The sequence below is a fragment of the Lepisosteus oculatus genome, chromosome 11 (genome assembly GCF_040954835.1).
Source record: "Lepisosteus oculatus isolate fLepOcu1 chromosome 11, fLepOcu1.hap2, whole genome shotgun sequence".
NCBI classification, from domain to species: Eukaryota; Metazoa; Chordata; class Actinopteri; order Semionotiformes; family Lepisosteidae; genus Lepisosteus; species Lepisosteus oculatus.
Genome location: NC_090706.1, coordinates 17,317,620 through 17,369,011, shown reverse-complemented (window position 1 = coordinate 17,369,011; position 51,392 = coordinate 17,317,620). Strand labels below are relative to the sequence as shown.

At 46.9% G+C, this 51,392-nt stretch overlaps 1 protein-coding gene and 1 long non-coding RNA gene across 5 annotated transcripts; both read left to right on the top strand.

Moving 5' to 3' along the window:
* Window positions 1–23,819: 23,819 nt before the first annotated feature.
* Window positions 23,820–31,218, top strand: LOC138241858 (uncharacterized). Its single transcript, XR_011191129.1, has 3 exons — window positions 23,820–23,921; window positions 28,711–28,802; window positions 29,964–31,218. It is a non-coding gene; the product is annotated as an uncharacterized lncRNA (long non-coding RNA).
* A 700-nt stretch (window positions 31,219–31,918) lies between these two features.
* Window positions 31,919–49,683, top strand: tlcd4b (TLC domain containing 4b). 4 transcript variants are annotated; one of them, XM_015349196.2, is made up of 7 exons: window positions 31,919–32,156; window positions 37,681–37,832; window positions 41,072–41,161; window positions 46,169–46,227; window positions 47,265–47,359; window positions 47,590–47,663; window positions 47,949–49,683. In XM_015349196.2, the coding sequence occupies exons 2-7, from the start codon at window positions 37,687–37,689 to the stop codon at window positions 48,268–48,270; spliced, it is 786 nt and encodes a 261-aa protein (XP_015204682.2). In that variant the 5' UTR covers window positions 31,919–32,156; window positions 37,681–37,686; the 3' UTR covers window positions 48,271–49,683. The 4 variants fall into 4 exon arrangements, with proteins under 4 accessions (XP_015204682.2, XP_006631690.2, XP_015204683.2 ...); XM_006631627.3 differs by lacking the exon at window positions 31,919–32,156 and adding an exon at window positions 33,541–33,836; XM_069195851.1 differs by lacking the exon at window positions 31,919–32,156 and adding an exon at window positions 35,532–35,617.
* Window positions 49,684–51,392: the final 1,709 nt, after the last annotated feature.

The following is a 51,392-nucleotide window of genomic DNA, read 5'->3' as shown; positions in this document are numbered from 1 at the left end:
AATCACCATCTCGCTGCCTTTACACCTGGGGAGGTGACAGCCTTGGTCTGCAATAATAATAATAATAAACTTCATTTTATATAGCGCCTTTAAAGGTGGCTTCTCAAAGCGCTTTATAGAATGACAACAACAATAAATAAAAAGAATACACAAGATAAAACACAATTACAATATACAGAGGAGACCGTGGATGCTGGTACTAAGAAAAGTAGGAGCAGAGGGGTAAAGAATGGAACCAGTTAAGTAAAGGCTCTTTTAAAGAAGGAGGTTTTGAGTCTCAACAATGAGGTGAGGTGTACACAGCACACAATTCTTTACAGCAGGTGTTTTGTGAGACTTTTGTCATGATGAAGGAAAACTGCACATTGTTATTTTTATGTGTTTTGTACAATTATTCAAGAGGACCTCTGGAATGCAGTCCTGCCAACAGCGCTAATACTTTTGTGAATGTTTTTCCAATTGCAATCTTAACACCTACCCCTCCTCCCTCTTTTTTTCTCAGGAATAATTTAGCTAAGTACTTGGTGTGCATATCCTGATACATCTTAAATATAAAAACCAAGATTAGTGAGCTTTTAAAAACCACCCCCAGAGCTTTCAGTCCCAAAATTCTCTGTTCCAATTAACTGGGCCTCGCTGGCCCGCAGAAATAATTGTAACTCGGTGCTACTTTCAGGAGAAGCCAAACAAGATCAGAGACCGTTGCCAACAGCTGTTAAGTGAAGAGAGGAGACGGTCTTGAAACTGCAACATGTAATTTATTACAAATTGTGCGGAAATGGGGAGTTCGGCGTTTGTATTCGGCTCTGCAGACAAGTCTGCCGTAGATTTCTCTAATAAAACGTGTTTTATACAAACATAATTAACACAGAGCTGTGTCACACGACTAGGGTGGGGGGTGTTTAAAACTGACAGCAAGAACTGCACTGTCCGTCCTTCAAAACAAGTTATTTTCCCACTAATATTTTTGCTTTTTTCCCTTCGTGGGATTTGTAATATTTAGATATCTTAAGAAAAAAAAAACAGTTGAAAATATGCCCCGAACCTTACACGCCAGTGTCAGAATTTGAGATTTTTAATTATGCTTTTTTTCACGGGAAACAAAAATGACACAAACTGGACAATTGGCAAATTCGCGTCCGATGAGGGGTCCTGCGGACTGCTCCCTACAGCGTGCCTTCTCCGGAACACCCACTGCATCGCAGCTCGGCACGACTTCAGCACCGCGCCGTTCTCGGTACGCGCATTCGTGCTCGGTTCAGGATTGATCGCGCTGGGCGCATGAAATCCTGTCCCTCCCCGCGCAGATTGAAACGCCGGGAAAACCAACTCTCTCGCGCCCCCTTGGCCCTCCCTGCTCTTCACGCTGAAACGACAGGGGCTGTAAGACGGGGGGGGGGGGGGCGCGATGGAAATGTGTGTGTGTGTGGAAGAGAGAGGGAGGGAGTGTGTGTGTGTGGGATGGAGGGCGGAATAAAGGCACAGATAGAGAAGGGTGTGTGGTAGCTTGGAAAATCTGAGGATGGCAGCTGGATTTTTTTTCTCTCCTCGGGAATAAACCGGGATGCGCTTTCGATTTTTTTTTCCGAAGAAGGAGGAGTGAGTACGAGGGAGGGTGGGGGCGTTTCCCCGTAATATCCCCCCCCCCAAATATGATACAGAATTGTGCTGCCTGACTTGACTCTATGATCCCAGACAATGGCAGCAATGAGCGGACTCGGGTGAGTTTCTATATAAATATTCGGCATCTATAATGTCCATATGTTTTTCATTCTGTTTTGTTGCGTAACTGGTTGTCAATACTGAAGGCAGACTGTGTGTGAATAAGTAGTTAAATTGATGTGCTGAAGAAATAGTTTTTTTTTACAAATCCTTCATCAATGCGGAATAGATACCGATATATGTGTAATTTACAGACTGGTGTGTGCTGTGGCCTTGCTAGGAGTGGGTGGTTTATGCAAGTGGAGAGGAGTCTTATGGTTTAATGTAACAAAAGATAGTCTTCAGCTCTTCCAGTCGTCGCTGATGTACATCAGCGCTTTCCCATTATACGAACAGAAAGCTTTTACTGCCTCCGCTTTAACGCATCTGCATTTCAACAGATAGCATAGGCGTGATGTTGGCTCTCTCGTCCCTTTTGAAGTTTCCCCGTTTCCCCTCTGACAGCAGATCTTAGGCACCCCGACACCCACGTCTTTTATAATATCGAGTTGTATCTTTAAGTTCAGGCAGCGGCAACATAGCCTCTGTTGGTGTTAAATTAATAAGAGGGGGTGTTTAATTAACGCCCCGATTGCCTTCCGATATCATCGACTTTTTAAGATATATAAGTTGTTGTTGGTTTTTTTTGGGGGGGTGGGGGCAGTTGTCGGTAAATGTCGACTGATCGAACGCGGTGATCGGGTGTGGAGCGTCCGTGCTCTATCGGAGACGGCAGAAGCAGTAATAAACTTCAGTGACAACGTCTCACTAAAAGACCTGTTCTCTTGTCTCGCTGGGTGGGTATAAAGGGGGATTCTGTGTTAAGAGCGAACACACGATTCACCTCATTATTCGGATAGTACAAAATACTTTTTCTATTGATTTCGAGAGCTTTAAGGCGGTGAAGACTATATACTACTGTATATACTATATGCTGTATGCTCCGAGATTGCATCGTTATTCAGGTACCGTTCAGTTACTAGAGGCCTTTCCGTGAAAGAGGCGAATATTCACATATGCGATTATTTACCTGTTAGTTTGTCATTGCACATACAGCAAGCTGAAGAGTAATATTTGTTATTGAGAATTGATTTATTGGTCTACCTTTTAAGAACTGAGGTCCTTTAATAATACTGAAAACAATATGTTGTGTGTCTGTTTCAAAATATGTAGTTAATAATATATATGTTATCTATGTTTAATAGATTATTATTATTATTATTATTATTATTATTATTATTATTATTATTATTATTATTATTATTATTATTATTATTACCTTGTGACCTTGATGTCATTTTAATTTTTTCCTTCACTCCAGGGGACTCATTTTTAGTTTGCAGAGCGTCAGGCCCTCCCAGTAATCCCCAATACAGTAATGGTAAATGTTGAATCTGAGGGCGGTAATGAGAGTGATTACGCCCCGAGACCAATCGACGTCGAATTCCGCGCTGTGGTCTGTACCCAAAACTGATGTGTCATGTGTACCGAAACTGAATCCAGGAATGTTCAAACACGTACTTTGATGGGCATCGTAGAGCCCGTACATATTCTCTATGTGCCTGGGAGAGAGGGGACCGTTTGTACAGATGCCCACCTTTAACACGACCGTGCATTTTAGTGTAAACCAAAAATAATATAGAAGGTTTTCTAAATAAAAATCACGATTTTTTTGTCCCTGACGAGACACAACCAAAATTTGTTTCTGGTTCAAGAGAGGTTTTGGGTAAGGGTTGTCGTTCATTATGCCTGCCCCTTCTTCACACTTCACTCACTTCAAAGATTATTATTCTGGAACAGTAGCTATCGAAACCTGATTCTTACTTCCAGTTTCCGAATTAATCTTGGATTCATGCTCAGATTTCTCTCGAGATCTTTGGATTTTTCATTTCCACGTACGTCATACGTTTGGTGGGGTTTCAACTTTGTTAGGGTGGTCTGTGTGTTTCCAAATTGTGAGAAGAAAATTCATTGAATCTGAATTTCTGTTTTTTGCTGAACTACGGACCAGCCCATCAGACCTGAAATGTCGCTCGTTTTCCGCAGGAATGTGTTCCTGCGAGTTAGTATGTGAATGTGATTTTATGACAACCGAATGCCATCTCTATCAAATTATTTTCGCCTTGATAACTCATGATTCTTTTCCTAAGTAAGTAAGACCTCTTCACTGGCTCTCATATGAGATTTTCAACTAATTGGGTTTGCGTTCAACGCTTTTTGGAGCCGGGTTTTGAAGCGCACAGGATCTCCAATTAAGACAAGACAGTCGTGCGCGGACTCCACACGTTTGGTTGGTCATTGGGATACCAGCTGTCTGCAGGATCCCGGTGTAGGAGGTTCAGAACACAATGGAGGAATCGAAATTGTAGTGAAAGTGTAAAATGGCAACGAGTAGGTGGTCTGTGGTTTAGTAAGGACTTGTGATGTAAAGTATTTCAAAGTTTAAATAGATTTAAAAAGGGAATTGTTTTGAGAATTAGGCTACAGACGTTTAAATAAAAAATAGACATTAGTCTTTTTTTTTACATTCGTAAACCTATATAAATCTTTCTTCCACTTGTTTTTGTACCTGGTTATTTAAAAACCCCATATTTTCTGCCATGTTGAATGTCAGGCAGAAAATCTTTATATTCTTATCGTTGGGTTTTCATTCAGCGCTTGTCCTGCCGTTAAAAAAAAAAGTATTTTAATTATTCGATTCTAAAGGACTGCCATGGTTGTATGGGGGGAGGGGGGTGATTTTGAAAGTCTTGTCACAGTGTCACACGAGCGGGCACTACAGCATGCCAGGGAAATACTATCTTTGATTTTAGCAGCGCGTCTTATAATTAAACGAGACCAAGAGCAAGAGCACGCGCGGCACTCGGGAGAGAGCTGTCCGCGGTGCTGACACGCGCCCCCGCCCCCCCCTCCTCCCCTCTTACTGCTTTATCCCAGATTGACGTCTCGGGCCAGATCGTTTGAAAGAGCTGTCCCAACCCCTTTCTCAATAATACTCTCGACGGGACGGAGAGAGGGGGGAAAAACATCTGTTTCATAATTGGGCTCTCTGCGTTCCCCACGGTATTGTAACCGATAGATTGACATCTGTTCGATAATTGGAGCCTCGCTTCCTGTCTGCATTGTTGCTAAATACCAGCTCGTCGTGAAACCTGGGAGTTTAATGAGGAGGGAGAATGGAGACGCACCCTGTGTCTGACTCCAACTTGCCTGGTCTTGTTTTTTGTGAGTCCGAGACGCTCGGCTTCTCTCATTTTTTCCAAACGAAGAATACCTGAGTATATTATTGAAATACTAATATCTTGTGACCTGCCTTGTTTGCACTGTTAACTGAAATATGTGATGACAGAAGAACAATATTATCATGAGATGCATTGATTGAATTACTGTTTACCATATGTATAAAGTAAAAGGGATATTGCAATAAACGTCTTGTTTTCATAGGAATTCTAAATATTGAAAAAGGCTTCCTTTAAACGCGTTTTTTAAATTCTAAAAAAATACCTCACTTAAAATGGCCACACTATAGCTCTAGATCTAACAAAAATGGTTCATTAGATGCATATATTGTTGCTCAAAAGGAATTCAACAGACAGATCTAACGGATTTAATAAAAACTCTGAAATGTAAATTACATGAATGGCATTAAATTAAAAATCATATATCATAACCTGGAAATCTGTTTGATAAATTAAACAGATTCACAGAAATTGTGAACAGAACCATAGATGTATCACAATGTTTCACTATGAAATGTTGCGTACTGTCAAAATGAAAAGATGCCAAAGTTAGTCTCAGACATGGCTTCTCCGAGCCTTGTCACACCCCTGGCACCTATCAAGAAACTCCAGACGAGACATTCAGCCATCCAACCTGTTGGGTAGTTAGTGGTTAGCTGATCCAGCTCCTTCTTGAAAGCAGCCACAGTAACAGCTTCAACATCACGGCTGGGTAGCTTGTTCCATACCCCCGTAACTCTTTGTGTAAAGATGGTAACTCAGGAGGTACAGTATAGACCTGACCGGCCTCTGCAGAGCCTGTTCTGTTATGTTCCAGCCCTCTGCCTCTGCAGCAAGAAAAGACTGACCAATCACAGCTCTCGACCGCTGTGGTGTGGTACACATCAATATAAATTTAATCATGATTGTTTATGTATTCATATTCATTATGTTATTTTAAAAAAAGACTAATACCGTGGGCCCTACAGCTTGAATATGTTATATTTTTCAGATTATAGTTTCTGTTTTGTCAAAACATCTGCAAAAAATTAAACCAATCATTCAACCTTAATTTATACTGCAAATATTTTTTTTTAATCAGACGTCTGTTTTTTTAAAATTATTTCTTTAAGTGACTACGGTGTCTTTTTATTCCCGAAAAAGAAATATTGAGTTCGGTACAGTTGTTTTGAAAGTTTAATAAGCTGATAGATCTAGAAAATTCATGTTCTGAAGCTTGAGAGCATGTTTTCTAGGCAAGGTAATGTCAGCTTGGATTCAAGATGTGAACGTCCATTTTTGTGCTATGAAATTGGTGCTTCTGTCACATGGTAACTACAGTATCTTTTCACAGTACAAAGATAGGATTGCTGAGGCCACTATGTTGCACAAACAGTAGTTATTTCAATTGAGCCAGAGATGGATGCAGTAAGCACTAGGGCTCAATGTCAATTGGATGCGATTGTTGATGGTATTTATAGGGATTTGAAGGGATCTTTGCTTCATTTATTCAACCTGCCCAACTGGTCCCACCCTTATCTCAATCAGCTCAGTTCTACAAGCTTTTAAAAATGTGTTACAAAGCAAAGCTTTGTCAACATACATTGAAAGGTTTCTTTTATTGCTTGTCTCTTAATGTGTGGCAAACCTATTAAATCTTAATGACTAATGCACAATTATGTAATAGAGTAATGCACATTCTCTAGTATTGTGTTTTAGATGACTGAGCTGTAAAAGCCAGCCTCGTCTAACAAGAGGAAGGTAAGGTTGAGCTTCCTGGGAGAGAAAAAAGTCTCTTTAATGCATTTTAATGCCTTGTATCCTTCTGAAGGGTTTGCTGTAAATCCGTAAATGAATTCGTTCCCTGTGCAGTCTGTGATTCAATGGCGTTCTCAGACCTTTGCTTCCACAGAAGTCATGATGTCTGATTTCACACATTTCTTAGCATCCAGGAGATTGTTAATCCGCGGTGAGCAATGCCACAAAAAAGATACCTTTTAATTTCTTTTTTTTTAATTCACTCTCAAACTCACAAAGAGAAACTGAAGTGGCAATCAGATTTGTATTTTTCCTTCCTGTGAGAACTTTGCAAATTAGCTCTCAGCATGAAAGAAAATGTTCCAGAGACATGAAATAGGATTATTCTTTCGCTTCTGGTGATCCACACAGAGAGCTAGCACTGTTATGCTGTGTCCAAATGTAGCTAGAACATTTTGGTTTGGTTATGTTATTCCAGATTACTGAAAGAAGGGTAGAGTACTTATGGCAGACACCCAGTCATAAAGTTGTAGCCACATTGTAGTGACATACAGAGTGCACGTGTTACATGATGATGCCTTATCAAGTCTTTAAGATGTTACTAAAATTCCAGACTGACAGTTAAACACAGAAGCTATGCTTTGTTAAACAGCACTGCAATATTTTGACAACACTCCTTGGAGTCTTCAAATTTGCATCACCACATGCTTTCTGTCCTAGGCTTGCAGTGTTTTCTGCAACATTATCTTGTGATCTGGGCTACATCCTGTTTCGCCTCCTGCTATTATACTCCAGTGATTGAGATACTCCAGAGCATCCCCCTGTCATACAATCCCAGTAACATTGTCCACTAAAATGCAGTCTTTTCAAGAACGCCCTCATCGAGAATAATCTCACGCTTGCCATACAATGTACAATTCTATAGTAATTACACATGAATGTATACACAATTACAAAGTTAGGAGGCATAATTCCAAAGCAGTTTGTGGCCTGTGCCTTTTGCCAGTATATTATTAAAAAATAATTTGTAAGTACTCTGTAATTCTAGATTCGTAATGTGAAGTGTTACCATTTTTACTGCCTTTGGTAATCCATTGCTGTGGGGATGAAATCTTTAAGGCTCAACAGCACAGTACAATCCAATACAGTAAGAATACCAGAAAAGATACAAACGACAAGCACCCGTTCCGCCCACATAGCTTGTTTGGAAGTTCGTAGAATAGTGCTGCTGTGAGAGTATGAGAACAGTTACGAAACAAGAGGACCATTCAGCTCATCTGGTATCTCGTAGCCAATTGATCTGAGGATCACATCTGACTGTTTCTTGAAAACATCCCAGGTATCCCCTTCAACAACATGGCTAGGCGTAGCTTGTTCCAGCCTCCCACCACCCTTTGTGTAAGGTAGTGTTCCACCTGTTCTCAGTTTCAAATACACTTCCTGTAAATGTTGTGCCATTTTCCTCACCATTTTGTAAGATGTGCTTTTGCAGGCCATGGAACACAGAGATTGACTGTATCACTCAAATTAGTAACGTGGTGCACAAATTCAGGTTGATTAATATATTCAGATAGAATATTGGGCACTCATTTGACTATCTCTGGTGTCTTAATTACAAAAATGAGAGAGAGAGACAAAAACTCCAAGATATTATTCCTGCTTTGATAGAAAAATTGTATATTAATCTATTATATACTATTATATATTATCTATTAGATTAAGTACATTAATTTATACTTAATTTAAGAGTTAAATTGACTTTAAAATGGCTTTAGCTGCAGAGGATTATACAGGTTTTGGGGTTTAGAGCAACTAATATAATTCCAGGTCTAAAAAGAATCTCATACACTGATATGTTAAAGGAACTGAATCTCTGCCATGGAGGAGATAATGGAAATCATGTAGGAGACAATAAAAAGCAAGCACCCAAAATCTTTAAAGTTACTGTCAAAGCCAACTAGTTCCTGAGCAGTGAAATAAGGAAATCACAACACAGGGAGGTCTTTTCAGAGCTGAGCACAGGATGGAGTGTTTTAATTGTGGGTGTCCCAGAAATGCAGGATTTTGTTCAATTTGATTTCTCTCAGATCCTCCAAGAAGCAGCAGGATAAGGTTCAGGGATCAAGGAGCTGCTACAGATGAAACAGGCATGTCACGTTGGATGGCGTCCCGTTTGTAAGCTCTTAGGAGGTTGGAAGGAAAGTGAGTCTCAAACGACAGCAGACTGATAGACGGGGCGTAGTATGTAATAAGGGGGAAGGTGAAGGCAGAAGAGTTCCAGGAGAGGTGAGGCTGGTGGCCTCTTATTAATGGCAATTACATCATCGCTCTGGACGTTTACATCAGGGCTGTCCGCTCCGGCTCCCGGAGGCCTGGTCTGTCTGCAGGCTGACAAAGTCTCTCAAGCGGCAGCTGTTAAACTGGCCCAGTCAAACCAGCAAACCAGCTTGGTCAGACATGAGCTGGAATGGACACCCACTGACGCACCGGCCCACCAGGACCAGGGCCAGGGTGGTGTTTTGTCAGCGTTTCCCAAACCTGTCTGTTCTTTATTGTGCATGTCTTAGAGCTGACAGAGAATGGCAAAAAGCTGCCAAGGCACCTAAGTGCTGTAGCGCAGTATCCCCAAACGCACGACGACGTCGTGAACACAAACGAATGCTGTGTGCTGACGTTACAGGTGGGACACCCCAGATTTGGTTCCTATGCAGTACATCTGATCTTCTCTTTGTGGAGCAGATCTCCAGCCAGTTGCCCGTGCCATGGGTCTGTATATGACCTGCCCTGTCACAGCGCACTAACAAGGCTGCCCAGGGTTCCACGTCTCAGGTCTTAGAGACACATGTGGACAGCATGGACAGCATGTGTTGAGCCCAGACAGTCCTCCCCTTCCCTGAAAGCAAAACAGTTGTGGAAAGACCCCCCCTTGCCCCACCCAGAACATAGAACAGTAGATACCTGGAGCTGAAGGGCTCCTTTCTGCCTGCCATGTGCTTTCTGATTGCTGTGGTTGGTAAATCTGCAGTTCTTTACCAAGGTGCTGAGAGGTCTTAGGAACAGAGCAGACTTGACATCCTGCATCTAGAAGGGTAGAATCAATTTTCCTCTCTCCTGGATCTGCCTTTAAAGCAAAATATGCTTTGATGCTTTGCATGGAATTGAAGCTTTAATTCTTATAATTGCACTTTCATTTTTTCAAACATTTTAGTGACCACTAAGTATTTCAGCTTGTATCCCAAGATCAGCTCTCTTTACAGAAGCCATTTTTGGTGGAATAGTTAGTTGGCATGGCAAACGGCATTTAAAGCTGGACATTTATTCAAACAGTAGTCAATACACAATGGGTTAGGAAATAGAAACAGAATAACAGAGGAAAAATGATATTCAACTATTGCCTGTATACATATGTAAATGCAATATGTTTTGTTAGAAAGGTTTCTGTGTAGCATAGCATAACCACTTGAGCAAACCACGCTGTTTGTGTATTTTGCACCCTGGGATGCACTTAGGACTGAATAATTGCGCTCTTGTGTGTGTGTTTTTCCCCTGGTTCTGCAAGTGGTTCTTTATGGCTGTTTGCCACAGATTTTGAGAAAAGACAAACCTAAAGCAAAGCAGGGTTATTGGCAGATCTTGGGTCCAAGAGGTCCCGTTGATAAAAAGCATGCACACCCCCCAACCTCCTTTCACGCATTTAAAATTGACCAAACCCTCTTGTTTTTAGAGGAGGGAGGTGCTGAAGACTGTGTACTTGGAGGCGCTTGCACAGAGCACACAAGCCTGGCTCCCTGAGACAGGTAAAAAAAAACGAAAAACATGCAGAACACAAGCAGCTGGAGGCAGAACATGTGCACCAAACGCGAGTACCAAAGGATTTCTCCTGCTGTTTAACAAGCCCTGTCTGCGGGGCTGGACACCTTCACCTCCTGTCTGTGGGATGTCTTTTGTCATGCTTCCAAAGCTTGGCATGACTTCGCTGCAGTCTTCTGGGATAAGTACAGATGGCAGAATCAGCAGCTGTAGCAGTCGTTCCCATCACACAGGACCCTGCCGTATTAAACCCAGCAGCCCGGGCAGAGAGAACCCCGGTGAGACACAACACCAAGTCTAAAATGGAGCAGGCACCAACACATCTGTGGCTACTAGTTGACTGTACGTGTACTGCGTAGAAATAAATCCTGATGTTTCTTGCATGTGTTCAAACAGCAGAATTTATTTTAGTATTCAAGGTCAATAAGTCCTTCCATTAGTCTCTGAGTCCAAATGTACATACTGAGATACTGAACCTACACTGAACTGCGGTGGATGTGCTGTAATGGGTACTCCTGTGGGGCTCACTTACAGTGCAGATGTAGTTCTCTGGTCCTGATGTCACTGGTTTGAACCTGGGTGACGGCACTAGCAGATTGTGACCTTCACTTTCCAAGTGGAGGTGGGGAAAGGGAGAGTTGAAAATCATATCCCAAAGCAGGTAATGGGGATCCCCTCCACCACCACCAATTTGCTGCCACACCTGGATGATCTGACAGCAGCCATAGTGCGCCAGTATGCTCACCACACACCAGCTCTCAGTGGGGAGGAGAAAAGAGTGATGAAGCCAGTTCATAGATGGGGATTATTAGGAGGCCATGATTGGTAAGGGCCAATGGGAAATTTGACCAGGGTAACAGCCCTACTCTTTGTAAGAGACGCCCTGGGATTTTTAATGACCACAGAGAGTCAGGACCTCAGTTTTACATCTCATCCAAAAGTAGGCGCCTGTTTACAGTATAGTGTCCCCATCCTTATACTGGAACAGTGTCCCACACAGACCTCAGGGTGAGTGCCCCCTACTGGTTCCACTAGCACCTCTTTAAGCAGGAACCTTAGTTTTTTTCACAGGAGTCTCCCATCCAGGTACTAACCAGGCTCATACCTGCTGAGCTTCAGGAGGCTTCCAGTTGTGAGTTGCAGGGTGATATATATATACAGGGTTTTTCAAAATCACAAATTTGGTGAGGGGAGACCATGCTGAAAAAGCTGTTTCTCTTCCGTTGCAGTTTTATGCCAGCTGGGGGCAGTGCAGTTGCGCAGTGGTTTGCCTTCTTGCCCCTCAGTGCTGGGGTTCTGGGTTTGATTTCTAGTAGGCTATCTGTGTGGAGTTTGTATGTTCTGATATAAGACATACTGGTTAACTGGATTCTGGGAAAGCTGGCCCTGGTGTGAGTGTGTGCGTGAATGTGTCTGTGTCTGTGTGTATGTCCTGCGATGGACCTGAATCCAGTCCAGGGTGTACCCCACCTGTCACCTGTTGCTTGCCGGTATAGATGACCCTGTAGTGGATGATGAGGTTAGAAAATGGATGGATGATGTATTAGCTAGATAACCAACACCACCCCCCCACTAGCAACGTGAGGACGGGATTAGTCCATCGGTCATGTCACTGGCTGACTGTGATGTGGTCACTCAGTTGGCGCTTCTGGGATGACTCAGCATGCTTTAGCAATGCACATTTCATCCTCTTTTTTGGAAAAATTGGAAAAATAATAAAATATCCCATCATTCAGACCTAAGATCAACCATGCATTTCAGCACTGGTGATATGGAGCCACTGGATCTGCTGTAATATCTGTTTAGAGATGAAACGCATTTTTGGTAGACCATCACAACTCTATTGGGCCTTTCTGGGAGTTGATCCTTAATCTCCTTTCACTTTTTCCATGAGCGCTCCAAACATGTCTATGGAAATGACATTGCTTTCCAGGACAAACAGTGACTTCTAAGACCTGGCTAGCCCATGCGGATTGGCAGTGATGTCACTGCACGCTGTGCCGCTCCTCCAGTCTGCACTCACTCTCCTGTCAGGGGCTGTGGAGACTCCAGCATGTCACATGACGAGGGAGTCCCGCAGGTGGGCGTGTCTCAGTCTCTCCCAGGCAGGACTGGCAATCTTTGCTAGATAGCCAGTGCCAAAAGCAATTGGAAATTCCCAACTAGGTCGGGGAAACAAGTAATTGTCATTTCCAAATTAAACTCTCTCTTCCTCTCCTTCTGTGTCTGTTTGTCCTGACTATTGCTGTGCAGCCCATAGCTTTCTGATCTTCCATTACCTCTGTTTCCCAGAAAAGCCATACAGAATCCACACTTCGCTCTGTTCAACCCGGGAATCTGACTCAGTGCCAGATCCATTGACCCATCAGGACTTCCCTAGACCTGCACTGCTGGGGGAACATTTATACATCCCCAGAAAATGACATTTTGTCTTCTTCTCCTTTCCAGCTCATTGCGGCTTCAACCCCGGTGGAGCCCCCTGTTTGGAAACCTCAACCTCAGCCCAGCCACGCCCTCCCTCCCCCCCCCCCCCGGCCCCACCCCCCTCGCTGTCGGACCAGTCCCAGCACAGGAGCAGGGGGGTCCTGGCAGAAAGGAGCCGGCGGGGGAGTGGGAGGCTACGCCACCTGCTCCGTCTCAGCCACGGGTATTCTTGGGTAGATAATACGGATGTCGTTGTTATTGCTTGAGAATACGCGTAGCTGGGTGGAGTCCCTGCGACAAGCCCCACCTCCTCTTCAGCCTAAGCCGAACACCGCCGGAGGACGGCCAGGCAGGGGACCTGCGGTCGGCCCGCCAGTGCCGGTGGGTGCTTGTTTCTTTCCCCCTTATATATCCCACACCACTTGTGTTCAGCGTCAACCAGGTGTTCCCTCGGCCGAATCTTTGGGGAATGTTGGGAGAGGGGTGGGGAGGGGCTGGTTTCGTCCGTTCAGTGTCGTCAGACGGGTCTTTGCCAGGGTAGGGGTAACAGGACAGCAGAGCAGGCCCGCGCCGAAATGTCAGTAGCCTTTACTGTTGGACGGAGGCTGGGATCTACGTCTGTCTGCGTCTGTTCCTGGCCAGACAGCCCAGTGGCGGACAGAAATGATTCCAGAGGTCACAGGAAGCAGGAGGGGAGGGGCGGGATCCGAGCTTGTTTAGCTCAGTGCATACATTAGAAGAACTATGTTAGATTGAATTGAGCCCTCTCCTCAAAACAATAGCAGAACTGTGTCACCACTGCCACACAACACATCTGATTTTTAAGAGGCACCTGCTTTACGCCTGAGTACTTACACCGGCTCATACACCCTGCTGGGTTGGTGCCTGCTCTTGTTGTGCCAGGCACTTTGCTGTAGTTCTTATTTCTCCCTAGGGGATCCTGGATTAGTATTTTTTCTCCATCAGTGTCCCCCACACCCCCCCCCCCCACCACCACCACCCTTTTTAATATAATATGTTGGTTTCCCAGAATAAGTAACAGTCCCTGCTTTCCAGGCGTGGTGCAAATATTGATGATGGCTTCTCGTTGTACAGCTGGGTGCAGGACACTGTGGCACCCCGGACGTTCCCCAGAGCTCAGAGGCTAGTTGCATAAAACTGCTTTGGTTCAATTCCCCTGTTCTGTGTTTCTTTTCAGTGATTTTGGATCTTACAGATATTCTATTAAGTAACTCGGCACTTTGAAATCAATGTCTTGGTGAAGTGGAATGAAATCCATACTTGATACATAAGGCGTTTTGTGCTTCTTGGCCCTTTAACCATTATCAGAGAGCTGTGAGAACAAATGTAGATCTTTACGCAGGGCAGGGTACTGTACTGCGATTGCTCCAGTCAGCCCAGCTAAGGAGATGATAAGTAGATGACATCATTCTTTGGGAGTAGAGGGGTGTGGTCAAGCTGTGATGGACAGAGGATAAGGATGCCCTGTTGACCAGAGCAATGAGAGTTCTCTATTCTCCATTCTGGATTATCTGGATAAAATCACCTGTGACCCACCCCTTAGTCTAGTGAATGACTTTAACCAAAACCTTTAAGAACTGCTAACCGTTACTTCGAAAGCTTTTAATGATCTGCATGTCCCGTCCCTGTGTGTACATAGAAATGGTGAGCTAAAACATAAGTGCTTTCCTTTACAACAAAAAACAGGGACATGGGCTACAAATGTCGGTGCATTTAGCCCTTCAGCATTGTGTTCCTTATATCAAGAGCTTCCTGAATGAAGATGCTTTGGAGGGTTAAATTGGTCAGCAAGCTGCCCCCTTAAGACACTAGTAAAAGTGCCCAGCATCAACGTCCTTCAGCCTATGTATTACATGACATATGACTCTGTAATCATCTGCTGGGTGTATATTGGCATAGAGCAGGCAGCTGTCTGTCTGGGGTGTTTTGACCTCATTGGTTTTAAGACAGGAAGGAGAGGACTGGCTTCTCTTTCAGATTTGTCAACATGTACCATATCATCCATAAAAACCCTGATACCAGGCTCGACTACATTTCTGTACGTTTGGACATCTGGGAAATATTAAAAATGCATCGCTCTTTTGTGCAGAGATATTGAGTGTTTTTTAATTATTTATTCTGTGTGTTTGGCTTTCTGCATTAAGGTTGTATACCTTGAGATCCAAAGGCAGGGTGTTTTCTTTGAGGCAGCCAAACCCATTGCATCCCTCGCTGTGGCTAATCTCTAGGTTTGGATCTAGGTTTGTACCATCCTTACACCTTGGGCAGTTGAATGAGCTGTCATTTGCAGGCGGAATGGAATGCTTCAACTTGTGTTTTCATGGCGGTTTACTGTACTTCACAGCACTTTTGCTATAGCAGGCTCTCGTAAAAGTGATAAAGTAGGTGTAGGCTCCGAGGGATTTGGAGCTTTGAAAGGGTCTCCAGTGTCAAGTGAAATTTAAAAAATGCACACGTTTCCCCTTACATTCATGCGTTGATGTTACATAAAATAGTCCATTTTAAGTTTTAAGCTACACAGCTACTTCAGGAGGTCTGGCTTTTCTAAAAAAAAAAGAGAAAGCTCCCCATGTACTGGAGAAATAAATGACATCTGCTCTCTTTCACTTCAAACTCAAGGAGGTTTATTGGTAAGACGGACAAATGACAGTGTAAAAAGCAATAACTGTTAGCATACAGTAAAACTGTTTTCCCTCCCGCCCATCATCTCCGCAGAAACTGGGTGATCGCTGGATTGCTGTGGGGCTGAACTGTGAACACGAAGCGAGTATCTCTGGATGGACATGTCAGGAAATAAGGCAGCGTCAGGGGGAAAAAATGCAAAGAGTCCGATCCAATACGTTTAACGAGCAAGCTTATTCCGAACAGCCTTAGTAACACTTACCACAGCGTATTATGGTAAAGGCAGGGTACAGTGCAATACAATATCATGAAATCAAGCTGAAGCATGCAAAGGGTCTGATCCAGTACCTTTAACAAGCAAGCATATTTCGGACAGCCTTAGAAACACTCATGCAACAGACGTGTATGGTGAATTGTGGTGCAAACTTCGGCAATCCATTACAAGTAAACGCAGAGTGCAGGAGTGGATAAAGGTTTGGTGCATTAACACGGCAGGTTTCACAGTCATTTTATTGCTCACTGTCAAGGACGTTACCTTCCTGGGGTGTGCTGCAGCTGGAATCGGACTCAGTAGTACACCCTTGAGGTTTACAGTGCTGTTACCATGACTTCACAGTGACCTGCTGAATGCCGCCATGTTTTCACCATAAAGGGCACCCTGTTGTGCAAAACTGCACTGGTTCCAGATCAGTGTGTACCTTGTGCAGTACCGCTCTTGCCCCATGGACACCTGGGAAGTCAGGACAATGCTGCTGACACTCACACTGACTGTGCAAGGGCATTGGTGAAGAAAGTGTTAAAGTGGCTATAGCAATCCTGTGAAAAAAACAGTAGCCATCCAGATGTGATTTCTTCTTAAGTGACAACTCAGAGAAGTTCTTACACAGATTTACAAACAGAGGGGAGGGGGGTTCAAAGCATTTATTTTTTGACAGACTTTTTTTAATGGAGCTTAACAGGCTTATGTAAATCCACCTTTCACAGTGGGAGGATATATAATTCATTTATGTAGCCTTTGATAGCATTTCCTCACTAACCTTGAAAGCCCAGGAAAATCAATTCGCCACACATCCCTGTTAGTACATTGTAATACCGGCTCTCTGCCTGCCAGAGGTTTTTTTCCACTTAAACAGGGCGCAGATAGGCTCTGTGTGTGGGTGTGACTGTATTTGAGAGTGCAAGTATAAGGATCTCCAGTCTCCGTTTTTCAATAGTTAGAAAAAATCTTGAAAGCCCATTACGCCGAGATTAATAAAAGCTTCCTATTCGGCAGTATTGCATTATCCCCATCTCTGGGCTCTTCCAGATCTTTCTGATTAGTGATTTCCGTGGCTTGGAATGCTGAGGTGGGAAAATTGTTTGGGGGGTCAGGGAAGTCAAAGAAGGTTGCCGTGGAGATTCCCATGCCGTCTGTTGGAGGGACGGAGTTTTGCGTTGGAGAATCGTGGCTTTGTGACCAGTGGAGGTGGAGCTGATGTGCGGCGGAGCATGGGGAGGTGAGCCCCCCAGTCAGGGACACTGGCCAGCTCTCACAGGAGAAATGGCTCTTGTGGTTCCTTTCCTTTTCCCTCCTGCTTGGCGCAGTCCTCTCCCTTTCCTGTCTAGACCGCCGACAGTTCCTTCAACGATGCTTTCTGGCTCCGAGAGTCTCGCGACAACCCACTGCCAAACAGGCGCTGAGCAGGGGGGAGCGAATTTTGCGTTGCGCAGCGTTCGGAGGCCCATTGCTGAGGGGTGACACGTAGAGGCCGCTGCCCTCCCCCCTTACAAATCTTCAAACGCAATTCGCTCACGTTTCCCGGTAGAGGGGCAGCCACTTGCCACAACAACACAGAAATGGCAGCACTCGCCCCCTGAGCCCTGTCGCTTGCGGCCTGCCCTGCTGGTGCAATAGTAGTAGCGAGACCAGCGGTGTTTCATCCAATGCAGCACAACAGATCTGCAAACAGCGAAACAGCGCCTGCTTTGCAATCGGTTGTCGCAAGACTCTCGGAGCCAGACGGCATTGTTGAAGGAATGCTTGGCGGTCTAGGAGTGCAATGCATTGCATTCAAATCCAGCTGTGCTGCAGAATGGAGACAGTGGACCCAGCTGCTCTTGATCCTAACCGGCGCTCAGGCCCGAGGAACCAGGGTTCTGTGAGCTGCAGGAAGGCCCAGACTGCGAGACCCCCTGTTGTAGTGTCCGGCAGGCTTTACACAACAGAGCAATGCTTTGAACAGGCCACAGATCAGACAAGTGTGAACGGCAGCATGTTCCTGTTCAACTGGCACCCTCATCCTGGGCCCTGTAGCACTGAAATTATCAGAGGAGGCCTGTTCAACACCTGTCAAGAGCAGAAGAACCAGGCAGCAGATCTTACAGGGAAGGATAAATAAGCCTTCAGACCGACAGAAAAATATTACTGCCCCCACCTTTTCTTGCTCTGAAAGATGAGGCCTCATCAGAAATCCTGGGGGGGCTTAATTAGACCCCAACCTGGGTGCCCTCGACAGGTAAATCCGCTTCATCCACTGAGCCGCCTTTCAGTTTCCAGACACGGCTGTTCAGTTAAGAAAAACGTCAAAAGATCAGTCTGTGGTTGCACATCTATAGAAGCTGAATTTGTTTGCGTGCATCTATTCTGTGCATGTATATTCTGGAAGCCACCTTGGAATAAAATCCCGATCCAAGTGCATAAATAAAACAATTATAATATATAGGTATATGAGTAAGTATATAAATAAATTGCACTCCTCGTAGCTCTGGGTGCCTAGCAACAGAATCCCTCGGTTGCCTGGCAACGGGGTTGCTGCGGAATGTGCGCGTTGATTGGCAGCTGTGACAGCGATGCTTCTCTTCGGGTTGAGAAATCACACTTGACCCCTCCTAGTACAAGGGCCGGGGGGGTGGGGGGGAGGCCGAGATGAAAACAACAGTAATCATTTTCCATTTTTGTCTTCCACAACCACACCATTCCCCCCCACCACCACCACCGCTGGCTCCCCAAGTCCACAGAGCTCCTCCAGTCGTCAGCCTGTAGCACTCGCGGCCGGCAGGAGTGTGGGAAGACAACGGGGAGGTTGAATATGCTCATCACACAGTAGTCAAACTGCGCACCCGCAGTTGGAGACACACGGCCCTGGCTGGTTTACTGCCACTGCCAACCCCAGCAAAATGATCCACTTTGTCCTTATTCCTCCCAGCCTTCCCATTATCTCCTCCACTGTTAGAGCGGCACCTGCAATGTTTACATGTGAACTCTTTCGTTCGGGTCTTTGTCACTCTGGCCATGTTGGTTTTATGGACCTGCTCTTTTTCCTGGTGGGGGGCGAGGCAGATGGCGCACTCTTCCTGTCCCCTGCCTCTGCTGGGCCGGTTCCCTGGGCCGAAGTGACACAGGACCCTTCGGCACACTTGTTCCCAGCCCTGCTCCCAGCCTTCTCCCGCGGCTTCCCGATTAGGTTCCCACCCGATGTTCTGTTCATTAAGTTCATCGAACCTTCTAACGGACCTGTTCACTTCATTGGACCTTTCAACCTCTTTCTGTCCCCCAGCGCTGGGTTCTCAGAAACGCCTTGTTGCCAACGCGACTCGAGCAAATCGACGCAGGTTGGGGGCCCAGATCGCACACAAACGTGCTGCGTGCTGGGTGACAATAGTGCTGGGAGCTGCGCTGTGTGGTTTCATAGGTGGGAAACAGAAACAATCATGCATGCCTGTGTAAGGAGGGTACTTCATCCTACACCAGTTGCATCGGTTATTGACCCCTAAATTCACTGCTTGCTGTTGGAACCCCCTCATAATTGCTGGACATACAGTGCCTTTCAGAAAGTCTACACCCCCCTTGGTCTTTTTCATATTTGATTGTGTTACAGCATGGAATCATGATGCGTTTAATTGAGAATGTTTGCCACTCATCAACACCAAGTACTCTATCGTGTCAAAGTGAAAAAAATAAATCCAGACATTTTACTAAATTAATCACAAATAAAAAACAGAAAATATTTGAATGCATAAGTATTCACCCCCTTGCTTTGACACACCTCAGTTACCCCTGAAGTAATCAACTCTCTTCTCCAAGTCCCATAATTACTTGACTGGAGTCCACCTGTGTGCAGTTGAGGTGTTTCACATGATTTCAGAATAAATACACCTGGAAACACCACACCATGAAGACCAAGGAACATTCCAAGCAGTTAGGAGACGGCTCTTCACAAATACCAGTCAGGACAAGAATATAAGAACATTTCCAAGGCATTGAATATACCTCAAAGCACAGTGAAGTCTGTCATTAAAAAGGTGAGAAAATATGGAACAACTGTGAATCTGCCCGGAAGTGGCAACAATAGCACGCACACTTCATAAACCTGGCTTGTACGGAAGGGTGGCAAGAAAAAAGCCTTTGTTGAGGAAAAAAAAACTCTTATCACGTCTCGACTGGATTTATCCCAAAGGTATGTGAGAGACTCAACAATTTAGAGGAAGAGTATATGGTCTGATGAGACCAAAATTAAACTTTATGTTGGGTGCAAACCTAACACAGCACATCACACTGGGAACACCATCCCTACAGTGAAGCATAGTGGTGGCAGCATCACGCTTTGGGGACGCTTCTCTGCGGCAGGGACTGGAAAACTCATTAAGACAGAAGGAGAAATGGATGGAGCTAGGTACCGAAGAATCCTGTAGGAAAACGTGCTGCAATCCGCAAGAGCACTGGGACTGGGAAGATGATTCATCTTCCAACAGGACATTGACCTGAAACATACAGCAAACGCCACACTGGAGTGGCTTAAAACCAAAAAGGTTAATGTCCTGGAGTGGCCCAGCCAAAGCCCAGACCTCAACCCAATTGAGCATCTGTAGAATGACTCAAAAATTGCTTGATGGAGCTTGAGCAATTTAACCAAGGAGAATGGACAAAAAGTCCAGTGTCAAGATGTGCAACGCCGATAGAGACTCACAGCTGTGGGTGGGGTTACAGAGTACTTTGTGTTGATGAGTGGCAGACATTCTCAGTTATAAAGGAACAAGTAATAGGTTTATTCCATGCTGAAAAAAAGAAGAAAGAGAACACAACGTTTCGGCTGTGGAGCCTTCTTCAGGTGTGATTCTCAGTTATAGTTCCATGCTATAACACAATAAAATGTGAAAAAGTCCAAGGGGGGGATGTAGACTTTCTATAGGCACTGTATACCCGATGTAATCCGACAGCACTGCCCTTCATCTAGGTGAGATTGATAGATAAAACTTGATTGATCCCGAAAGGAAATCGATGAGGGACTTCTTACATTACAGACCACGTTCTTTTAATGTGTAGGGCCTACGATAATTTAGACAGGGCTCCAAAATGGCTTATTTTATTCACATTAAACCGAAGCAAAATAGTTCAAGTCGCGTCATGCCGGTTGCTTCACTACAGTTTACCAAGAAAGCCACGCGTGATAAAATAGCACTCAGGTCTTACAAGGTGAAAGCAGTCGATTTTTCTGCAGTAAAAAATCAGCCCGGTAAATCTCACTCAAATCTAGCCACCGCATGCCAAATAAAACCTAAAACCTACTTTAAATATCATACATAAACTTCCGAGGAGTGATATTTGAAGTGCGAGATTGTGTGTTTTCTCCTTAAAACCATATGGAAACCCGTGAAGCAGAATAAAGAGGGACAATCGCACAAGCTCACCATTAACAGGACCTGAGCTGGGAGGGGGAAACTTCAGGAGACGACAGGGGCTTCTTATCTCCACAACCAGCTCACTTTAAGACCCGCTTAACCCCAGCGGGCAAACAAAAGTGCAAAAACACCTGACCGCTTCCCGATCTCTCTCTCAGAGCAACACCCCCCGCTCCCAGCTCACGTTCCGCGGTGCAAAACAAAAGATACAGGCCGCCAACGAGAGCCAGTACCCAGATCTCCAATATACACACACAACCTTCGCCTCGTCACCATGTCGGCAGCAGGGGTTAATCAAGAAAACCCGGTCAAAGGGGACGATCTGCCCCCCCACTCACCACGGCCACCCCCAAAATAAGAGACTTGCTTACACTATAGTAGCAAGAGCACTTCGAGATATTTCTCTTTTAGACAAGTAGTTTTACCATGGACCATGCCAGTTAAGTGAAGATATTCACCCGTTTTGTTACCATTCTCTGTTGTCAAAATGTATAAAGCTGTTTTGTATCGCCAGTGGTGCTGGGTTACCTGCGCCTCATAGCCTGAAGTGATTGCACAGCAGGCTCATATATAGGGCTCTTCTGTGGGTTCAGTATTTATTAGGGTGCAGAGCCGGCAAAAGCCCAAGACTACTGGCATAGGCTCCTAGGCCAGCCCTAGTTTTCCGTCATTATTAGGTAACCTTTAATAATTAGCAAGGGAATGATGTGTTCATTACGTAATTAATCTTCACGTTGGTGGTGCAGGAGCAGCTTGATTGATGACTTGACGCTTCGGCCCATGAGCCAAGCCGGTCGGGTTGCTGTGGCTCACCCTTTGCGTTTGGCAGACGTTAAATGTCACTCCACCCCGCACTGTCGGCGGTCAAACGCCCTCAGCACAACTCATTCAGCACTGAAGCGCAATCGCGACACCTTGCACTGTTTCTCGCTGATTCTGCTCCTCCTCTGGGTGGTGCCATGTGTTCAAAGGCCCCGCCCTATCTCCCGGGGCAACGCATTGCAATTCGCCGCTGAAGGTCACTTGTCACTTCCGCTCACAGTTTTCCCGGTTGTACCTGTTATTTGATTGCAACAACGAAAACGTATACAATACTAACAAGAGTACAAATAACCTCCTCAGGGGTTACATACTGTAGTACAATAGCACGCTACAAAAACGTTACCGCCATTACGTCTGTTTTAAACCGTTTAAACATGGATCTCTCCCCAGACCATTTAATTTAATGTACATAATAACGTGCAGGTATAATAATTACGTCAATGACCAAGGATATGTTCATATTATTTTCAATGGAATTCCAGTTATTACAGTGTGTCTGAGATTGTATTGGTTCTTTGCGAGAAGCTAATTCTGATTTTGGACCTGCAATGTCAATGTTATTCCAGGCTTGTGTTTATTTTAAATTTTAATCATGTCCCTTTGGAGTTTGGGGCTTTAGCGTCTTTATAAAACTACAATTTGTGGACAAGGGCTGTTCACTTGGTGTCTTGTTTGGGCCACAAACTCTCTTCCACTTTCTTTAACACAGATGACAGATGAAACCGATTCCTCTTTTGTGGCCTTGTGTTACTCAAATGTTGTTCTTCGACCCCCAGCTGAAGAATTTATCCTCCAGTTTTTATTTGCTGTGCTTACACATGCTTACACATTGCTGCAGGGGACTGCTTGCTGATCACAAGCATGATGGTCAAACTCCAATTTCTTGATGAAATCCTGTGCCGAGGACACTCAATAGTCTCGTCTCCATTATCCAACAGACATGCCCACACAGCAGCAAAATGTGGTTTGAGGAAGGAGTTAGAACTTCGAGTCCTAGTCACACCAGTTCTGCTCTGTGTTTTGTTGGTTCCTCTGGAGTGGTTTCCACGTCCTCGTTTAATAATACGGGTATCCAAACAGGAAACGATAGGAGGGAAGAGTATCATAGCAAACCGGGCCCAGTGTTCCCTCTCTGCGTCATGTCAAAAGAGTTGTGCGCCCTAGTGGACAAGCACGGTATTACAGGTCTCCAGTCCACTCAAAAATACAGAGATGCCCCAATTTTAATGGAGAGCGAACAACTTAGTGCCCAAAGCAAAGATGTACGGGTCATTTTAGAGACCAGTTAAGATAAAAGTTACTTTGGCAGCACTCACTTTTTTCTCATTTGGAGCACCTTCGCTAAATTCTCTGCGGAATTTTGCTGGATTAGCCTGACCACGTAGAAAAAACAAAAACCCTTCAGAGAATCGCGCACACAAGCCCAGGAGACCACCCGGAACAAGCGAGAAGAAGAAATTAAAGGCCAAATGCGAGGATGGTGCTTTTTTTTTAATCATTTACCTGCAGGCTAATTTAAATACCACGCATTTAAAAAAAAGTCTCGTACGCTCGTTAAACCAATATATTTGCATGTTGTGATCAAATAGTTATCACCTCTGATCCCGGCTCCGCGAAGTAAGTTACATCTCGGCGTGCAAGATCTCGCATAGCGGTTAAATACCAGCTCTGGGAGTCCAAACCCGGTTGCTGGTGGTTACGGCGCAAAGCTAACGAGCTCATCTGCCGCGAGGGAGCTGTCGTTAGGCAGTTTAATAAAGTGACCTTTGCGTAGGGGGATATCAGCCTAAATTAGCCGCGATCTGTCTTCGCCGGTACCTTCAAGAAAAAATGAAAGCACCCTGACTTTTTTTACCTTCTTTTTCTTCTTCGTCTTCGGCGCGCTACGTGAGTCAAATGAAATTGAAAGAATTAAGCCCCGGATTTCTTTGCAGTGCAGTTGTATGTAGTTTTTTTTTTCCTCCAAAATTAGTGGTGGAGTCTTTGCGCAACAAGGACGCGTGACATCGCTAATGTATACAATTTAAGATCTGGGAGTCCAAACGTCGGCTACTTAGATTGGACTAATTGAGTGGCTTTAATTAAAACACAGATTTCCTGCCCGGTTCAAATAGAAACCTTGGTAATTAGTTTAAAAGCCATTCTCTTTCTGGTGCAGTGTATTCTTGCTGTTAGAAAGTTTATTAATAATACAATATTTGTATTGATTATTGATAAACTTTCACTTAATCAATAAATTGTCCGTAGTTAAGGACAGTAAGTAATATAGTAGAGGTATCTATTAAGACAAATTCAAAGGGGTTCACCAGGGTTTCGCATATAGAGGGTCTCTGTATCTTATCTCGACTCGACTCCTTAGACATTTTCCTATAACAGCTAAATTCCGATACTACATTCGTCTCATCGCTGTTCTAATTCCCCAATTCAGGGTCCCGGCTATTTTTGCTAGTATTCTTTAGTTCCATCTTTTACTGGTGACAGATACAGTACATTTCGTTTGCTCTCGTTTTTTTGCCGAGACTTGATCCCTGCATTTTACTCGTCAACTTGTTTTACTGGGATTATGTGAAATGCGTAGAGATGACCCTAAAACATCGCTGTCTAATATATTTTTAAAAAACGGCATGGAAAAAAAACGGAATGAATCGATCCACACTTCAGCCGAGATCAGGACAGTCTTAGACATCAGTTTCATGTTCACGTTTTATAACCGGCTGGCTTTAAGAAGGTGTCTACCGGCGTTCGTCGGTGCGCTAAGGAAAAAGAGAATGGTCTTCTGTTTCTTTTCCTCCCTATAAATTAATAACCGCGGCGCCGTGCTGATTAATCGGCCGCTAATTGCCCTGTAATCTGCGTAATTAGCCTGGCTATTCATCAGAGGATGACAGCGGCGGTTGGGTGGCGACTTCAGGACTCCATGCCGACTGGCTTAATGGAGACAGAGAGCGAGGGAGCGCGTCTGTCTGCTACGTCCAGCGGTCACGTTGCCCCGGTCTTTCTCAGTAGGTTCATCTGCCCTCTCTCTTCTCTTTCTGGCGTTGGCAACTCCTTCTGTATCTTTTTCAAAACCCAGCGCTCAAAGCCTGCAGGCGCAGACAGTTCCTCTAAGTAATACCTCCGTACGTCTGGCCGTCGCTAGCAGTTAATTAGCTCGGCTCATTCAGCCGTATCTTGAAATAAACCAGGGTTTCGGCTTGAAGAACATCGGCTGGGTAGGCTGCTCCACGCTACCACCACTCTTTGCGTAAAAAGTGCCCTCCAGCCCTCGGTTTTTAAGCCTTGTGGTCTGCACTCTGTCCGCTTTTACAAGTCTGAGTTGCAGCAATCCCTTCAATTTTAAAGTGATCCGCTGCAGCAGGTTCTATTAAACCATTGATGCTGTATAAACGTTTACGGATTGATTAAGACATTTTTCTCCTGCTTCATCAGCACCTTCATTCCAGCTGGTTTGGCACCGGAACCGCAGCAGTGCTACTCCAGACAAGATGTGTGAATCTCCTGCTCCTCCTGGAAAGGAATCTTTCTGTATAGCCAGTATCAGAGTGTCTTTCAGAGGTGGGATGGGGAGGCAGAGCACCTAGAGAACATGCAGACTTCACACAGATGGACCTCCAGCCCAAAGTTGAACCCAGGACCCAAGAGCTGTTAGGCAGCTGCATTAAGTGCCGCACCCCCACGCTGGCCAATTAAGCAATTCATGTTCAATTTTTAAAAAATTCTGAATCATCCATCCACCCATCCATTGTCAAACAGCATCATCCAATTCATTGTCGGGGGGGCTGGAGTCCATCCCAGCTAGGAGAGGTACACCCTGGACAGGACGCCCTGCAAACCCATCACAGGATCTAAGGACCAGCTCTTGTAACAGTCCTCATGGGATCAAAGCCCTCTCCTGGAAGAGAATGGCTGGACGACACCAAGCTTACAACTTCTGCTTCAGCCAGAGGAATTCAGGGTTTTCAAGTGCGCTTCTCTGGAGTCTGGGATTGGGCTTTTCCGGTCGCGAGTCCACTACCCGCTCCCCGAGAAAGGACGTCCAGCTGCAGGAATCAGACCTCTGCTCCACACGGAAGCATCGCGGATTCCGGATCCTCGAGCGAGCCTTGTGGACGAAACGCAAAGTCCCCATCGCTGGGGCTCCCTGCGTGGCATGGGACACGAGGCTGGAGTCTGGGAAGTCTGAAGACGACAGCGCCCAGAGCAATCTGACAGGCCTGCCCCCCACCCCCGAGAGGGCCTTCCCCGTGCACACCCCGTTATTCAATTTGCAATGGACTGATTCCTGTTTCCCAGCAACTGCAGTCTGATAAAAGCAGGTTTGGGAGGAGGGTGGGGTGGGGGGTGTTACTCACAGCTAAAACAGTCTAAAGTCATGGCAGACACAATTTGTGACTTCTGTTTTTTTCTTTGCAGTTTCCTCAATTCTTTTTCCCTTGCAAACGTCTTTGCAAAGGTTTGGAATCGGCTGCTGGCGATCGGCCAGCAGCCGATTCCAAACCTTTGAGAAGACGTTTGCAAACCGATCGCTCAGCTCCCCGATATCTCGTCTCGGGCTGACGTTGGAAGGAATCTGAGCGTCTGCTTGTGTCATCATGGACGTGCAATCAGGGGTATTTTGCCTCCTCTTCCCCTTAAGCAGAGGTGCCACCCGCAGTGGCCAGGCACCTGAATGGGGGGCGACACCAGCTGCTGTGACACCTGCTCTGTGGCAGCCTGGGAGGAATCTGTTGGTCACTGACCTTGGCAATGACTCCTGCCACTACTAGCAAGGGAGCCGGTCCACGCTCCCGCGAAGCCTAGTTCGGGACCCTGTGCAGACGGTCTAATCCGGAAGTGACTGGAATAAGACTTCAAGGGAAACACAGCAGGAGCAGGACGGGATGACAGACGGGGGGGCGCGACGGCTGGGATGTGGTGCTCAGGGGGGGCGTGGCGCAGTCCTGAGGTAGTCCAAAAGGGGAAACCGGGGCGCGGTCCAGGGTCCAGGGGCCGGGAGATCCATTCGAGACAGACAAGATTAAAACCGGAACGGGATCCGGAACAGGGACAGGGACAGGGAACCAGGAGGACAAAAACAGTAACGAGGCCAGGCGCCCCAGGCTCAGCAGGGCAGGACGCCATGACGAAGCCGAAGCCGTCGGGTCTCTCCTGGATAGGTCGCTGCAGAGAGACGCGGAAGTCCCGGGTTCGAGCCACCTATACTTTGGGCCGACCAGATGCGGCAAGGGCGCCCGCCTGAGCCCCCGTTGCGTTACAATACAAAAGGGCGGGAGCGCCGTTAAGAGGAGAGATTACGATCGTGACAGCTACCCAGAATCCTGCGGGTGTGCTGTGATGTCAGTGGGGAGAGGGCATTGCTCCTCAAATCGGCCTGAGCTCTCCTGTACGGCACCGTGGAGCTGCGGGCACCAAGTCAAATGCGTGAATGATGCTGGCTGGGCAGTTCAGAAGAGCTCACCTGTCTGTGCCCTGTTCTCCCAATTCAGTACAGGGGATGCTGCTGTGAGACAACAATTAAAGAACCGATCGTCAATTCCAAATCGGGCTGGTTTAATGTAAATTTGAGCTTCTAGCACAACTTGTGTAGCTACTCTTGCAAGAAACACCATGGTAGGCCGGTCTTGGTGGACCAGTTCCTAGTCTTTTGGGGGCATTTGATTCAGTAGAAAGATCTCCCTAGTCTTCATATTGAGCTAACACATACACACAGTAAATACATATCTTCAAGTGCCTCTCTCGTTTTCTATAAAAACAATGTTATTTAATTTTCCTGCCAAGAGAGTCACGCTGTAAAAAGATGCTAATGAAACGACCCAGAAGGAACGCATCAGTAAAAAGATGTTCCGTTAGAAAATACAGTGGGGTACAAATGAGGGGGACGAGATGCTCCTTTTTTTAGGTTTCTCTTCTCAGTTTCTTAGCCCAGAACAGAGGGGGAGGCAGAGAGAGTTAGTCGTCAGCAGTGCGGTAACGAAGAGGAGGATGCCCACTGATCCTCAGTGCCACTGACTGGGACGTGGGTGGCGGCAGGGAGACGAGGTGGGCAGACAGATCCTGCAGGTGCAGTAGGAGGCCTGGCAGATCAGGACCTCGAACCCCTGACCCTGAAAAAACACAAGACAAGCGCAACGTAACGAGGCTGGGGTCAAGAAAACGCCGTCCGTGCCAGCCGTGAGAAAGGAGCGTGGTCTGTCTCTTTCTCAGTTTTGTGCTGCAGACAGGAGAGCGCGCGGAGGCTCCCAGCCCCCCTGCTGATGTTCGCTCGCCTCCTCTCCCTCCCACGCGCTCTCTCACCCACGTGCGCCGCAACAGGCGCACAGAGGCGGCTCCAACGCGCAACCCACAAGGAGCACGCCGCGGCCTCTAACGAAGTTACAAATCGGCCTGCGCTACTGCGCCGCCAGCTTGGTCGTGCTGATTATGACAAATGTCCGTAAGAGCAGTTTGAAAGGATGGGAAAAAAATCCCTGGCTGCTGCAGTTAATGGAGGCTACATGCGATGCACATGTGCACATCAAGACTGATAACTGTGTCTTAAAGGACAAAGGACTGTTGTTGGAGTTTTTAAAAATATATGACAATCTGTTATGAATTTGTCTGTTCCCGTTGCTCACACTGTTCTGGATCTGGGCTAGGCAGAGACCGCCTGAGCCGAGTTTTCACCCTCTGTTCCCAGGCTGCTCCAGCTGAGCCTCCTGTCGCGGATGAGATGAGCTTCCTGTAGCTGTATGAAAGGAGACTAGCAGACGCCTGCGCTCCTTCAGTCCTGTATGTCGAGTGAGGATGCAGAGCGAACCCAGCTTTCTGTGCTTGCAGGCATGAAAACTATGATAACGGGTGCCCAATGTGACTGTATAAGAAACACCTGCAGCCGGCTCCCCCGCAGAGTCAGACTAAACAGCTCCACACCTTGCTTACACAAGGACAGCCTGGCCAGAAAAAACTCACTTCAGTCTTTCACCCAGAGTGAAGTGCAAAGGGAGTTGTCACTAGTGCTTCCTCCAAACACCATTGACATTTATGAATCTGTAGTCAAAACCATTTATTCCCTGGAAAAAGCACCTAAATATAAGCATTTTACTGCATATAGAACATTTGTGGTGATGTCAAGCAAATATGTTTATATAAAATGAACAAGTAAAGGTTTATTCCATGCTGAAAAGAGAAGAAAAGAAACACAACGTTTCGGCTGTGGAGCCTTCTTCGGGTGTGTTTATGTATTATACTGGATGAATTTACTGTATTTATATATATCAAGCTCCTGTGCTTCATATTTCCACTCCTTTATAGCTCTAACCCTCTTTCCTGAAGAGAGCTCAACCTCTCATATTTATTCTGTCGACTTTTCAGCGTGGAATTAACCTCTTCTTGCTCCTTTGCAGCCAACGCACATTGACACAGCTCCCCACTCGGACCTCGAACCTCAAACACGGGTATATAACCTGTGAAAGGAGAATCTGTAGCTCCTTCTTGAGGGCCTTAACTGAGCATGCTACTTGTGTGCCTGTGTGTCTGTGTTAGCCATCAACCACTGCCTGGTAACCCCTGAGTCTATCCAGAGCGACACATTAGCCAGGTCTGCTGTTGCCTGCAGCATTTCACCAGAGGTGTCTCTTGTAAGGTCACTTGCATCTAACTTTATTTTTCCTACGGCACAGCACACCGAGGAACTGGTCTGGTCTGCTACTACTTTGCAGTACTAAAAAATTATTAGGATTGGCACATAATGGGCTGTTGATGACCGTTCCTCTGCAATGCATGAAATGGTTAGTTCCTATGGAACATGCATATATGTGGTTGGGCATTATGTAATAATCAGACTAATTAAAAGTGTTTGAATTACTAGGATAAGTAACTTGGAGAGAACTATCATCTTATGTGGTGTCCCCTATGTCCTTCTGTTTTAAGATTTGCTCTCCCTTCCAACAGTATGGGACTCAAAGCCAGATCCCACACATGCTGCTGATCCAGGAAAGAATGAAAACATCGCCCTCTTGTGTTAGTAGTGAGTATGGCACGTCAACTCCATGAATTCATGTACTGTGTTTTTGTCCTCGGTTTTAATTATTTACCTGTGACCGGAAATAGCTAATAAGTGCAATTTCCTTCCCATCTAGATTATAGATGGTTGTCCTCTATTATTGTTTGTTCACGAGTTTTAACATTTTTGTTAAAAAGTGTAATTCTTGGGAGCTTTTCCAGTATTCATTTTCTGATATGTGGTGCGGTTTCTTACAATGAAACAAGGTAACTGCTGTTTATATGTGCGTTTTAAGATTTTTTGTGCGTGTTTGACGTGCTATATATGTTGGGGGTTTTTTACCAGAAAATGATGTTGCTCAAACCAGGGCCGGATTTTGGTGTTCGTAGGCCCTGCGCACTTTCACTCCGAAATGTGCAAAAAGAGGGCTAAACGCCAGTTGAATCACGCTAAACCGCGCGATTGATGGAGCGAGTCTTCTAATACTTCTAGTTTCTAGAACAGCCGCTTGATAGCGTGTGATTATTGATTTGGAGCACCTAGAGTCGATAGCAAGCATGTTGTTTCAGCTCGTTTTTCGTTAGTCGCTAGTGTCTCCCTCCTTCGTAGGCCCTAGACACTGTGACTACAGTGGCTCAGACTGGCTTCTGTTAGGCTGTTTTTGTGTTCTCTGATATTCTCACAGCGATTGTTAAAACGTGACTTGAAAGGAGTTTCTTTTACAGTTCAGTAAGTACGGCCCCTTCTATTTGGGTGTTTGAAATGCAGCACTGGCGCGTTTCGTTAGCATTAACGTTGCAGAATCCGAGACTTTAGTTCATTATCGCCGCTCGACAATGGAGCTGTCGCACGTTGTGTTTGTATGTGAGAGAGGGGGACAGAGACTCGTTCTCGGCCAATTACAGGCGCTGACAAACTCCGGCTCTGGTTCGGCGTGGTTTTCTCTCGCTGATTCGTGACAGGTGCCGTTTCAACTCCCACACTTAAAACATTGCAATTTGTGTAGGCTTCCTCCTACGGTCTGTGATTGTAGGTACAAAGTAAAATGGTACTTTATTTAAAGTATCACAAATAACATTCAAATTAACATTCAGTTAAGCTCGCGTTTCGTAACATACTTGTAACACATTTGCAACATGTTTTGTTCAATGTGTAATCAATTAAGAAATTTAGCTTTTTAGAACGCTACCTACAGGTCATTGGAGGGGGAACTCTAAGCATATTTAGAAACAATGAAATGTTACATTCATCGTAAATATTTATCGTTAAAAATACACCATGCAAATGCTGGGTTGTTTTTCTATATAGTAGTAGTTTATTTGATTTTCCCAAAAATGAAAAATCACAATCTCTCCAGTGGTGCCTCGCACCAATGCGGGAGATCTGTCTCCCGTGTGAGTGGGTGCGTGACGGAGTGAAAATATACGCTACAGGTAACGGGCCAATCTTTTTTTAAAGACGGTAGATTACTCATTGCTCGCTCTTTTAAGGATACCTGCTGTTAATATTTCTTGTGTTCATAATTTGTCGCATTTATAGTGGTCTGTCTATTAATATCTATCCAATCCGTAAACTTGAAGAGTGCCGATATCATGAAACTGTGTTCAATAAGGTGCAAAAACGTAAGAAAGATTACAACTTATAGTCTCTATGCATAGCAATGTTCAAAGCTAAAATGTAAAATAAATACAGATAAAATGTTTCTAGTTACTACTGTGGTGATTATGTCGGCTCTTTAATACGCTTGTTATAATTATATCCTTCTGTCAGGCTATACGGTGTTGACTGGGTGCTGATTCATCGCCTACGTGTCGCATTTGGACTTTTTTTTTCTACGCGTCTCCCATTTTCTTGAGCCAAGTCAGGTTCATGCTAAGCAGCGCACATTGGCGACAACGCTGTAGAAGAGCGGTATGGCGTGGGGAGGTCCCCCGGCGGACTCTATCTGGTGAAAAACGATTTTTATGAGTCTTCCGACAGGTGGCGCTCTGGGCCTACGTGAGGAAAGACAAAGAATGAGATTTGGGGGCGCAGTGAGACGGCTCCCCCGGGAAGCGCTACGGCTGTACCATCCCATGTGAGAAACTAGAATTTCAAGATCTTCCGAAGTTCCTGGTTTGGACACGCAGCAGAGCCATTAGGTAAAGGAGGGGGCCGATCAGATCATTGTCCTGTTAGTTGCAGAGAGCAAAATCCTCAGTACTGGTCTCGCCTAAAAGAGACGAAACGTTTTCCCCACCACCTGGGCCACGTGTGATCTGTCTCAAATAGAAGCCAAAAGAGTAGCATCTCAGATCCCATTAGATTTCCTACCTTAGAGCTTACTCCCTTGATCCTGGTCTTGGGAAAACCCACCCGAGTTGGCTGTCATTGCAGCTGAGCTCTAAACGTCACTAACTCCTTAACTGCACCCACAGGATCCTCAGTTAGGACCTCGGCAAGCTGATTGTTCTGTTCAAAGGTCACATCCTGCGTGTTTAGGAACTGAAAACGACAGACTTCAAATGAATGTGTGTCCGCATGGCCAGGATTGAGAAACCCCTTGATTTAGAGGACATTAATTTATATCTTCGTTACTCCCAGAACTGTACACATTTTGCTTGAACCCGACTGGATAAAGTGCAATTCTGCAACATATATTTACAGAATATATTGTAACGCATACGGCCGACATTAGAGGTTGTACGAGCCGGCTTACCAGCGCGGTGACGTCACCGCCCTTCCCTGTGGCGGGCGATCTCCCTTTAGGTCAACAGTCTGGGTCCCTGTTGAGTAACGCCGGAGGCCCGGGTTCGAGTCCCCAGCGGTGGGGGGCCGACCTGAGGCGGCAGCGGCGAGGGCGCATACCCACGTGACCCCGAAAACGCTACAATATGATGATATAAAGTATGTGACATGATGTCAATGTACACCTGTTTAAGTTGCTCTTTGTATAATAGGTTTGTTTAGGGTTAGGCTTTAAACAAATAAATTGTCGATCTGTACAACTATATCGTCCTTATCCAGGATAATTGTTGATTTCTTTTAAATGTTAAAAAGAAAGTAATTTATATATTAAAAATAATATATTTTAAAAATCATGTTCTTCTCTCAGCGCTATGACCCTATGTTTTGATGTCTTCATGCTCCAGAAATAGAATTTCGTCGTGCCCCAGCGGGCACGCCATCAAGGGCTCATAAACATTACCTCAACACACCCAGCTAGTAAGGAAACCCATTGCTGCTTCAGGTTTCAGTGAATAAAAAACTTCTCCTGCCCTCAAGAAGTCTGGTAACTGTGCAAAAACAGTGCGTTTTTAGGTTAGGCAATGTATAGTTAATTTTTAAAGTATACTCCTTAATAAAGTTTCATAATAATAATGGAAGCGGATGCAAAGTTAATTATGTGATAGGTTTAATTTTTCAACTCGGTTGCTATGGCGACGGCCGCGCACTGGCTTTCAGCTCTGGGGCGCGTGTACGTGAAGGGGCGTGGAATAGAGGCGTATCCGCCGAGGGGGAGGGGCCTCGTCCTGACGTCATGTATTGTGAGCTGTCAATTCCAAAACGAGACGCGTAGAACAAGAAAAAGTTGAAGCTGAGTGAGGAAAACTTTTGGAATCCAGTTTTCATCTCAAGACCGCGACGGGGGGAAAACGGAGAGGCAAAACTGCAAAGCCTCCTGCCTTTTAGATCCGGATGCGGGATCCAATATCCGTCGCCCGGAGCCGATATATGTCCTCGGACCTCGGGAGCATAAAGCAAAGCTAGTTCACAGAAACGGAGAAAGGGAGCGCGGGAGTCAGCCGTCCGTGCACTCAGACTTATGCGACGTCTATCAGGTATCTGTGGTTTTTAAAACGAAGCTATTTTTTTTCAAGTGCTTATTTCAGAGCTTTCCTTGGCTTGTCCGTTTGAGCGCCGATTTGCAAATCTGACGTGGCGGTGTTTTGATGTTGTCTTCTTGTGCAACTTGTCCCTTGCAAAGTGTGTGCACGCGTACCTTTCCTCACTCACTGGCTCCTGCGTCCCGGGACGGCGTGCAGTAGGGGCGCGAGCAGCCCGGGCACGCACTGGAGTTGCGGGAAGCGCGCGCCAGCGGAGCCGGGGGGGGGCAGGAGTAACCTCGCACTTCACCCCTTCTGTAACCCCCATTCCCCTTTCGCTCGGCTGTGCCGTCCCGGCCCGATGCTTCCTCCCCGTCCTTCCGCCCTCCTCAGGAATCTCTGCCCGAAACCGCGGAGGCGATGCCATGTCGTGTCGATTAAACAAGCCCCGGTGGGCTTATTAAAATCCTTGCGTGCGACTTTTGACACGAAAAAAACAAAGATCGGCGAAATCTTTTCCTTTAAGAAGAATCCCAGAAGGACTCATTCCAGATCTGTAACTGTGGCTTTGTACTGCGCTGTCATGCCTCGTAATTCCGGGCAAAGCTAACTTTTAAGTATTCACTGTACGATACCCAGGGGCTGCGGGGAGGAATATTAATTAGAAGCGGGCAAGCTGCTTTGTGGGAATCTGCAAAGGGAAAAGAATGCGCTTTGTTTATAGAGGATGGTCCTGACAGAAGGTTTGCACTTGTTATTCAGAGCGAGCTGCGGGAAAAAAAGTTTTTTTATAAGAAAATGCGTTGTATTTGGATGAAAAAATTACAGTTAACGACCGTGGCGACGTGTTTTTAAAACGCATTGCGACTCACTGCTTCGTGTCTTCTCCGAAAGGACGAAATCCGTTACACTGGTTACCTGAATGTCCCTGTACTATAGGAGCGACCCAGACCACCCTAAACCAGCCTTACTGTAAAAAAAATATGGATTACTTCAACGGCCCTGATTCTCAAATCCGTCAGTTTAGTCTCAGTGAATACTTCTTAACACGATCGTTTCCATTTTTCATGTATATTTTTTGTCAGAACGGCGAAATTAATGCCCGTTCGCACCCAGGTGCTGTCACCTAACTCACTAGACTGCAAGGCGCAGAAAAGCCGTTAGCAGATGATTTAACACAAGGGGGTGGTGTCTTTGCCTTAGAAATCAGGTGCGATGTAGTGAAGACGTTACAGACGACGGTTAAATAAACACATGAGACAGTTATAGACAGGTTAGAATTTGTGAACATTACACATTCTATACGTGATCCGCTTCTCTTCCTCGCGTACAGCGACCCCCGGGGTCACTCCTCACTCTGCCTGGGGGTCCCAGCCACCTCGTCCTCTGGCCAGGAGGTCAGCCCTCAGCCAAGCGGGTTAAACCAAATGTGGACTAAAACACGACATCATCTTTTCAGTCCGCTGAGTTCTTGGGTGGTGTTATGCCTAGTGAGATGTGTAATGCCACGCGTTAAAGAAACCGTGCGTTCAGTGCACCGCGGGATCGGAGGGCAGGTACTCTGAACAAGCAGCGAAGATCTGCTTCTCAGAATATCAGCTTGCACCTCTGCAACCTGCGAGTGATTTTCCACCATGCTTTTTTCTAGGTAACTTAAAAAAGGGAAATATCAGTGTATGGAGTGTCTTCAAGCGAGGCTCGTGTAGCAGTTTTAAATAGTCTGGTGCCTTCGGCGCGCTCGCTGGGAAAGCCCGAGCTGCCCGCAGTGTCCTGACGTCAGGGAGACACGCTGGCAGGTAGGCTATGTGGATGGAGGAGTTGCCCCCGCTGTGAGGAAGAGTGGGGGGCTTTTATTTTCAGATGGGATGTTGTGGGTAGCAGCGTGGGTCAGAGGTCAGGGTTCCGAGCCCGTCACTGGCAGGGTGTGGGTTCAAATCCCCTGTGAGACCCTGCTTGAGCAAGGGACGTGTCCCAGATGGTCCTAGCAAACTATAGGAATCGCAGAACCCATCAGCAGGTCAGAGGTCAGAGTATAGACAGCCCAGGTTAAGAGTGGGAAACTTCTCCTGAATGACTTGTCTTGTAAAGGGGTATGTCTCTCCCCCTGGCATTGAAGGAATGTTCGGCAGGCAGACAAGGGAGGGCTGTCCCGTCCTGGTCCTATGTCTGTCTCTTTAAAGCAGAGCAATATCCTCTGAACTCAGGCAATTCCAGGCTGGTCTTGAGGACTGTGCAGTGCTTAAATGAGCCAGTATTGGAAGAATCCTTCATCGAACCTGCACCTTTGCTTGGTTAGAGCCTTCATGAGCCCTGCCTTTTGCACTCAAAGGTTAGAGATTAGAAGATACTTACAAAACCAGAATGGTTAAAAAAGGCCACCCCCTACATGTTCCAAAACAATTAGAGCTCAGATGTAGCCTATTATTATGTCTGTGTAGGGTTCAGTTATTTCATTGAGTGGGATCCTGCGAGAAATGGCTGAATGACAGTCATGAGTCACGTAACTGAACCTCCTGGGTGTGGGAGGTTTGTTCTGGACCTGATCTGTGGCGGGGTTAGCGACGCTAGGCAGGAAATGGATCTTTGCGATTAAAAGATGGCATGAAAGCTAATCCGGTTTGCCGTCTGCCCCTTCCTGGGTCTGTGGAAGTTCCCGGTGTCTCAGGTCTCAGACGGGCAGCTGTGGTATCTGCTGAGCAGAAACCCTAGCTGGAGTAGCCTGCAGGTCGCGCTGGGTCATTGACCGTCCCGGGAGTTCAGTGATCCAGGGATCACTGTCCCAGGGGCTGCGGGTGCCTGGGACTGGAGCAGGGCTCTCTTCCCTTTATCCCAAACCCCTTCCAGTCCCTTGGCTGAACTCTTTAAGAATGATTTGGGTGGGTTTTTTTTGCATTTTCACATGACACAAATGCCCCTCAACTAACTTAACCTGAGAGAGCCAGGCTAAAGACTAAAAATCGGATTGGATCCGTGAGGAGGGGGGGGGGCAGGCAGAATTTGTCAAATACAGTCTGCGCCGGTTGATGTGATCCAGCTCAGAATCAGTCTTTTACTTATGTTTCATTTTGAGTGCAAAATGGCAAAAGGCGATAGTTTGTACAAGCCGTTAGACCAACAGCCCCGTTGCTAACATATCATTTGGATTTTAGCCATTCACCATGCCAGAAACTGGTTTGGTCAGATTAAAAATGCTGCCACTTTATATGGAACCTCCACATTCCTTCCTCTCTCTAATCTTGATCACTGTGTTTGAATCCAGAATCCAGAATCCGCATCACGGGTTGCTATGTCAATATTGTGCAAGGCACTAGTAAGGCCTCATTTACAATATTGTGAGTGGTTTTGGTCTACGAGTTGTAGAAAAGATATTGCTGCTCTGCCATCAATCCAGAGAAGAGCAAGCAGATACATTCTGAAGCTTAAGGGAATGGCAGTTCAAAGGAACTTTTTTAGTCTTGGGCAGCAAAGATAATGTGGGGGACCTGATAAGTTTCACAGTCCTCAAGGGCATTGACAACGAAATGTGTATCAAAGGACCAAGAACCCAAGAACAAGAGCAACCTGTTTACTCAAAGAGTGGTGGGAGCCTGGAACAAGCTCCCCAGCCATGTTATTGAGGATTGCCTGTTCTAATGTTACATGATAGCAGTTACATGAAAAGGATCACATTTAAAAAAGTATTCTCATGTGCATTCAGAAATTGTTCTGCACAGTGCAATATCTGGTTTATATTATGTACCCGTATTTCTGTTTGTTTGTGTCACATTCTCTTTCTCTCCCCCTGCCCGTCATCCTCTCACTCTCTTTCTGTCGCCTCTTCTGTCTCGCTCACTCCTCTTCCCCCTCTCTGTCCCCCCAGGGAGCGATGGAGATGGCAGAGTTGACCGTGGTGGCCAGCAGCTTCACAGCCTTCCAGCTCCTGTTCAAGGTGGCCAGCCCCCGCCTGTCGGGGGCGCTGTGCCCGGGGTATCGACATGTGCCAGCTCACAGACACACCGAGTGGAACTCCAGGTACAGAAGGAGGGAGGTGGAGCCCCATGTGGTTATCAAGCCTCTGCTTTGTACGTAACCAGGTGGCAGGGGTCAGGGGTCAGGGGTCAGGCGTCAGAACTCCTGGCTGAAGGATCCTGGGGGAGGCATGCTGTTGATATACCAGGAGCAAGGTGCTCTATCTTAATTACTCCAGTGAAGCCAGACTCTGAGGCTCTGTACTGTATTTGTAGGTACCAAAACATATTTATGACCCCTATGTAATAATAAAACATGACTCTGGTTCTGTCACTGCACAGTTTATCAGGCAGAGAAATGTGAAATTCCTCCTTCAAGACGAGAGTGGGATTTAGTCAGGACACAAAGGTTTAAACCCCCCACTCTTAGGAACAAGAACATTATCCAGGTGGATGCTGCACATTGGTGCTGGTGGAGGGGAGTCCCCATTACCTGTAAAGCGCTTTGAGTGGAGTGTCCAGAAAAAAACGCTATATTAGTGTAAGCAATTATTATTATAATTATTTCTCTTGGAAATAGTGCCATGGGATCTTTAATGACCACGCAGGCAGGTCCTCAGTTTAAGATCTCGTCTGGAAGTCTGGCTCCACCTCCAGCTCCTTCACTCGCCACACTACAGCCTTAATTTAGAAATTCTGATCGAGAGGAGAGAGAGCGCCTCCTACTGGTCCACCGACACAAAAAGCTCAAAGCCCACTTTGCAGTTGTCTGCTCTTTTGTGCCCTATATTTCGGGATCCTTCCCATTGTGTCTATCTGCACCTGTGCAAACGCGACTGGTTTTCCAGCTTGTCCTGGCTTGGGAACGCCAGTCTAACTGGAAAGGGCTGGAATTCCCTGTGCTACAAGACACATTTTTTCCATGATTTTGTTATAGTGTTCGAGCTCGAGTCACGCACAAATGGAATTTGCATACTGATGGCCAGGTGCAGTTAGTGTCCCAGCATGATCGCCTTGCGGCAAGGACAATGTTACACCGGCCTGTGGTATGAGTGCTGACAAAAACATTGTACACCTCCTACAGTGCTTCAAGCTTGAACAGTTTTTAATGTACCACTTTTTCTAATCAATCATTTTATGGAGGAGTTTGTTCTATTTAAGTGCTTTACTGTCATGTTCATTCATTACTGCCTGGAAATCCTGTGTTATCCCGCACAAACCTCTGTTGCTGTCCGTTACTGACATTGTCAGCAAGACCAGCCACTGATCAAAAGAGTTTCCTCCTGAAGTTTATTGATGTAGGAGAGAGAAGGTGTTGTGTAACCACAGGCAAATCTCTCCTGTGTGTGTAAACCACAGGAATTCTGTATGCTTCCTCTCCTTCGCCATAGAGGACACAAAAGGTAATTTTTTGCTCCGAAGATGCTCAGCTCAGCTCTCCAGCAGCATTTCGTCGTTTTGAAGCCAAGCATCTAGCATCGTCTCTTAGTCTGTTGTGTTTCCAGTCAGCCCGAGATCACTTCGAGCACAGGCGGATCTCTGTGTCTCAGATGTCGCGTCTGAGCCCGCTGGCGACTAGATTCTGGGTTTTCCGGGCACATCATTGACCTGGCACTGCCAGGGGTAGAGTTGGGGTTAGCTGGTCAGGGCTCTCTCGGTTCTTATCAGCTACCGCTGCGACTTCCTAGGCTTTGATGCCAGTGAGGAAAGGGCCAGGTGCCAGCCAGTGTTCGCCCTCCTGTAAGGTGCACTAGGAGACGGCAGTGTGTTTGGGGAGGCGGATGTGGTTCAGCTGGCGAGCAGGACGGAGAAGCGTGTCTGCCTTTTCTAAAACACCGCTAGACCCCCTGGCGCCTAACAGGAAGGTTAAATTGACTGGCAACTGGCATGTCCCTCACCAGCATCAACACCCAGGAAGGCGCTTGAAGTGGGTATAAAATGAAAAATCCAAAAGAAGCGGTTAGTTTTTCTTCTGGTTGTCCTGGTTCCATCTTGGCTCGGCTCGGCCCGGCCCAGCCTGTGCGGCGTGCTCTTCTCGGGCCGTCCTGCTGCAGGACTGGCGGTGGCGCCTTCCCCAATAAAGCTGCGGGCACACAGGCGCCTGGCCGGCCTTGGGGCGCTGACATTGTAAGGCCAGCTCTTACCAGCTCTACCCCCTGCCCAGTGGCTCTTAACAAACCACTGATACTGGCCCAGGGCTACAACCAGTGCTGGTTCCGTGGCTCTGAAAGGGCACCTTTAATGAGGCCACCAGAAAATCCACAAGCCCCTTCTCATTTCTGTTTTCTCATGGCTAAAACAAATCCCTTTCCACCTTTACCCTGATGTGGCGGATCCTGACAGGATCCTCGTAGTTCTTCTCTCTCATACACAAGGGCTTCTCAGGCAAACATTACTAATGGTGTTTGCTTAGGCTTCTATCCGGTTGTGTTCTGATAAGAGCCAGAGCTCTCGGGCTGGGCTCTTCTCTTAAAACAGATAGAGAGTCCAGAGGTCTCGTAGGGCCAGATATCATGGGCGGGAAGACGTGATGCAGGGAGTTCAGAGATCGCTCTGTCAGCCACACAGATTAAATGTTTTTGGCATCTTGAAAGGAGCAGCATGGGTTGGGGGGGGGGGGGCATGTGGGATACAGCAGCAGCCTCACAGTTTTTGGTTTCCTGGGTTCAATTCCCAACAGGGGTTCCTTCTGTGTGGAGTTTGCATGTTCTCTCAGGGTCTCTGTGAATTTTCCCCAGGTGTTCTGGTTTCCTCCCAAAGACAGGCAGGCCAGGTGAACCGGTGTCTCTAAATCATGCATAGACATGTGCCTGACAATGGGCTGGCTTCCCCTCCAGGGTCTTGGGACCCCTGTCCCACCTGCCCTGTTCACCCTGGGCAGACTACAAGTTTCTGCATCCCTTGCCAGGAGCAATCGCCTTTTGGCTTAGGGTTTTGGAGAATGTGACCTCAGTCATACTGGAATTACCCTGGGAGATGTTATTCAAATGCTATGCTACACACGGGTTAAAGCAGATAAATCTCTTTAGTCTCGAAGAAAGATATACAGATTTCTAGAGAGTGGGATCTTTTAAAATATTTCAAGGAGGGAGCTGTGTCAGTATGTGTAGGCTGCAAAGGAACAAGCAAAGGTTAATTCCATGCTGAAAAGAGAAGAAAAGTAGCACAAATTTCTCCACAGCTGGAAACATTGTGTTTCTTTTTTTCTCTTTTAAGCATGAAATAAATCTCTTCTTGTTCCTATTTTAAATTATAGCCAATTTCAATGCATTGAGCTGTTCATGTGTATGTGTGTGTTTTTAGGCTGGTGTCCACAGTCCACGCGCTGATTGTGGGCTTCTTCTGCCTGTACATCCTGTGGTTTGATGATGCTGTCAATGAAGACCCTGTCTGGTAAGAGAGACCCCCTCTCCTGCTTCCCCCTGTGTTTAAGCCTTCCCATCAATTGGCAAGGAGACAGTGAGTTGAGATCTTACCTCTCACCCTCCTTGTAAGAAAACATTGAGATGTTTTCAAGCTGTGGGAAACCGGGTGTGTGTGTAAGGAACGGTTTGGGTGGAAAATGCATAGACAGGACCATCTCACCTGATGGAATAATACTTTTTATCGGAAACAGCATTTCCACGCCTGAAGGAGTCGGCCGGTCGGCGGAGCTGCTGAACGAGGTGTCTGTTCAGGAGATGGGAAAACGGCACGTCCTCTTTAGTCTCTTCTCTGCACAGGCAGCCAGAGGTCTCTGAACGATCTTGTAAACTTTCCTTTAAACAGCGTCTGGTGTTTGGATTCAGCCGGATGGGGAAATCGGTCAAGCCAGGGGTCGTTAGCACTTCCTCCTGTTTTTTTTGGGGAGGCTTTTAGCTTGACGTCAGATGCATCATTAGGGCTGAATTGAGGGAGGGGAGCAGGGCATACGTACCGCTTGGAAAATTGGAATAATCAAAACGCAAACTATTTTCTACAGTTCATGTGTATTTTTTCACCTCCAGGAAAAATCTCTAGATTTTTTAAGGCAAATCAGAAAGTTTCACTGCACTGTAATGAATCACTTCTTGTTGGTATTTGCCTTGGGAGCAGATTCTCACAAGGTGAGGGCCAGCACAGCCAGAGCTGGAACATGGTTCCCTGTCAGCGACCACTTGTTGTTGTTGCAGAATGTGAGAACTAAGTCCTCATTTAGAAATGTGAAAATAGCTATCTGTGAGGGTATCTGGGATCAGGGAATTTTATGCCTTGATCCAGCTGGGATTTTAGATTTTGGCACCTCATGTGATGAAAGGAGCAGGGCACAACTGCTTGTAGCATTATCTTTGTGAGTGTGAAATACAGAATCACTGGATTCTGGGTACAGGAATCAGAAGATACCTTCCCATCTGAAAATGTCTTCTTTATTACAGCATTCTTTTCATCAATATTATTTTTTTCATTTCTTTCATTTAAGACCCTTCCCTGCATGCTTTCTACTTGAAACAATAAAATAGCTGTTTAGCACATAATACAGTTCCCAGGTCTGGGGTTATTGGGAAGCAGATTAAGAAGCATGGATCTGGCATCATTTGTGGGGTCACATACAGTATGTGGGATCTGGAATGGGCTGTGGGGATCTGGGGTAACAATTTCCAGATCAGGGTCTTCAGAGGGACCTGGTTTGAGAATCCTGGATCAGGGTCTTCAAAGGGATGGGAAGGGTTGGGAAGACCCTGATCCTGGATCAAATCAGGGTCTTCAGAGGGACTGGGATTGGGAAACCTGGATCAGGGTCCACAGAGAGACTGGGCTTGGGAAGACTGGACCAGGGTCAGAAGAGGGACTGTGATTGGAAAGCCTGGATCAGGGTCTTCAGAAGGAATGGGATTGGGAAACCTGGACCAGGGTCCGCAGAGAGACTGGGCTTGGGAAGACTGGACCAGGGTGAGAAGAGGGACTGGGATTGGGAAGCCTGGATCAGGGTCTTCAGAAGGAATGGGATTGGGAAACCTGGACCAGGGTCTGTAGAGAGACTGGGCTTGGGAAGACTGGACCAGGGTCAGAAGAGGGACTGGGATTGGGAAGCCTGGATCAGGGTCTTCAGAAGGAATGGGATTGGGAAACCTGGACCAGGGTCTGCAGAGAGACTGGGATTGGAAAAGATGGATCAGGGTCGGCAGAGGGAGTGGGATTGGGAAGCCTGGATCAGGGTCAAAAGATGTACTGGGATTGGGAAGCCTGGACCAGGGTCAGCAGAGGGACTGGGATTGGGAAGCCTGGACCAGGGTCAGCAGAGGGACTGGGGTTGGGAAACTCGGATCAGGGTCTTCAATTGGACCGGGAGTATAAAAACACTGTTGCGCTGATGGGCTGCATGAACACCTCGGGACAGCAGGGTCCCAGCCCGTGAAGTGGGTCGCAGAGATTGTCCAGGGGTTATTATAATTAATGCACCATGGACTCATTGCCTGGAGGGGGGGCAACTATCGGACTATAGGTTTCTATCCTCCAGCTGGGGGGGTACTTTTCCTCTCCCCTGTGTCCACATGGTGAGTTATTACTGTACAACATTGCAATTGCATTACTTCACTATTTAATCTACAGCAATAATGTTGCTGTATACTCCTGTAAAAGAGCTCTGAGGCAAACTGTTGTGCAGGCTGCTACAGCAAATCGATTGATTGATTGTGTATGGAGTCTGCTTGCAGCGTGAGAGTGAAGTGGGCGGCAGTGAAGCCGCCTGCACCACTACCTGTGACCTCCCAGCTTTCCACTACTTCCTGTTAACTCTTGCATTGCTTTCCACTACGATTTCTGACTCTCTGGTTCGACCTACTTGCCATAAAGAAGGTGCTCGGGCCTGTAGGGTTTTTACTGCCCTGCGCTCTCTAACTTTTCTTTTGTCAGTGTGTTGCTCTGTGTGTGTGTGTGCTTGTTGGTGTTTTCTTCACCTTGCCGTACCCACTTGTCCATGTCCTGTAAAAGGGCATCTGTGACACAGTTCGATCAGAATGCTAACTGCCTGCTGGGCAGGAGTTGGTCTCTTGTGTATTTTACAAGGATCAAGTTTAAACAAGGTCTGGTCTCCTCCCCCCTTGGTTTGATTGGCTGCTCTGGACTGGCCACTAGGTTCGATTGGCTGCTCTGAGCTGTTTCTTTTGTAAGGTTTGATCGGCTTCTCTGGACTCCCTTCTATAGTGTGACCCCTGATTCCTTCGAGAAAATTCACAGGTCTAACCACCACGTTAGCTGTCTGTGAGCACAAGTGGCCGGAGTTTGTCTCTCTCTCTCTTATGGCCAGCTCCATTTAGGAGACAGCACAGATAAGAACTGCACCATATGATGCACCAACAAACCATGTTTTCAGTCAGTGGCCAAACCTGAAACTAGTTGCTAACATGAACCCTAAACTTGGATATGATGCCTGTCAGATTCTTGCACAGCAGGTGGATTTTCCGCTTTGTGCACATGGCACCTGCAATTCATGGTGTGCACAGAATCTCTGTAGCAGAGCCAGTTAGCACATGCAGCTTTGTGTCAGTATGGAGCTCTCGCAGAAAGACAGATTGTTTCCTTCACTGTGTGGCTCCAGGCCTCTTAGGAACACATTGCAATTCTGGGGCTCCTTTCTCTCTCTCTCTGTCATCCCCCCACCCTCCCTGAAGAACAAGGCCTCTTTCATGGGGAAACAAACAGCCCTTTAAGAGCTCAGACGCCCATCCCCATGTGACCCCCCCCAACCCTGCCCCTTCAAGCTCGGATTAGTGCAGATCTGCTATTGTTCCTTCTTCCCTTGGGGGGGAGGGAGTTGATAATCACTTTCTCTCCTCTTTCCTTCTCCATCTCTCTCTCTGCCCCATTGCCTCCATGGCCACTCCACTTATCTGTTCTGTCCTCAAAGGCTTCTGCCTGTTTTCCTGTTTTTTTTTCCCTTTCGTCCTGTTCTGTCGCCGCTTATAGCCCGCCCGGGTACTCCTCTTCTGCCAGCGAGGGTCGTGCCAGGGTCCCCGGGCGTCACATCCAAGGGCTTAGTCTTAAACCTGGCGGATAAACTGCTTCAGCGCGATGGTGCCATTAAGAAACGGGCACTCTGCATCTTGTGGGGACTTGCGCGGAAAAAAATAAGGGAACAACATGGTTACAAATAGGGGATGGAATCCACAATCACATAAGCGGCTTTTTCCCCCCCTTAAATCCAGTGCTAATTGGCCCAAACCCCCAACCCCTTCTGCTTTTGATGATCGCGTGATTGCAAAACTCATGTTTCACACTCGGCAGGTTGAATGGCCAGTCCTGTAGGGCCGCATGCTCTGCTCTTAATGAGCCGACTGAGCTGCTGCTTAGATGACTTAGACAGATTTACAGAAGCACTTATCCTAGGGGCTTTGGTTGTTGATGCTTGAAAGGGATCTAGAAAATCTGGATTCTTGTTCTTCGAGGGTGTGGAGTTCAGCATCTGTGGTCGTTGGCAGTGTTTGACGGGTTTCCTGTCGTGATCCTGGGGGGCTCCAGTGTCCGAAGGCTGTTTTTTTTTTAATTCCAGCTCAGCTTTTGATGCTTGGGTTATTGGGACCTGCTTAACTTCCTCCAGGAAGTTTCCCAGCGCTGGCTCTTTAAAAGGCCTAGGAAACCGGCCCTCCAGGACGAGGACTGGACACACCTGTCATAGAGGATCGAGAAACGTCAAGTACTATGGCTAAAGCATCAGCTACCTTAGAAGATTCTGCAGGTGCTTTTCCCCCATTGGGGAAACTTGAAAAAAATAAGAGGTTGCAAACAACAGGAGATTGTTCAACTCATCTTGTTCGTTTGGTTGCTGATCAGATCATTGAACCGAGGATCTTGCACATCCAGTTATTCAGGGATCTCGGGACATCAACAATAACAGCAAGGTGGGGGGGTAGCCTGTTACAATCTCCCACCACTCTTGTGCCTCTTCCTGGGACCCCAGCCCCACTACACACACGGTCTTCCACCCAAAGCCCCGAAAGGCTTAAAGCTAATTTCAGCCCAGGCCAAGCTGCAGGGTGTCATAGCTGTAGTCAATAGAAATACTGTAGCTGTGTATACCGTGCAGAGACATGCAGAGAAAGTGCAAAGAAATACAGCGAATGCGAAGTGTTGTATTATAGGGGAAGGAGATGAGTCAGTGGACGATCGCTATCAAAGTACTGAGGGTGAGAACGGAGGTGGGGAGCTGAGGGGCTGGTTTATCTAACTTTCAGCGTTGGAGTAGAAAGAGCAGGAAGCAGTGGAGCTGGGAGATGTGCTTTATCACGGGGAAGCTGCAGCCTTGGACCGATCAGATAGCCAGCCTTCTGATTACAGACTGCAAACTTGTGCAATGTGTAGGGGCTGCCCCTTGTACCGTAGAGTGTACCGTATGACTGCGCACTTCCTCACCCTCGACTGTTTGTGTTGCCTTGTCTCCTCCAGGGGGGATCCCAGACTTGTGAAGCTCAACGTGGGGATAACCTGTGGCTACCTCTTGTACGGTGAGCTGTGCTCTGTTCCCCGGTCCATCAACTCAACCCCCCAGGAATGGGAAGGAAGCGTTTCCCGTTACGGATCTGGGACTGTGTCCTCACAAACCACATGCATAAGACACCCCTGCCTTCCCCCGTGGTCCTAACAGGATTAAAGCCGTGTTTCCACTCCCTGGCTTTCTCCTCACCCTGCTATGTATCCCTTCCCATGACCCTTTGCCCTGACGCAAGCCCATTGAGCATTGCCTTCATCCTTTGTTTGAAATAACACTGCTTCAAAAAGCCAGATCCGATTGCAAGTTGTGCCTTATCTCACCTCCAATCCCACAGCCGAAAAACCAGTTTGAGCATTCTGTGGTTAAAGGGTGTTGAGAAACAACTTGCTTTTAGCCCTTTTCAGGCCGATTATTGCCAATAAAGAGGAAAGAGAAAGTTAAACCAGTCAGCCAACTCTCATCTGGAGAAGAGATTTTTAGTGCATTCACATCCACTGACGGTTGCATAAGGCTGAGCAAAGAATAGTTACACCCCATGAGTTAGAGTACTGCCTGGCTTCTGATCCCAGGTGCCTGGCTGTGTTGTACCAAAGCTTGCAAATGCATATATCTGTATACTGTACCCTGCAGACGTGCGATCCGGTGTGAAGTGGATCAAGGCAGAAAATACAAGCTCTCCCCAAAATAGATTTGTTGCCATGCAGTTTTGTGCATTGTCCACCAGAGGGAGACAGATGCCTTAGTGAAAACTAGCTCCAGAGTGGCAAAGTCCAGTCCTGGAAATTCACAGGTCTGCAGGTTTTCCAGTAACCTTTACACCCCTCAGTTGTTAAAAGACTGCAAGACAGTCAATTGATCTAAGTGTTCATTCAGTTAAGAAGCTGCAGGCACAGATAGAAATCAGAAACGCCCTGTGGCTCTTGAGAAACTGCCAATCAGTTTCTCAGGAGCATTTCTCTGCACTCTTGTGCTGCATAATGTATTTTAGTGTGACCCTGTTGGGCTGTGGAAGTTTTGGCCATCACTAACATTGCTTTTTCCCTGTTGCAGATCTGGTGCTGTTGGCGTGCAACTGGAACACCATAGGAGACAGCTTTTTCGTGTGCCACCACTTGGCGGCGCTCTATGCCTATGGATATGTGCTGGTAAGGAAAGAGAAAAGCACCTACTGATCAGATCACCTCGATTGATTAATCGTATACCTCGCATTTTAATACTGGAGGATATGCAGCACTGTTCTGGAATCTCTAGTGTGGGAGAAGCACTAAGTATTCTTTGTTATAAACACAACGATTATGTACTGGGTTTGGGCTGGCGAGGCTGGGACAGCGAATGTGCCCACCCCTCTGCTCTGATGCCAGCTCTCCTGTTCCAGAGCCGAGGACTTCTGCCATATTTTGCCAATTTCCGTCTCCTCTCTGAGCTGTCCACCCCCTTTGTCAACCAGAGGTAAGTAGAGCTTTTCCTCTTGTTGTGGGGTATTGTTTGTGTCTGTTTTGTTGTCCGTGACGAGCTGTGTTCTGCCTTGCGTTGTCTGTGATTGTGTTTGTGCCAGTGTCATGTCGTATTGTGTTTGTGCAATCACAGAACACCGCCAGTCTCGGTACCGCTGCTGGGTGGTTTCCTATCTTATCTGTCACAGTTCCCGGCGAAAACTGAGGGGAAAATGCCAGACCAGAAGGGACGCCTCGGGTCTTAAAGTTGATGTTTCTGCTCTCTGTCTCCCCCCCCTAGGTGGTTTTTCGAGGCCCTCTCGTACCCGCGCTCCGACCAGCGTGTGGTGCTGAATGGGGTGGCCATGTCCATTGTGTTCTTCCTGGTGAGGATCGCCGTCATCCCCTCGTACTACAGCCGGGTCCTCTCCACCGTGGGCACGGCGGCCTTCGAGCGCCTGGGCCTAGGGGCGCAGGTGGCCTGGATCCTGTCCAGCGTCAGCCTGGACATCCTCAACGCCATCTGGATGTACCGGATCTTGCGGGGGTGCTACCGCGTACTGACAGGCAGCCGCAGGAAAGCCAAACTGCCAGCCAATGTCTCTAACAACCACAGAGACTAAGGGCGGCCCGCCCCTCTTCCCCCTCCACCTCAGGACACCTCAGATCCCTGCCGCCCTGGCCGTTTGATCCGCATCAGGAGTCTCGCCCGTGAGCCTGCAGCATCTTTCTGAACATTTCTCAGGATTTTGTACCACACCAAGAGGAAGTCTGAATAGGAAGGTTAGAGTGGGGGGGTTAAAATGTGAAATATACCCCTTTTTACCTGTTGGCATCTGTGCCTGGTGTCGTGCCAGAAAACTGCTGCTGTTGAAAAGCTGACATGGGTCAAACACACCATGCAGCGAGAGTCTTTTTATTTTGGGGCACCGCTCATCCCACTGGTCCACCCCCCCCCCCCCACGCCTCGTTTCAGCACTCCTCAAACCTGCCTCGAGAGCTGGGCACAACAGCTGCTAAGTGGATCTCGCACACAGTCCATCCCCCTGTTTAGACACTGAGCTGCCTGTCTACCTGTCCCAGGGTTCCTGTCACCTCACTGCCACTGTCCTGGACAGGCAGGTGCCCCTCCCCGTTCTCCCCTCGTGTTTTCAGGAAGATCAGGAATACCTCACTCTCGTCACTGAACGCAGAGATGGAAATGCTGAAACGACACCGGGCACGAAACGGAGCAGGCTCAAACACTGCCAAATCTAGTTGCCTGTTGCTTGTAGGTTCCAGAGGGAATGTGAATTCCTTGGACTCAGCGCCTTTGTACAGAAATCATCCCTCTCCTCCCACCCTTGTGTTGTTTTGTTCATGATGGTTAGCAGGATGTCTCAATGATAAGCCCTCTTCCGCCACTCCTTTCTTTCCCAAGTGTGGAGTGGTCAGTGGCTTCCAGTTGTGTGTCAGTGTTGAAAAACATTGGTACAAGATTTATTTTGTTTTGAGCCTTTAGACAGCACCCTCTGGTGGCACCACAGAGCAGGGAGCTTGTTGATTTTTTTCAGGTGAAAGCACCTCGGTGCTTTGTCAGCTGATCCTGGGGAAAGGGCACAGGCACCCCGAGAAAGGTGACTTAGTATCTTTATAAATGCAAAACACTGATGTCAGCCTGTCGTCATTTCCGATATTATAGGTACGAAGCAGCTGGTGTTATCTACCAGGGCTTGATTTTCTTTCTGGATTCTCCAGACCCCATGCAGTTGGCTTGATGTGACTTAGAATCCCGATCACATCAAACTCCCAGCATACCTGCCAGTCCTAAATTACAAACCCCAGCACATCAATGCAACCTGTGGTTGTGAGTGAAAAGTACATCAGGTTGAGTGTGATTTTGGTGGTTGTTGGCATGTTGAGAGAATGGGAGTATTATCCGTTGGCATTTATTACATTATGAAGCAATTTCCGAATTTCCCGTCTCCGGAGGTATCTGTGTGCACCGCGAGCCAGGTGGGAGTTTTGATGCAGAAATAAAGGATGCTTGGAATGAACAGGCTCCTATTTTCCAGTGAATTTTGCTTTTACTTTTCCCCAATTTTACTTATTCCCATTTTATGCCAGATGAAAGCAGGCAGCTGGATGCCTTTCAGTTTTGGAGCAGGAGTTTTGCGTTTTCGAACAAAAGCAGCCGAAGATGTGGACGGCTCTTGCTTGAACAAGGGAACCGTGTTGTTGGTATCAAGCGGTGAAGGGCCAGGGCCTGGTCCGTCTTGGCCCAGGGATCCGTGAGGCCGGTGACTGGCTTTAAAGCTGCCTCCTTGCTGTGGGTGCGCTCACTGGGGCCTCAGGCTACAGCAGGCGAAACAGGCTGACGAAGTCGTCACGGGCTGAGAGCAGAGATGCAAGGTGAGACGCATCACAAACGAATGCCATCGTGGGCTACTGCAGGCTCACGCAAAAGGGTAATGTCTGACTCACTCCTGTGGGGACGGGCACAGGAAAGCTTAAAACTAACAGCTGGCGGTTGGAAAGCGGGGTGCAGCGGGTGAAAATGAACTGTTGCTTATTAAAATCAGATCGAAATAGCGAAAAAACCCCAAACAAACCTCTCTTCTCAGTTGTGCATCTTTGTCCTGATTTGCTAATACTGGGGATGTATGAATCGGTGCAGAAAACGCCCTCTTGCCCACTCACTGGTCAAAAGAGAAGATTCTTCCCATGAGCCAGCAGGCCAGTGGGTAGGCCCTCTCAGGGCCGGGCTGATAGATAGATACTTTATTGATCCCGTGAGGGAAATTGCAGTGCATAAGCAGCTTAACACACACAACACAGCCACAGTGTAACGAATTATATACTAATAGTATAATACATACAATACAATACAAGAGTTACATGCCCGAGTTTCATGGGAGGCAGGTTTCCCTCGCCTGCCCTGGCTAGGCTCACCCAGATCTCACAACCTCGTGGAAAGCAGGTGCAGTTCGATTCCCCTCATCACACCTTCCACACGAGGCTGTCCGCCACGAAAGACACGGGGGCAGATGGAGTCATCCATCCAGCCATCCGTCTTCTAACTGCTGTACCCAGGGCAGGGTCATGGGGGAGCCGGAGCCTATACCAGCAAGCAGCGGGCACAAGGCAGGGCCAGCAGTCTCTCAGAGGGCACACACTGACACAGCCATGGATCAGACATCACAATAGATGAAAAATTTAAATAAGTACAGCCACACAAAATAAAATATGAGTTAGGTGTGTGCAAATTCTGCTAATGGTCACTGTAAAACAATAGAATATGTGCAAAATGGGCATAGGTGAATATACACAGACATGCACACTCCCGCACCAGGGCCAGTCTTTTCCAGATTCCAATAAAGCTACCAGTATGTCTTTGGACCCAGGGAGGAAACTGGAGCACCCGGAGGATCCCACGTGAACATGGGGGGAACATACGGATTCCACAAAAACAGCACCCCAGGTCCAGCAGGGAACCCATGGGTGGCCATGCTTACCACGGTGGTAACATGCCTCTCTGGCACGGAGTCAGTTTTAAGTGTTGATTTCCACAACCTTGGCAGAATGTGGGTCCACATCCTGTACCACCGTGTTCCTGCTGTCTCCGAGGCCCAAGATTTCTCACTGAGGGGATTTTAATATTTGTCCTTGACGTTTTTTTCCCCTCCGCCGACACATGTGATTGTGTTACAGCACTGACTGTAGCGGACCCTCCTAGAAGCAAAATAGCGTGGAGTACAGCGCGGAG

Excerpts from the sequence above, each read along its gene's own strand:
- tlcd4b (XM_015349196.2), top strand. The coding sequence starts at position 37,687 with ATGGAGATGGCAGAGTTGACCGTGGTGGCCAGCAGCTTCACAGCCTTC. Across the intron at positions 41,162-46,168 it reads GTCAATGAAGACCCTGTCTG|GGGGGATCCCAGACTTGTGA; the intron begins GTAAGAGAGACC and ends TGTCTCCTCCAG. Across the intron at positions 47,360-47,589 it reads ATGCCTATGGATATGTGCTG|AGCCGAGGACTTCTGCCATA; the intron begins GTAAGGAAAGAG and ends CTCCTGTTCCAG.